Source organism: Ranitomeya variabilis, chromosome 2 (genome assembly GCF_051348905.1).
Source record: "Ranitomeya variabilis isolate aRanVar5 chromosome 2, aRanVar5.hap1, whole genome shotgun sequence".
In the NCBI taxonomy this organism is placed as follows: domain Eukaryota; kingdom Metazoa; phylum Chordata; class Amphibia; order Anura; family Dendrobatidae; genus Ranitomeya; species Ranitomeya variabilis.
In genome coordinates this window covers 328,321,392-328,393,480 of record NC_135233.1, presented here as the reverse complement: position 1 = coordinate 328,393,480, position 72,089 = coordinate 328,321,392, and positions in this window count along the sequence as shown.

The window sequence follows — 72,089 nt, the reverse complement described above, 5'->3', positions numbered from 1 at the left end:
TCTTCCGCATTTCATCCTCAGACAAATGGCCAAACCGAGCGAACTAATCAGACTTTGGAAACTTATTTGAGATGCTTTGTGTCTGCTGATCAGGATGATTGGGTGGCTTTCTTGCCATTGGCTGAGTTTGCCCTTAATAATCGGGCTAGTTCTGCTACCTTGGTTTCACCCTTCTTTTGTAACTCTGGTTTTCATCCTCGTTTTTCTTCGGGGCAGGTTGAGCCTTCTGATTGTCCTGGGGTGGACTCTGTGGTTGACAGGTTGCAGCAAATTTGAGCTCATGTTGTTGACAATTTGGTGTTGTCTCAGGAGGGGGCTCAGCATTTTGCTAACCGTCGTCGGTGTGTTGGTTCCCGGCTTCGGGTTGGAGATTTGGTCTGGTTGTCTTCCCGTCATGTCCCTATGAATCTTTCTTCCCCTAAGTTTAAGCCTCGGTTTATTGGCCCTTATAGGATTTCTGAGATTATCAATCCAGTGTCTTTTCGTTTGGCCCTTCCAGCCTCTTTTTCCATCCATAATGTTTTTCATAGATCTTTGTTGCGGAAATATGTGGTGCCCGTTGTTCCCTCTGTTGATCCTCCTGCCCCGGTGTTGATTGATGGGGAGTTGGAGTATGTGGTTGAGAAGATTTTGGATTCTCGTTTTTCGAGGCGGAAGCTTCAGTATCTTGTCAAATGGAAGGGTTATGGCCAGGAGGATAATTCTTGGGTTGTTGCCTCCGATGTTCATGCTGATGATTTGGTTCGTGCCTTTCATTTGGCTCGTCCAGATCGGCCTGGGGGCTCTGGTGAGGGTTCGGTGACCCCTCCTCAAGGGGGGTACTGTTGCGAATTCTGCTCTTGGGCTCCCTCTGGTGGTTGTAAGTGGTAGCGCTGCTGTCTCTGAATCGCAGCATTTATCAGGTGTGTTCACTTTTTGCAATTTTGACTGGGCTATTTAGTCTTGCTTCACCCTTTAGTCAGTGCCAGTTGTCCATTGTTCCTGGAGGATTCACATCCCTGCCTGGTCTCTTCTGCTTTGCAGTTCATTTCAACAAAGATAAGTTCTGGGCTTGTTTTTTGCTGTCCACATGCTGTGGCCTTATTGTTCAGTTCTTTTCCATGTTTTTGTCTTGTCCAGCTTGGTCTGTATAAGGATTTGTTTAGCCAAGCTGGTATCTCTGGAGATGCAGATATACCCTCCATATCTTTAGTTAGCTGTGGAGATTTTGTATTTTCTGTGGTGGATATTTTCTAGTGTTTTAATACTGACCGCATAGTACTCTGTCCTATCCTTTCTATTTAGCTAGAAGTGGCCTCCTTTGCAAAATTCTCATTTCAATCTGTGTATGTTTCTTCCCTCTCCTATCACAGTCGAAATTTGTGGGGGGCTGTCTATCCTTTGGGGATTTTCTCTGAGGCAAGATAGTTTTCCCTTTTCTATCTCTAGGGGTAATTAGTCCTCCGGCTGTGTCGAGATGTCTAGGGAGCGCTAGGTACATTCCACGGCTACTTCTAGTTGCGGTGTTAAGTTCAGGGTCTGCGGTCAGTACAGGTACCACCTTCTCCAGAGTACGTCTCATGCTGCTCTTAGGCCACCAGATCATAACAGTAGACCCCTTAAGGAACTTATCCAGATATGTGGTGAGCACTTTGACCCAACAAGTGCTTCACAGAAGATTATAATGCAGAGCCGTAAAAATAAAAAATCATATTTTTTCACAAAAATGATCTTTATGCCCCCAATTTTTTATTTTCCCAAGGGTAAGAGAAAAAATTGGACCACAAACGTTGTTGTGCAATTTGTCCTGAGTACGCCGATACCCCATATGTGGGGGTAAACCACTGTTTGGGTGTATAGCAGAGCTCGGAAGGGAAGGAGCGCCATTTGACTTTTCAATGCAAAATTGACTGGAATTGAGATGGGACGCCATGTTGCGTTTGGAGAGCCCCTGATGTGCCTAAACATTGAAACCCCCCACAAGTGACACCATTTTGGAAAGTAGGCCCCTTAAGGAACTTATCTAGATGTGTGGTGAGCACTTTGACCCACCAAATGCTTCACAGAAGATTATAATGCAGAGCCGTAAAAATAAAAAATCATATTTTTTCTTTTCGCCCCCAATTTTTTATTTTCCCAAGGTTAAGAGAAGAAATTGGACCACAAAAGTTTTTTTGCAATTTATCCTGAGTACGCTGATACCCGATGTGTGGGGGTAAACCACTGTTTGGGCGCATGGCATAGCTCGGAAGGGAAGGAGAGCCGTTTGACTTATCAATGCAAAATTGACTGGAATTGAGATGGGACACCATGTCCCTGATGTGCCTAAACATTAAACCCCCCACAAGTGACACCATTTTGGAAAGTAGACCCCCTAAGGAACTTATCTAGATGTGTTTTGAGAGCTTTGAACCCCCAAGTGTTTCATTACAGTTTATAACGCAGAGCCGTGAAAATAAGAATTCTTTTTTTTTTCACAAAAATGATTCTTTAGCCCCCAGTTTTGTATTTTCACAAGGATAACAGGATAAATTGGACCCCAGAAGTTGTTGTCCAATTTATCCTGAGTACGCTGATACCCAATATGTGGGGGGAACCACCATTTGGGCGCATGACAGAGCTCAGAAGGGAAGGAGCGCCATTTGGAATGCAGACTTAGATGGATTGGTCTGCAGGCGTCACGTTGCATTTGCAGAGCCCCTGATGTACCTAAAGCGTAGAAACCCCCCACAAGTGACTCCATATTGGAAACTAGACCTCCCAAGGAACTTATCTAGATGTGTTGTGAGAGCTTTGAACCCCCAAGTGTTTCACTACGGTTTACAACGCAGAGCCGTGAAAATAAAAAATCTTTTTTTTCCCACAAAAATGATTTTTAGCCCCACAAATTTTTAATTTCCCAAGGGTAACAAGAGAACTTGGACCCCAAAAGTTGTTGTCCAATTTGTCCCGAGTACGCCGATACCCCATATGTTGGGGTAAACCCCTGTTTGGGCGCACGGGAGAGCTTGGAAGGGAAGGAGCACTGTTTTACTTTTTCAACGCAGAATTGGCTGGAATTGAGATCGGACGCCATGTCGCGTTTGGAGAGCCCCTGATGTGCCTAAACAGTGGAAACACCCCAATTATAACTGAAACCCTAATCCAAACATGCCCCCAACCCTAAACCCAACGGTAACCCTAACCACACCCCTATCCCTGACACACCCCTAACTCTAATCCCAACCCTAATCCCAACCCTAAATGTAATCCAAACCCTAACCCTATCTTTAGCCCCAACCCTAACCCTAACTTTAGCCCTAACCCTAACTTTAGCCCTAACCCTAACTTTAGCCCCAACCCTAACCCTAACTTTAGCCCCAACCCTAGCCCCAACCCTAACCCTAACCCTAGCCCTAACCCTAACCCTAACCCTAGCTCTAACCCTAACCCTAGCCCTAACCCTAACCCTAGCCCGTACCTTAACCCTAGCCCTAACCCTAGCCCTAACCCTAACCCTAACCCTAGCCCTAACGGGAAAATGGAAATAAATACATTTTTTTTTATTTTATTATTTTTCCCTAACTAAAGGGGTGATGAAGGGGGGTTTGATTTACTTTTATAGTGTTTTTTATAGCGGATTTTTATGATTGGCAGCTGTCACACACTAAAAGACGCTTTTTATAGCAAAAAAGTTTTTGCGTCTCCACATTTTGAGACCTATAATTTTTCTATATTTTGGTCCACAGAGTCATGTGAGGTCTTGCTTTTTGCGGGACGAGTTGACATTTTTATTGGTAACATTTTTGGGCATGTGACATTTTTTGATTGCTTTTTATTCCGATTTTTGTGAGGCAGAATGACCAAAAACCAGCTATTCGTGAATTTCTTTTGGGGGGGCGCTTATACCGTTCCACGTTTGGTAAAATTGATAAACCAGTTTTATTCTTTGGGTCAGTACGATTACAGCGATACCTCATTTATATCATTTTTTATGTTTTGGCGCTTTTATACGATAAAAACTATTATATAGAAAAAATAATTATTTTGGCATCGCTTTATTCTGAGGACTATAACTTTTTTTCTTTTTTGCTGATGATGCTGTTTGGCAGCTTGTTTTTTGCGGGACAAGATGACGTTTTCAGCGGTACCATGGTTATTTATATCCGATTTTTTGATCGCATGTTATTCCACTTTTTGTTCGGCAGTATGATAATAAAGCGTTGTTTTTTGCCTCTTTTTTTTTTTTATGGTGTTCACTGAAGTTTGCACAGCACTCTGTCAGATCAACGATCTGACTTACAGCGCTGTAGGCCACCTCCCTGCAGGACCCGGATGCAGCCCCGCGGCCATTTTGGATCTGGGGCCTGCAGGGAGAGGAGGTAAGAGACGCTTGGAGCAACGCGATCACATCGCGTTGCTCCGAGGGTCTCAGGGAAGCCCGCAGGGAGTCCCCTCCCTGCGCGATGCTTCCCTGTATCGCCGGAACACTGCGATCATGTTTGATCGCGGTGTGCCAGGGGTTAATGTGCCGGGGGTGGTCTGTGACCGCTCCTGGCACATATTGCCGGATGTCAGCTGCGATAGTCAGCTGACACCTGGCCGCGATCGGCTGCGCTCCCCCCGTGAGTGCGTGCGGCCGATCGCATATGACGTAATATCCCGTCACTGGGAATTAAGTCCCAGGTCACCTTGACGGGATAGTACGTCATATGGGATTAAAAGGTTAAGCTTCCTGAAGGTGTGAAAATGACCTCTGCAAAGTATATAGAGTTTCTGACTGACAACTTTCTTCCATGGTATAAAAAGCAGAAAAGTGCCTTCAGGAGCAAAATCATCTTCATGCATATCAATGCACCATCTCATGCTGCAAAGAATAGCTCTGAGTCATTGGCTGCTATGGGCGTAAAAGGAGATAAACTCATGGTGCGGCCACCATCTTCCCCTGACCTCAACCCTATAGAGAATCTTTGGAGTATCATCAAGCAAAAGATCTATGAGGGTGGGAGGCAGTTCACATCAAAACAGCAGCTCTGGGAGGCTATTCTGACTTCATGCAAAGAAATACAAGCATAAACTCTCCAAAAACTCACAAGTAGGGTTGAGCGACTTTTACTTTTTTAGGATCGAGTCGGGTTTCGCTAAACCCGACTTTGTCAAAAGTCGAGTTGAGTGAAATCTGCCGATTATCGCGCAAAGTCGGGGATCAACCGAAACACAAAACCCAATGTAAGTCAATGGGGAAGCAAAGTCGGCAGTGAGTGGAGGACAGGAAAACACCTACAGTGCCCATTTTAATGTCAAAAACATCAATTCGTGTCACTTAAGCTTGTGAATCTTAATTTACCTTATAATAATAGTTAGGCATTGAAAATTGGGGGTCATTTGGCTAAAGGTGTGTGGGGGGTAGGGCTGGCTCAAGTTTTTCGTGGGCCCAGGAAACGCAGACTACGTCATGGTGGTGGAGCAGGGAGAGGTCAGTATTTCAACTTTGCAAGTGCTGTGATCCTGAGCAAGCGGGGGGCCCACTCGTTCACATTGGCACTGGCACAGGGCCCCTCAAAGTACGGCGTTGTGTTTGATGGCGGGGGCGCCTCCCTCCGGCAGCGACACTTTTACATACTATGAGGGGCCCTGTGACAGTGATGTCGCCAACGAGTATGCCCTCCCCACCTGATGAAGGAACCTGCACTTTCATCTGCGCCTTCCTTTTTGTCCCAGTGTAAGGTGGTATAGTATGCGGGAAGGGGAATCTGACTTTCAGCAGGGTTAGATTCTGGCTGTGTAGAGTGCAAGGGGAATGTAGTGGTCTGGGTCAATGTACCAGCAGACTCATCTAGCAGTGGCTGGGCAATGGGCAGGATGAGGAGGAAACACAGATATAGTCCCAAAGAATAAAGTAGGCTAAATGCAGTTCAAAATTGGTAACAGGACCAACCAGGTAACCAGGCGGCATTGCTTTGTTCAGTGGAGGACAACTGTAATGAGAGGCAGACACAGTTAGTAGGCCCAAATAATAAAGTGGGCCAAATAAAGTTAAAAATTGGTAACAGGAGTAAACAGGCGGCACTGCTTTGTTTAGTGGAGGAGAACACCAAAGAGCGGCAGACACCGTTAGTAGGGCCCAACCAAACTAGTAGGCCAAATGCAGTTTAAAATTTGTAACTATAGGCCGAAAGCCTGAAGATTGAAGCTCAGATTTGTTCAGTGGAGGAGAACACCAAGGAGCGGCAGACACCGTTAGTAGGGCCCAACCAAACTAGTAGGCCAAATGCAGTTTAATATCTGATATAGGCCGAAAGCCTGAAGATTGAAGCTGAGCTTTGTTCAGTGGAGGGGAACACCAAGGAGCGGCAGACACCGTTAGTAGGGCCCAACCAAACTAGTAGGCCAAATGCAGTTTAATATGTGATATAGGCCGAAAGCCTGAAGATTGAAGCTCAGCTTTGTTCAGTGGAGGAGAACACCAAGGAGCGGCAGACACCGTTAGTAGGCCCCAACAAACTAGTAGGCCAAATGCAGTTTAAAATTTGTAAATATAGGCCGAAAGCCTGAAGATTGAAGCTGAGCTTTGTTCAGTGGAGGAGAACACCAAGGAGCGGCAGACACCGTTAGTAGGCCCCAACCAAACTAGTAGGCCAAATGCAGTTTAATACGTGATATAGGCCGAAAGCCTGAAGATTGAAGCTCAGCTTTGTTCAGTGGAGGAGAACACCAAGGAGCGGCAGATACCGTTAATAGGCCCCAACCAAACTAGTAAGCCAAATGCAGTTTAATATCTGATATAGGCCGAAAGCCTGAAGATTGAAGCTCAGCTTTGTTCAGTGGAGGAGAACACCAAGGAGCGGCAGACACCATTAGTAGGCCCCAACCAAACTAGTAGGCCAAATGCAGTTTAAAATTTGTAAATATAGGCCGAAAGCCAGAAGATTGAAGCTCAGCTTTATTCAGTGGAGGAAAACACCAAGGAGCGGCAGACACCGTTAGTAGGCCCCAACCAAACTAGTAGGCCAAATGCAGTTTAATATGTGATATAGGCCGAAAGCCTGAAGATTGAAGCTCAGCTTTGTTCAGTGGAGGAGAACACCAAGGAGCGGCAGATACCGTTAGTAGGGCCCAACCAAACTAGTAGGCCAAATGCAGTTTAAAATTTGTAAATATAGGCCAAAAACCTGAAGATTGAAGCTCAGCTTTGTTCAGTGGAAGAGAACACCAAGGAGCGGCAGACACCGTTAGGAGGCCCCAAACAAACTAATAGGCCAAATGCAGTTTAATATCTGATATAGACCAAAAGCCTGAAGATTGAAGCTCAGCTTTGTTCAGTGGAGGAGAACACCAAGGAGCGGCAGACACTGTTAGTAGGCCCCAACCAAACTAGTAGGCCAAATGCAGTTTAATATGTGATATAGGCCGAAAGCCTGAAGATTGAAGCTCAGCTTTGTTCAGTGGAGGAGAACACCAAGGAGCGGCAGACACCGTTAGTAGGCCCAACCAAACTAGTATCCCAAATGCAGTTTCATATTAAAAATATAGGCCGAAAGCCTGAAGATTGAAGCTCAGGAAAAAAAACCTGGAGAACACCAAGGAGCGGCAGACACCGTTAGTAGGCCCCAACAAACTAGTAGGCCAAATGCAGTTTAAAATTTGTAAATATGGGCCGAAAGCCTGAAGATTGAAGCTGAGCTTTGTTCAGTGGAGGAGAACACAAAGGAGCGGCAGACACCGTTAGTAGGCCCCAACCAAACTAGTAGGCCAAATGCAGTTTAATACGTGATATAGGCCGAAAGCCTGAAGATTGAAGCTCAGCTTTGTTCAGTGGAGGAGAACACCAAGGAGCGGCAGATACCGTTAATAGGCCCCAACCAAACTAGTAAGCCAAATGCAGTTTAATATCTGATATAGGCCGAAAGCCTGAAGATTGAAGCTCAGCTTTGTTCAGTGGAGGAGAACACCAAGGAGCGGCAGTCACCGTTAGTAGGCCCCAACCAAACTAGTAGGCCAGATGCAGTTTAAAATTTGTAAATATAGGCTGAAAGCCAGAAGATTGAAGCTCAGCTTTATTCAGTGGAGGAGAACACCAAGGAGCGGCAGATACCGTTAGTAGGCCCCAAACAAACTAATAGGCCAAATGCAGTTTAATATCTGATATAGACCGAAAGCCTGAAGATTGAAGCTCAGCTTTGTTTAGTGGAGGAGAACACCAAGGAGCGGCAGACACCGTTAGTAGGCCCCAACCAAACTAGTAGGCCAAATGCAGTTTAATATGTGATATAGGCCGAAAGCCTGAAGATTGAAGCTCAGCTTTGTTCAGTGGAGGAGAACACCAAGGAGCGGCAGATACCGTTAGTAGGGCCCAACCAAACTAGTAGGCCAAATGCAGTTTAAAATTTGTAAATATAGGCCAAAAGCCTGAAGATTGAAGCTCAGCTTTGTTCAGTGGAGGAGAACACCAAGGAGCGGCAGACACTGTTAGTAGGCCCCAACCAAATAGTAGGCCAAATGCAGTTTAATATGTGATATAGGCCGAAAGCCTGAAGATTGAAGCTCAGGAAAAAAAAACCTGGAGAACACCAAGGAGCGGCAGACACCGTTAGTAGGCCCAACCAAACTAGTAGCCCTAATACAATTTTCAAATTCCTATAGGCTGAAAACCTGACAATTGAAGCTCAGCTTTTTTCAGAGGAGGACAGCTGTATTGAGTGGCGCAGACAGACACAGGTAGTAGGCCTTAAACAAAAAAGTTGGCTCAATGCAGTTTAAAAAAGGTTACAGGGGTACACAGGCAGCATTAGTGTGGTCAGCGGAGGACGATTGCAAGGAGGGACCGCAGACAGACTTACTAGGCCTAAAATAAAAAAGTAGGTTCTATGCAGGTTTAAATAGGTTGCAGGGGTACACAGGCAGCATTGGTGTGGTCAGCGGAGGACAATTGGAAGGAGTGGCGCAGACTTACTAGGCCTAAAATAAAAAAGGAGCCTCTATGCAGGTTTAAATAGGTTACTGGGGTACACAGGCAGCATTGGTGTGGTCAGCGGAGTACGATTGCAAGGAGGGACCGCAGACAGACTTACTAGGCCTAAAATAAAAAAGTAGGCTCTATGCAGGTTTAAATAGGTTACAGGGGTACACAGGCAGCATTGGTGTGGTCAGCGGAGGACGATTGCACCGAGGGGCAGACACAGTTAGTAGGGCCAAAAAAGTAATAGGCAAAATGCAGTTAAAAATAGGTTACAGGAGTACGCAGGTGGCCTAGCTTTGTTCAGTGGAGGACAACTGTAAGGAGTGTCTGACACAGTTAGTAGGCCAAAATAATAAAGTGAGGTTAATGTCTGGCAAAATAAAAAATTCACAAATAAACAGGTGGCATACCTAGGTACAGGGGTGGGCTCCTCTGCTGACTTGCAGACAGTGGTAGTTGGCGCAAAGTATTAACTGGTGTAAATGTTTTTACTAGCATCAATCGTGTCAACAAATTGGTATTGGCAGTGCCATTGAAGGATTTAACAGCACAGACTAAACAGTGGTGGAGCAGTGAGAGGTAATCTTGCAAGTGGTAGAGCACTGTTTGAGCTGGGGTGGAACACTCTCATGGGCGGTGGTACTGGCCCAGGGCCCCTCATGTTACGACGGTGTGTCTGACGTTGGGTGTGCACCACCACCGCCAGAGACACTTCATTGTACTATGAGGAACCGTGTGCCAGTGCGGTCGCCCAAAATTGGGCACACCCACCTGTTCAGTCAAACGGCACTCGCACGGGTGCTTGCGCCAAGTGGTGACCACGGCCCCGTGGGGGGAGTCAGCCCATTTAGGGAGGTGTAAAAATGGCCTATGATGGACATACAGCAGCTGCAAATGGAGAAATTGGAGCAGTCAGTAAGACGAGTCCAAAAGCAAGACCTTTTTACAGTAAAGCTAGGTGTCAGCAGGGAAAGGTGGGGCAAAATAATTAGAAATCCATGATTGGTTCATTTTAATGACGGTTAGATCATCAACATTTTGGGTAGCCAGACGAGTCCTTTTTTCGGTCAGTATTGAACCAGCAGCACTGAATACTCTTTCTGATAGCACACTAGCAGCTGGGCAAGCAAGCTCCTGTAAAGCATATTCTGCCAATTCAGGCCAGGTGTCTATTTTGGATGCCCAGTATTCAAATGGGAATGACGTGTGAGGGAGAACATCGATGAGGGAGGAAAAATAGTTAGTAACCATACTGGACAAATGTTGTCTCCTGTCACTTTGAATTGATGCTGCAGGACCTGTCATGTCTGCGGTCATTGCGAAATCATTCCACATTCTGGTCATAAAACCCCTCTGTCCAACGCCACTTCTGATTTGTGCACCTCTAACACCTCTGCCATGTTGCCCCCTGCAGCTCGTGTGAGAACCATCACCGCCGCTGTGTGCTGGGAATGCCTGAACCAAGCGGTCTACAAGAGTTGCTTGTTTGGTAGCCAATATTTGCTCAAGGTTCTCATGTGGCATGATATTTTGCAATTTCCCTTTATAGCGTGGATCCAGGAGGCAGGCCAACCAGTAATCTTCCTCGGTCATCATTTTGATAATGCGGGGGTCCCTTTTTAGGATACGCAAGGCATAATCCGCCATGTGGGCTAATGTTCCAGGTGTCAATTCACTGCTTGTGCTGGGTTGAGGAGCACTTTCTGGCAAATTAACATCACTTGTCTCCCTCAAAATCCCTGTACCTGACCTTGCAACCCCACCAGTTTCTATTGCCCCCTGAGAAGCTTCCTCCTCCCATAAATATTCATCCCCATCATCCTCCTCGTCCTCCTCTTCTTCATCTGCCACCTCGTCCAGGAGACTTCCCTGAGCAGACAATGGCTGACTGTCATCAAGGCTTCCCTCATCCTCAGCTGCAGACGCCTGCTCCTTTATGTGCGTCAAACTTTGCATCAGCAGACGCATTAGGGGGATGCTCATGCTTATGATGGCATCGTCTGCACTAACCAGGCATGTGCATTCCTCAAAACACTGAAGGACTTGACACAGGTCTCGTAGCTTCGACCACTGCACACCTGACAACTCCATGTCTGCCATCCAACTGCCTGCCCGTGTATGTGTATCCTCCCACAAATACATAACAGCATGCCTCTGTTCGCACAGCTTCTGAAGCATGTGCAGTGTGGAGTTCCACCTTGTTGCAACGTCGATTATTAGGCGGTGCTGGGGAAGCTTCAATGATCGCTGATGGTTCTGCATACGGCTGGAGTGTACGGGCGAATGGCGGATGTGCGAGCAAAGTCTTAGCACCTTCAGGGGCAGGGCGGGTAACCCCGGATAACTTTTCAGGAAGCACTGCACCACCAGGTTCAAGGTGTGAGCCAGGCAAGGAATGTGTTTCAGTTGTGAAAGGGCTATGGCAGCCATAAAATTCCTTCCGTTATCACTGACTACCTTGCCTGCCTCAAGATGTACACTGCTGTTGTGAATTCCGCTCTTGGGCTCTCTCCGGTGGTTGTAAGTAGCACTTTTGTGAATTCTGCTCTTGGGCTCCCTCCTGTGGTTTTGAGTGGTATAGATGCTTCTTGGATTTAGCATCAGCAGCTGCTTCCACTGATCGTCTTTCTGGCTCGGCTACTTTAGTCTGGCCTTATCTCTCAATCAATGCCAGTTGTCAATTGTTCCTGCTTGGAGCCACTGCTCTTTTGGATTTCCCTGACACTCGGTCCAGTTCAGCAAAGATAAGTCCTTGCTTGTCCTTTTGCAGTCCACTTGTTGTGGACTTATTTGTTCAGCACATTCTATGTTTTGCTCATTTGTCCAGCTTATCAGTATGGATCTATTCAGCTAAGCTGGAAGCTCTGGGCTGCAGATTTTGCCCTCCACACCTTTAGTCAGGTGTGGAGATTTTTGCATATCTCTGCGGTGGACTTTTTCTAGTTTTTATTACTGACCGCACAGTGTTCTTCCTGTACTATCTATCTAGCTAGAAGTGGCCTCCTTTGCTAAATCTTGTTTCATACTACGTATGTCATTTCCTTCTCCTCTCACAGTCAATATTTGTGGGGGGCTGTCCTATCCTTTGGGGATCTTCTCTGAGGCAAGATAGCTTTCCTATTTCTACCTTTAGGGGTAGCTAGTTCTCCAGCTGTGACGAGGTGTCCAGGGAGTGACAGGAACATCCCACAGCTACTGCTAGTGTTGTGTTAAGATCAGGAACTGCGGTCTGTATAGTTACCACCTGCTCAGAGCTAGTCGCATGTCGCTCCTAAATTACCAGTCCATAACAGTACAACTGGCCAAAAATGAGTTGAATGCATCTCAAAAGAAGGAAAAGAAAAAGAGTTCTGAGCCATTTTTTTTTCTTTAGTCTGTTTTGTCTTTTTCCTTCCTCTTAATCTCTGGGTGGATTTGGGCGCGGACATGGATGTTCAGGGTTTGTTTTCTCGTGTGGATCAGCTTGCTGCAAGAGTTCAGAGTATCCAAGATTATGTTGTTCAGACTCCAGCCTTAGAGCCTAGAATTCCTACTCCAGATTTGTTTTACGGGGATAGATCTAAGTTTTTGAACTTTAAAAATAACTGCAAATTGTTTTTTGCTGTGAAACCCCGTTCCTCTGGTGACCCCACTCAGCAAGTTAAAATAGTTATTTCTCTGCTGCGTGGTGACCCTCAGGACTGGGCATTCTCCCTTGAGTCAGGGGATCCGGCATTGCTTAATGTAGATGCATTTTTTCAATCGCTCGGATTATTGTATGACGAACCTAACTCTGTGGATCATGCGGAAAAAACCTTGTTGGCCCTGTGCCAGGGTCAGGAAGCGGCAGAATTATACTGCCAGAAATTTAGAAAATGGTCTGTGCTCACTAAATGGAATGAGGACGCTCTGGCGGCAATTTTCAGAAAGGTTCTTTCTGAAGCCCTTAAAGATGTTATGGTGGGGTTCCCCACGCCTGTTGGTCTGAGCGAATCTATGTCTCTAGCCATTCAGATTGATCGGCGCCTGCGCGAGCGCAAAGTGTTGCACCATATGGCAGCATCCTCTGAACAGAGTCCTGAGCCTATGCAATGTGATAGGATTCTGACCAGAGCGGAACAGAGGGGATACAGACGTCAGAATGGGCTGTGTTTTTACTGTGGTGATTTAGCTCATACTATCTCTGATTGCCCTAAGCGTATTAAGAGGGTCGCTAGATCTGTTACCATTAGTACTGTACAGCCTAAGTTTCTCCTGTCTGTGACCCTGATTTGCTCATTGTCATCTTTCTCTGTCATGGCATTTGTGGATTCAGGCGCTGCCCTGAACTTAATGGACTTAGAATTCGCCAGTCGCTGTGGTTTTTCCTTGCAGCCTTTGCAGAGCCCTATTCCTTTGAGGGGTATTGATGCTACAACATTGGCCAAGAATAAACCTCAGTATTGGACTCAGCTGACTATGTGCATGGCTCCAGCACATCAGGAAGATTGTCGTTTTCTGGTGTTGCATAATTTACATGATGTTGTTGTACTGGGTTTTCCATGGTTACAAGTACACAATCCAGTGTTGGATTGGAAATCGATGTCTGTGACTAGTTGGGGTTGTCAAGGGGTACATAGTGACGTTCCTTTAATGTCAATTTCCTCTTCCCCCTCTTCTGATGTTCCTGAATTTTTGTCAGATTTCCAGGATGTATTCGATGAGCCCAAGTCCAGTTCCCTTCCTCCACATAGGGACTGTGATTGTGCTATTGATTTGATTCCAGGCTCTAAGTTCCCTAAGGGCCGACTTTTCAACCTGTCTGTGCCAGAACATACCGCTATGCGGAGCTATGTTAAGGAGTCCTTGGAGAAGGGGCATATTCGGCCGTCTTCGTCACCATTGGGAGCGGGATTCTTTTTTGTTGCCAAGAAGGATGGCTCCTTGAGACCCTGTATTGATTATCGCCTTCTTAATAAGATCACGGTCAAATTCCAATACCCTTTACCTTTGCTCTCTGATTTGTTTGCTCGGATTAAGGGGGCTAGTTGGTTTACCAAGATTGACCTTTGATGGGCATATAATCTTGTTCGTATTAAACAGGGTGACGAATGGAAAACTGCATTTAATACACCCGAAGGCCATTTTGAATACCTGGTGATGCCTTTCGGGCTTTCTAATGCTCCTTCTGTATTTCAGTCCTTCATGCATGACATTTTTCGCAATTATCTTGATAAATTCTTGATTGTGTATTTGGATGATATTTTGATTTTTTTCCAATGATTGGGAGTCTCATGTGAAGCAGGTCAGGATGGTATTCCAGATCCTTCGTGATAATGCTCTATTTGTGAAGGGGTCTAAGTGCCTATTTGGAGTTCAGAAGGTCTCTTTTTTGGGGTTTATTTTTTCTCCTTCGTCTATAGAAATGGATCCTGTTAAGGTCCAAGCCATTCATGACTGGATTCAACCCACATCTGTGAAGAGCCTTCAGACATTTTTGGGCTTTGCTAACTTTTATCGCCGTTTCATTGCCAATTTCTCTAGTGTGGTTAAGCCCCTGACCGATTTGACGAAGAAAGGCGCTGATGTGACAAATTGGTCCTCTGAGGCTGTTGAGGCCTTTCAGGAGCTTAAGCGCCGATTTACTTCTGCCCCTGTCTTGCGTCAGCCGGATGTGTCTCTTCCTTTTCAGGTTGAGGTTGACGCTTCTGAGATTGGGGCAGGGGCAGTTTTGTCACAGAGGAATTCTGATGGTTCCTTGATGAAACCATGTGCCTTCTTTTCCCGAAAGTTTTCGCCTGCGGAACGCAATTATGATGTCGGCAATCGGGAGTTGTTGGCTATGAAGTGGGCATTTGAGGAGTGGCGACATTGGCTTGAGGGAGCCAAGCACCGCGTTGTGGTCTTGACCGATCATAAGAATTTGATTTACCTCGAGTCGGCCAAGCGGCTGAACCCTAGACAGGCTCGATGGTCCCTGTTTTTCTCCCGTTTCGATTTTGTGGTTTCATATCTTCCGGGATCTAAGAAAGTCAAAGCGGATGCCCTCTCTAGGAGTTTTTTGCCTGATTCTCCTGGAGTTCTTGAGCCGGTTGGCATTCTTAGGGAAGGGGTGGTTCTTTCTGCCATCTCCCCTGATTTACGGCGGGTGCTTCAGGAATTTCAGGCTGATAAACCTGACCGCTGTCCTGTGGGGAAGCTGTTAGTTCCTGATAGATGGACAAGTAAGGTAATTTCTGAGGTCCATTGTTCGGTGTTGGCCGGTCATCCTGGGATTTTTGGTACCAGAGATTCGGTGGCTAGGTCCTTTTGGTGGCCTTCCTTGTCGCGGGATGTGCGTTCTTTTGTGCAGTCCTGTGGGACTTGTGCCCGGGCTAAGCCTTGCTGTTCCCGCGCTAGTGGGTTGCTTTTGCCTTTGCCTGTCCCTGAGAGGCCCTGGACACATATTTCCATGGATTTTATTTCGGATCTTCCTGTGTCCAAGAGGATGTCTGTTATCTGGGTGGTTTGTGACCGGTTCTCTAAAATGGTCCATTTGGTACCTTTGCCTAAATTGCCTTCCTCCTCTGATTTGGTTCCATTGTTTTTTCAGCATGTGGTTCGTTTGCATGGCATTCCGGAAAATATTGTGTCTGACAGAGGTTCCCAGTTTGTTTCCAGGTTTTGGCGGGCCTTTTGTGCTAGGATGGGCATTAATTTGTCTTTTTCTTCGGCGTTCCATCCTCAGACAAATGGCCAAACTGAGCGAACTAATCAAACCTTGGAAACCTATTTGAGATGCTTTGTTTCTGCTGGTCAGGATGATTGGATGGCTTTCTTGCCGTTGGCCGAGTTTGTCCTTAATAATCGGGCCAGTTCGGCTACTTTGGTTTCGCCTTTTTTTTGTAATTTTGGTTTCCATCCTCGTTTTTCTTCAGGGCAGGTTGAGCCTTCTGATTGTTCTGGTGTAGATTCTGTGATGGACAGGTTACAGCAGATTTGGACTCATGTGGTAGACAATTTAACGTTGTCTCAGGAAAAGGCTCAGCGTTTTGCTAACCGCCGTCGGTGTGTTGGTCCTCGGCTTCGTGTGGGGGATTTAGTCTGGTTATCTTCTCGTCATGTTCCTATGAAGGTTTCTTCCCCTTAGTTCAAGCCTCGGTTTATTGGTCCTTATAAGATTTCGGAGATTATCAATCCAGTGTCTTTTCGTTTGGCCCTTCCAGCCTCTTTTGCCATCCACAATGTTTTCCGTAGATCTTTGTTGCGGAGATATGTGGTACCCGTTGTTCCCTGTGTTGATCCTCCTGCTCCGGTGTTGGTTGAGGGGGAGTTAGAATATGTGGTTGAGAACATTTTGGATTCTCGTCTTTCGAGGCGGAGGCTTCAGTATCTTGTTAAGTGGAAGGGTTATGGCCAGGAGGATAATTCTTGGGTGGTTGCCTCCGATGTCCATGCTGACGATTTGGTTCGTGCTTTTCACTTGGCTCGTCCTGATCGGCCTGGGGGCTCTGGTGAGGGTTCAGTGACCCCTCCTCAAGGGGGGGTACTGTTGTGAATTCCGCTCTTGGGCTCCCTCCGGTGGTTGTAAGTAGCACTTTTGTGAATTCTGCTCTTGGGCTCCCTCCTGTGGTTTTGAGTGGTATAGCTGCTTCTTGGATTTAGCATCAGCAGCTGCTTCCACTGATCGTCTTTCTGGCTCGGCTATTTTAGTCTGGCCTTATCTCTCAATCAATGCCAGTTGTCAATTGTTCCTGCTTGGAGCCACTGCTCTTTTGGATTTCCCTGACACTCGGTCCAGTTCAGCAAAGATAAGTCCTTGCTTGTCCTTTTGCAGTCCACTTGTTGTGGACTTATTTGTTCAGCACATTCTATGTTTTGCTCATTTGTCAAGCTTATCAGTATGGATCTATTCAGCTAAGCTGGAAGCTCTGGGCTGCAGATTTTGCCCTCCACACCTTTAGTCAGGTGTGGAGATTTTTGCCTATCTCTGCGGTGGACTTTTTCTAGTTTTTATTACTGACCGCACAGTGTTCTTCCTGTACTATCTATTTAGCTAGAAGTAGCCTCCTTTGCTAAATCTTGTTTCATACTACGTATGTCATTTCCTTCTCCTCTCATAGTCAATATTTGTGGGGGGCTGTCCTATCCTTTGGGGATCTTCTCTGAGGCAAGATAGCTTTCCTATTTCTACCTTTAGGGGTAGCTAGTTCTCCGGCTGTGACGAGGTGTCCAGGGAGTGACAGGAACATCCCACGGCTACTGCTAGTGTTGTGTTAAGATCAGGAACTGCGGTCTGTATAGTTACCACCTGCTCAGAGCTAGTCGCATGTCGCTCCTAAATTACCAGTCCATAACACACTGCCCAGCCATGACTAAGTTTCTTGCTGCAAGAACTCGGACAGAACTTCCGCGGTGTGTCTGTTGTCGCCCAAACACTTCATTTCCAACACAGCCTGCTGACGCTTACCACTAGCTGTTCCATAATGGGACACCTCGTGTGCAACACTGGCAGCTGCGGATGGAGTGGTCGTGCGACTGCGGTCTGTGGATGAGCTCTCGCTTCTGCTGGAGGACGAGGAGGAGGAGGGGTGGCGAACGCCTACAGCCAACTGTTTCCTAGACCGTGGGCTAGGCAGAACTGTCCCAATATGGCTGTCCCCTGTGGACCCTGCATCCATCACATTAACTCAGTGTGCCGTGATGGACACGTAATGTCCCTGGCCATGCCTACTGGTCCATTCATCTGTTGTGAGGTGCACCTTTCTACTGACAGATTGCCTGAGTGCATGGAAAATGCGGTCTTTGACATGCTGGTGGAGGGCTGGGATGGCTTTTCTCGCAAAGAAGTGTCGACTGGGTAGGTCATAGCGTGGTACTGCGTAGGCTATCAGGGCTTTGAAAGCTTCGCTTTCAACCAACCGGTAGGGCATCAACTCTAACGAGATTAGTCTTGCAATGTGGGCGTTCAAACCCTGTGTACGCGGATGAGAGGATGAGTACTTCCTTTTCCTAATGAGAGTCTCTTGTAGGGTGAGCTGGACTGGAGAGCTGCATATGGTGGAACTAGCGGGGGTGGTGGTGGACATGGCAGACTGAGAGAGGGTTGGTGATGGTATTCTTGCTGTTGGCCTACATACAGTGTTTCCTACCAAGAACCTGGTGATTCCCTGACTGCTTTGGTCTTGCGACGATACCTCCACCTTTGCTGCAGGTGGTGTAAACGGTGGGCTTACAGTGAGGGAAGGAATGTAGCATTGCTGACTAGCTTCATTGTGAGCGGGTGCAACAACGTTATGGGACGTTTGGTAGTTAGTCCAGGCTTGCAAGTGCATGGTGGTTAAATGTCTACGCATGCAAGTTGTATTTAAATTTTTGACATTCTGACCTCTGCTAAAGGTCCTTGAGCATTTCTTACAGACGGGCCTGCCAGATGAAAGCTGTTGTGATGTTGATGCCTGCTGTGGCTCCTCCTCCTCTGCTTCAGAGCTACTGCCAGCGGCACCCTGTTCCTCCAATGGCTGCCAATCGGGGTCAACAACAGGGTCATCTATCACCTCCTCTTCTATGTCCTGTGCACCTTCCTCTGTGTCACCGTGTAAGCCAGTGCTATAGCATTCGGGATGGGGCACCATAGTCTCATCAGGGTCAGATTCTGGCTCAGTACACTGATAGGGCAATGTTGTGATCTGAGTCAATGGAACAGCATAATAATCTAGCTGTGGCTGTGCATCTGTGCACTCCATGTCCGATTCATCTTGTAATGGGCATGGCCTGTTAACAATTTCCCTTTCTAACCCAGGCACGGTATGTGTAAAGAGCTCCATGGAGTAACCTGTTGTGTCGCCTGATGCATCCTTCACTGTTGTTCTGGGTGAAGGACACAAGGAAGCGACTTGTTCCTGACCGGGAGCATCCACTGTCGATGCGCTGCTTTTAAATTTTGCACTTTCCGAAGAGGAGGCGAAAGAGCTAGAGGCAGAGTCAGCAAGGAAAGCCAAAACTTTTTCCTGCTGCTCTGGCTTTAAAAGCGGTTTTCCTACTCCCAGAAAAGGGAGCGTTCGAGGCCTTGTGAAGCCAGACGATGACGCTGACTCAACAGCTCGAGACTTAGGTGCTATATTGCTTTTCCCATGACCACCTGATGCTCCACGACCACCACCACTACCATCATTACCAGCTGGCAATGACCGCCCATGGCCACGACCTTTTCCACCAGACTTCCTCATTCTTGGGAAAATGTAGCCAAACTAACAACCGTTATTTGGTACTGTAAAACAAGGTAGAAGGTGTATGTAAACTTGTTGTGAATTTAAATCTCCCTTTCTATATGTGTGGGAGACTGCTGCAAAATTCAGGCCCACTGTATTACACTACACAGTTTGAGTGGCAGAAAGTGGCTGGCAGATATACGCCACAAACAGGACTGACGCAGATACACTCAGTGGCAATATAAATCTCCCTTTTTTATGTGTGGGAGAATGCAGGAAAAAATCAGGCCCACTGTATTACACTACACAGTTTGAGTGGCAGAAAGTGGCTGGCAGATATACACCACAAACAGGACTGACCCAGATGCACTCACTGGCAATATAAATATCCCTTTTTTATGTGTGGGAGAATGCAGGAAGAAATCAGGCCCACTGTATTACACTACACAGTTTGAGTGACAAAAAGTGCCGGCAGGTATGCCACAAACAGGACTGACACAGATGCACTCAGTGGCAATATAAATCTACCTTTTTTATTTGTGGGAGAATGCAGGAAAAAATCAGGCCCACTGTATCATACTACACAGTTTGAGTGGCAGAAAGTGACTGGCAGATATACGCCACAAACAGGACTGACGCAGATGCACTCAGTGGCAATATAAAACTACCTTTTTATGTGTGGAAGACAGCAGAAAAATCAGGCCCACTGTATTACACTACACAGTTTGAGTGGTAGAAAGTGGCTGGCAGATATGCCACAAACAGGACTGACGCAGATGCACTCAGTGGCAATATAAATCTCCCTGTTTTATGTGTGGGAGAATACAAGAAAAAATCAGGCCCACTGTATTACACTACACAGTTTGAGTGGCAGAAAGTGACTGGCAGATATACGCCACAAACAGGACTGACATAGATGCACTCAGTGGCAATATAAATCTCCCTTTTTTACGTGTGGGAGAATGCAGGAAAAAATCAGGCCCACTGTATTACACTACACAGTTTGAGTGACAGAAAGTGGCTGACAGATATGCCACAAACAGGATTGACACAGATGCACTCAGTGGCAATATAAATCTACCTTTTTATGTGTGGGAGACCGCAGAAAAATCAGGCCCACTGTATTACACTACACAGTTTGAGTTGCAGGAAGTGGCTGGCAGATATGCCACAAACAGGACTGACGCAGATGCACTCAGTGGCAATACAAATCTCCCTTTTTTATGTGTGGGAGAATGCAGGAAAAAATCAGGCCCACTGTATTACACTACACAGTTTGAGTGGCAGAAAGTGACTGGCAGATATACGCCACAAACAGGACTGATGCAGATGCACTCAGTGGCAATATAAATCTCCCTTTTTATGTGTGGGAGACAGCAGAAAGAAATCAGGCCCACTGTATTACACTACACAGTTTGAGTGGCAGAAAGTGGCTGGCAGATATATGCCACAAACAGGACTGACGCAGATGCACTCAGTGGCAATATAAATTTCCTTTTTTATGTGTGGGAGAATGCAGGAAAAAATCAGGCCCACTGTATTACACTACACAGTTTGAGTGGCAGAAAGTGGCTGGCAGATATATGCCACAAACAGGACTGACGCAGATGCACTCAGTGGCAATATAAATCTACCTTTTTATGTGTGGGAAACAGCAGAAAAATCAGGCCCACTGTATTACACTACACAGTTTGAGTGGCAGAAAGTGGCTGTATAAAAAAATACAAGGGCTGTGGTAGAATTTCAATCTCCTTAAAATGATCAAAGGACAAGTATGGCAGCAATAAAAAGGACTGCTGCACACAAGAGTGTGGACAAAGAAACAAGAGAACTGTGCAGAAAGAAGCAACAGGATTTTTGCTTTGAAAAAAGCAGTTGGTTTGCACAGCGGCGTACAAACAGCAATGCAGCTATCAGGGAGCCTTATAAGCTACAGAGCTTATGCACAGGAATCTAGCCTCCACTGTCCCTACAAAGAAAAGGTGGTGTTGGACAGTGGAAATCGCTACAGCACAAGCGGTTTGGGGGTTTATCTTTCCTCCCTAACAATATCCCTGCTTCAGTTGAAGCTACAGCAACCTCTCCCTATGCTCAGATCGGCAGCAGTAAGATGGCGGTCAGCATGCACGCCCCTTTATAGCCCCTGTGACACCGCAGAAAGCAAGCCAATCACTGTCATGCCCTTCTCTAAGATGATGGGGACCGAGACCTATGTCATCACGCTGCCCACACTCTGCGTCCACCTTCATTGGCTTAGAAATGAAGCGTCATATGAAATGCGACTTTGGCGCGAAGATCGCCGACCGCATGGCCGATCCCACACTGGGATCGGGTCGGGTTTCACGAAACCCCGACTTTGCCGAAAGTCGGCGATTTATGAAATTGACCGAACCGTTTCGCTCAACCCTACTCACAAGTTCAGTGGATGCAAGAATTGTGAAGGTGACATCAAAGAAGGGTTCCTATGTTAACATGCAACTTGGCCTGTTAGGATGTTTTGGAGTTAAATAGCTTATTTGTTCAGTGAATGTGACCTCCTAATGCTGCAAATTCCACAAATGAGCATTTTCAGTTCTTTAAAACATATCAAATGTTTAGAAATTCTACTGTACCTAATAATTTGGAACAGTACATTGTGAGGTTTTATTCATTTTGGAGATTATACTGTTATCATTGGGAGGTTTCTTTAATAAAATTCGATGTATACTCTAATGGGTGATGACTTTTATTAGACTGACTGTCATTTGCACCAACCATTTAGGAAAATCAGAGAAAAATGTAATTTGCATAATAATTTGGAACATGGTGTATAAGTGCCCTTCCCTAATTTGAATTATCTATGGACATAATTAGACGGTTCTTCTCCATTTACGTTTTTTGGCACTGAGGGGATCACCTATCTTGTAAGATTGATTGGGGCTCTAGCAGTCATGCAATATGCTGAAAATATGATTTTTATGTAGAAATGGCTTCTGCCCAAATTTCAATATTCTGTGGCCATACCAGTTAAAGTTGAATTCTTATCAGAAGTATTAATTCACAGAATGAGTGGTATATACTAGAATAATGTGGCAGACGCATGCAGGATTACATCCTTTGGAGCAAAGGGACATCACTTAGGAAAACAACTACATTAATGGCATGTTCCATCATTACTGGGTTTCGCCGCACCTGATCTGTTGATGGCTAGCTTACCGTAATTGTTTAAAAATAAACAGGAGAATCTTTGATGTACAAACATATAGATATTGAAAAAGGATTACATCAGCTCATCGTGGAGTGCAGTAGTTCCTGAATGAGTGCGGTGCAAGGAACTCCTGAGTCCGGTTCCTTGGTGAAGCAAAGTGGATATAGTAAGAGAAAAATTCCAGGTACTGTCAAGGGATTAAATTATAAGTAAAAATTATATATTTTATTAACACATACTAAAAAAATGGGTAAAATCAAGAAAACACTAGACCTACGCGTTTCAAGCAAACAAAGTCCTAGTCTTATTTTTAGCTATGTTTTTTAGTATGGGTCAATAAATTATATAATTTTTACTTATAATTTATTCCTTTGACGGTAACTGAATTTATCCACTTACTATATCCACAAGTTTTAGATAGCAGTAGATATTTATGGATTCTGGCTAGATACGGACATTAATATAGCTTTAGAACAACTATTTTTTGCTAGTATTATGATGGCTTTTAGACATTAATAGTAAAAAATTGAATTTTAAAATTAGTAACAGTTTTTGTAGGTTTCAAAGAAACAGAATTGAAACAATGTAATAGTTTTTATTGTTTTATTTAGTTTATTTGCCTGCCTTCACCTGCATTGATTTCAGAACATACTGATTTGGAGTACTAAAGCTGGCTGTGAAAGGGTCAGCAACTGATTATCACAACAATATTCTGCAACAGGTAATCCTCAGATATAATGAGCTGACCCTTTCACTGCCATCATATGTACTCCAAATGAGCACATTATCATACCTATCATATCATAGGCAGGAAAGTAGACTGGGATAAGAAAGATTTTGGAAGCTATTTACATGTAGCTTTTTTCCAGTAATAAAGATAAGTCCCCTAATAAAGTGATTTGTAAAGATTCATAACTTTCCATGCTGGACAAAATTGTTTAAAAAAAATAAAAGTTTGGTTACTCCTTTAATAAATAATATTCTTTTGGAGTGTGGGAGTATATAGGCATGCAAATTGGAAACTTCTGCAAGCATGGGAAGAACTTGAAAGTTCAATGCTGAGGTTCCCATCAAACAATAGAACCCAAGTGCTTTAAAGTATTTGGCCTAAACATTTTTTTAATGTCATTACTGCCAATTATTTGGTAGCCAAACATCTTTGGTCAGCACTTTGTCAAATTCACTACAGAGAATCATTGCCATGTCTTACCCCGAGAGGTGGATCCTCAAAGCCTTCGGACCGAATAGATAGAACTCAGCATTGATAGAGAACGCTAGTACAACAAGGTTATCTAGAACTTGATGTTGCAGCCCTGGATAGACAATAACAGGAATTACGCAGTTATAGAGCAGAGCTTGTTATTGAAATACTGAAACAATTATAACTGGAAGAGCAGGGGTGAGTTTCCAGTGATGGCACAATGTAGCAGCAGGAATGCCTACTACCTGAACACTCAGGTCCCCTCCTGCCTCAGCGGACTGTCTGGCTGTGCACCTCTACATGTGAGTAGCACTCATTGTTGATATTAGTCCTAGCTACCTCACCCTTAATTATGTCCCTCTTGACTTTTAATTATGAAAACTGAATTCTGTATCATGAGGTGAGAAAGGAATAATTCATGATACTCAAAAAATGTTTGAAATGATAATTGATTTTTATTTGGCTTAATTATTCATTTTTATATCAAACTTCACTTCTAATATGATTAAATAGCGATCCAAAGTTTAGCATTTTTTTCTAACAGTGTAATTATTTCTGTTTGGTTCTTGTGATGACATTTTCTGGGTGATTTTAGTAAACCGGAAGCAAAAGGTTGTGAGCTATAAGGATGAAAATTGTGTTTGACATTGTTTTATCCCTTTATGTGTTAGTGTTCTGGGTCAAATGTTTTGCATATTTTGTTATAGGTAGTCAAATTTTGCCTAAAATATTTTATTTCTTTTTTGTTTCTGTGTTTTCCTGTTTAAACATGGCAAATACAAAGCCAAATTTATCACCAGATGTCAGGAAGCTTATTTTTCTGCGAGTGAAGTCAGGCAAAAGCTAAAAAGAGGGAGCTATGGAATTCAACTGTTCTCAGAGTCATGTGTCACATATAATAAAGAAAGAAAAAGAAGGTCATGGAACCGATGACAAACCTAGAAGTGGATAACCATTGAAAACTTCCTCCAAAGTTGATCACATTATTAAGAAAAAGTCAATATCTGATGTTCATAAAAGTGCTGTACAGATTTTGCATGAAATGAATGAAGAATATGGGGCCAAACTGAGTCACCAAACTGTGGTGCGAAGGCTAAGAGCTGTAGGGTTGAATGCATGAGTTCCAGTGAAGAAGCATTTCATCTCTGCTAAGGCCCGGAAGGTCCAACTTGAGTTTGCCAAAGAACACAGCCAATGGAAAGAGACAAATTGGTCTAAGGTGTTGTGGTTGGATGGATCCAAGTTCAATCTGTTTGGTAGTGATTGCAAGCACTATATATACCGCCAAATTGGAAAACGTAATGATGCAAAGTACCAAACTTCAACAGTGAAACATGGTGGTGGCAATGCCATGGTCTGGGGCTCCTTTTCTATATCTGCCATTGGCCCTCTGCATAGAATTGATGGAAATAAGAATGCCACCATATACACGGATATACTGGAGAATGTAATGTTGCCACATGGTAAAACCAAGTTTAGTCAAAAATTGGTGATCAAATAAAAATGTTCGCCTGTTGCAATGGCCAAGGCAAGCATTTGATTTAACCCTATAGATCACCTTTGGGATGAGTTAGGCAATGAGTTGGGACCTGTACCCATAGCAATAAAGACGAATTGTTTGCAGATTTGCAGTTGGAATGGAGCAAGATCCCTCATGATGTCTTGAATACCGTAGTGGCTTCAATGCCCCTTTGATGTGGTGCTGTAATTAAAGCAAGAGGTTATGCTACAAAATGCTAAGTTATGGCATTGTAACAATGAATTACTCTCTATGTTGTGATCAATAAATAGTATATGGAAAACGTTTGGCACTCAGTTTTCTTTAATTAAATTACCATACCTATATTCTAAAGCATTTTGGTTAAAATTAAGGTCTTGCATGATGACAACTTCATGCACTTTCTATTCATCACCATGAAAATGGCATCACAACAACAGACAAAAGTAATCACACTTTTTAAAAACAAAAATCAAAATGTTTGGTATTCACTGTTTTACAAGTCTATGATCTTATCCTTTAATTAGTCTTGCAGGTCCGTTGGACCACTAGCGAGTTTGTTTTTTTCATATTTCCGTAAGTAAAGAAGGTAGAAAACCATCTGTTTCAGAAGCTTCCTTGCTCAGGCGCCCCTCCCTCCTTAGTGCATAGCGATCATGTCATAGATCTAATGGAAAAGAGAGGAATTGACTGGGTAGAAATGCAAAATGAGAAATTGTAAGCAGGGGTGGATTAAGGGTAGCCAGGGCCCTGGGCTGTTCAGACACTGTGGGCCCCCCGGTCATGTGACGGGGTCATGTGATGGGGTCATGTGATGGGGTCATGCAACGGGGTCATCGTATACCTGAACCAGATTATTCCAGAAAAATAGTTGCTGTGTGAAACTATAACCTGTTAAACATCCATTGATCTAGTCAATTTACCCTTCAGTTAGGAAGAAAAAAAACAAAACAAAAAAACACAATACTATCACCATAAGTGCCAGTATTCACAGGAGATCTGTACTTGGTATGCAGTGTCTGTGTAGAGGTAATATAGTGATCACCGGTGACACTGTACACAGGACCTCTGTATATAGTATACAGTGTATAGTGTCAGTGTATAGGTAACACTGACTCACCAGTGACGTCTCTAGGTGAAGTCCTTCATCTTTCATCCAGCACAGACCGCCATCACTTTATCCAGCCAGGACTCGTCTCTGCAGGAAATAACCCAGTTATCTCGAGCTCCGCTTGCAGAACACATTACTTAATTTTTCCCAACTTTTACATTACACCACATGAAGAAAAAGAGGCAACATAGTGTCACTCTGCACAGTAACAGGACCGCCCCCCCCATATAAAACAGTGTCCTCAAAAAATAAAATAAATACGTCACTGCAGTAATAATATCCCTTAATTAGCCCCTAAGGTAATAATAATATCCCCCATCCTGGCCCCGTGTATCTCATTCCTGGCTCCAGCCATATGTTCTTCCATCCTGTCCTCATGAGTATCCATTCTGCCCCATATGATCTCCCCATCCTGCCCCATTGGTCTCCATCGTATCCATCCTGCCCCATGATCCTGCATGATCTGTCTCCAATCCTGCCCCATGTCTTTCATTCTGCCCTGTGTTTTCAATCATGCCCCGTATCTACATTCTGCCCATGTCTCCAGTCCTGCCCCCAATGTGTCCAGCATCTCTGCCCCCAGTGTCCAGTATCTCTGCCCCCAATGTCCAGCATCTCTGCCCCAATATGTCCAGCATCTCTGCCTCCAGTGTCCAGCATCTCTGCCCCCAGTGTCTAGCATCTCTGCCCCCAGTGTCCAGCATCTCTGCCCCAGTGTCCAGCATCTCTGCCCCCAGTGTCCAGCATCTATGCCCCAAGTGTCCAGCATCTCTGCCCCAATGTCCAGCATCTCTGCCCCCAATGTCCAGCATCTCTGTCCCCAGTGTCCAGCATCTCTGCCCCCAGTGTCCAGCATCTATGCCCCCAGTGTCCAGCATCTCTGCCCCAATGTCCAGCATCTCTGCCCCCAATGTCCAGCATCTCTGCCCCAATGTGTCCAGCATCCTGCCCCCAGTGTGTCCAGCATCCTGCCCCCAATGTGTCCAGCAATCTGCCCCTGTGTCTCAGCAAATTGCCCCCAGTGTGTCCAGCATCCTGCCCCCAGTGTGTCCAGCATCCTGCCCCCAGTGTGTCCAGCATATTGCCCCCAGTGTGTCCAGCATATTGCCCCCAGTGTGTCCAGCAATCTGCCCCAGTGTCTCCAGCATATTACCCCCAGTGTGTCCAGCATATTGCCCCCAGTGTGTCCAGCATATTGCCCCTAGTGTGTCCAACATATTGCCCCCAGTGTGTCCAGCATATTGCCCCCAGTGTGTCCAGCAATCTGCCCCAGTGTGTCCAGCATATTGCCCCCTGTGTGTCCAGCATATTGCCCCCAGTGTGTCCAGCATATTGCCCCTAGTGTGTCCAACATATTGCCCCCAGTGTGTCCAGCATATTGCCCCCAGTGTGTCCAGCAATCTGCCCCAGTGTGTCCAGCATATTGCCCCCTGTGTGTCCAGCATATTGCCCCCAGTGTGTCCAGCATTCTGCCCCAGTGTTTCCAGCATATTGCCCCGAGTGTGTCCAGCAATCTGCCCCAGTGTGTCCAGCATATTGCCCCCAGTGTGTCCAGCATCCTGCCCCCAGTTTGTCCAGCATATTGCCCACAGTTTGTCCAGCATATTGCCCCCAGTGTCCAGCATATTGCCCCCAGTGTGTCTAGCATATTGCCCCCAATGTGTCCAGCAATCTTCCCCAGTGTCTCCAGAATATTGCCCCCAGTATGTCCAGCATTCAGCCCCACAGTGTGTCAAGCATATTGCCCCCAGTGTGTCCAGCATCTCTGCCCCCAGTGTCCAGCAACTCTGCCCCCAGTGTCCAGCATACTGGCCCGGGCCCCCCGGATTGCCGTTCGCAAACAAAAAGTTCTCCTCCCCTGTCCGGCGAAGTTCCTTCCATGCAGCTGAAGCTCGCACTCATCGGCGACTAACAATGGCATCATACGCCGGTGACGTGCGGTTCGGCTGATGTCAGCTGTCAGCCTCCGATTGGCTGGTGGCTGTTAACTATTGATGTGCGGGTGACATATTGTACTTCATGTTAGTGGTAAAAATTATTTTGATATGACTTGTGTTTATTTATAAAAAAAAACTGAAATTTGGCAAAAATTTAGAAAATTTAGCAATTTTCAAAGTTTTCATTTTTGTGCCCTTAAATCAGAGTTGTTTCACACAAAATATTTAATAAATAACATTTCCCACATGTCAACTTTACATCAGCATAATTTTGGAAACATCATTTTTTTGTTAGGATGTAATAATAGTTAAAAGTTCACCAGCGATCAACAAAATATACAAAATAATTTTTTTAGGGAACACCTCCCATTTGAAGTGACTTTGCTGGGTCAATATGACAGAAAATACCCAAAAGTGACACCAAGGTGGACAAAACCACATTCAAGAAGTTTATTTAGCCTTCAGATGCTTCATGAGAACTAAAGCAATGTGAAAGGAAAAAATTAACCTTTAACTTTTTTCACAAAAAATTTACTTTAGACCCAAACTTTTTTATTTTCACAAGAGTATCAGGAGAAAATGGACCACAAAATTTGTTGTGCAATTTCTCCTGAATACGCCTATACCCCGCATGTGGAGGGAAAGCCAATGTTTGGGCACATGGCAGGGCTCAGAAGGGAGGGATCACTGTTTGACTTTTTGAATGCAAAATTGGCTGGAATCGATGGCGGGCACCATGTCGCGTTTGTAGACCCCCTGATGTGCCTAAACAGTGAAACCCCCCCAATTCTAACTACAACCCTAACACAGCCCCAACCCTAACCCCAACACACCCCTAACCCTAATCCCAACCCTAACCACAACCCTAACACAACCCTAACCCTAACACAACCCTAACCCAAAGGCCACAACCATAACCCATAACACCAACCTAACCCCAATGCCACATCCGTAACCCCAACACAACCATAACCCCAACACATCTGTAAGTCCAACACAATCGTAACCCCCTACCTTTACCCCCTAACCCCAAAACAACCCTAACCCCAACACAACCCTAACCCCAACACCACAACTCTAACCCCAATACAACCGTCACACCAACCCAATTGTAACCCCAACCCTAACTCCAATAGAACTGTATCCCCAACACAGCCCTAACTCCAATACAACCCTAACCCTAGTCCCAACCCTATCCCCAACCCTAACCCTAGCGGCACAGAATGGAAAAAATAAATGTTTTTTTTAATAAGGGGGTGAAAAATATTGTTGCCATGTGATAGGCACCAGGATTCTCCCGCTGCATGGGATATATCTGAAGCCTTGTCTGGTGAAGTGGTCTACCATTCAGGCTTGGCCACTTGGATGAGTGGCACAGACTCCAGTCCCAGTGCCTTGCCCATGCTCATGCTGTATGTGTAGTTACTGCTGGCTATCCAGGTAAGCCAATGGTGACTACTGGTTTACATGTGCAGCGTTGTGCTCTGGAGCCTAAGTCCAGATTTTCCCCTACTGAGCATGTCCATTATGTGGCACCTTCTCATTGGTGCTCGGACATCAGCTGCTCTGGTGATGTGGCAACTTCAGATTGGTCCACAGGCAAGGTCCTGTCTGTCTGGACTTGAGCTTAAGGTATAAAAGGCTCCGCATGGCACACGCCTGTGTGCTAGTATAATTTGTTGTGTGTGAGTGGATATGCTACCACTCTGACTGCACGTGTGTGTTGTGATCTTAATCAGCTTGTGCCAGTTAGGGTTTTTGCTTGAGGCTTGGCTTCCAGCATCTGTATCCTGTTGTGTGCGGTTAGCACAGCAGAGTTTCACAGCAAGTCCAACCACAGAGCCTTTTTGCTCCCCTGTGAGATTTACAAGGTTTTGTTTAGTTAACTAGCATCAGCATAGTATTTTCCTTAGATTCTTTGCTCTGTGAAGTCAACCGAGCTGTGGGCTGTGCGTTCTATTCACATTGCGTGGAGTTAACGCAGTCATGTCAGGTGTATGCCTGCTGTGTGTTCCACCATTACTCTGTGGCAACAGTTTTACATCTTTGCACGGTGGATCCCGGGTTGCGATTGTACTTTATTATTATATGTTATTTAGTGCGATCTGCTAACCCTAACAGTATACTAGCACCAGAGTCTGGCTAGCAATGGCGGACGATCAGCGTCTTCAGCGGTACATCCAGCAGCTTGAGAGCAGGTTGAGCACTCTTGAGCGGGTGTCTTCAGCTGTGGTTCTTGCCACAATGGTAGCATAAGCTGCTGCAGAATCTGCTACTAAGGTTACTGCTGCAGTTCCTGTTTCCTCTATGCCACGTTTTTCGCTGCCCAAAAAGTTTTCCGAGGACAGCAAGGCATATAGAGGGTTTGTGAATCAGTGCTCAATCCACCTGGAGTTACTGGCATCACGATTCCCAACAGAGCGTACTGGTAACGGCCGGCAGATCTCGGCGGGCGCGCTACGCATGCGCCATGATTTTCTTCCAGGAAGATGATGCGGAGGGCCGGGGGACGGAGCAGGAAGGTCTTGGAATGGCAGAGGTACCGGGGGGTCTTGGGGGACCCCATTTTTCTGAACTCCAGTATGCTAGATCATATCAGAAGAGAGAGAAATTAATGGAAAATGAGACTTCTTTGTGAAATTGGTAAATAATGGCGATCACGTGACTGGGGATGGTAAAAACCAACTCGAATCATGTTCTCTGGGGTCTCAGCTACCCCTGGTAGCCGAGATCCTGGAGATTTTTCAATGCTGTGGGGTGCTAAACACTTATTTCTTAGCGCCGTTAAAGAGCAGCGCTGAGGAATAAGTACCCTTAACTTCTGCAGTTAAAAGGCGTATCAGCGGTCATTAAGATGATAATATGATGACTGCAATATATTAAGAGGATTTAAAAAGATGGGAGTGCTTCTTTAAGTTGAAACCGGTTGTGTTATGTTCAACAAAGTAAAGTTAAGTACAGTTGCATAGGTCTTATAACAGAGGGATTTTTATTTCTGCAGTCTAGGGATCATTGCTTAGCATCCCGGCCACTTCAGAGTGATTATCCTCCTAGTTAAGGAGCTCTTGAATGCAAGTTATTTGCTATACAGCTTGCAAGTACCGCACTGAAGTTGGTTGGATCGCTTCTCCCATGCTGCAAAGGAAAAGATGCCTCTGCTAGAAGCATCGGAGAGTATACAGTTCAAACCAGTGATGCAACCATTTCTCTGGTTTAAACTGTCAATATACAGGTGTGCACCGCTTCAATCTTGTTCCTAAAGACAGACGTTGAGCTCACACCTTTTTACTAATGCAGATGCTGATGAAAGAGCTGTGAGTAATCTCTGCTCATCAATCTTTGGGCACTGATCTAATTCACAAGTCAGTCTACCTTGTCTGCATTTCTTAGGGTGCTTTCACATTGGCCGTTTTCTCCAACCCCCTATAAAACGGCATATACTTTGATGGGGCTATAGACTATAATGGAGGTGGCAGAGTGACAGTATGCTTTGACATGCATAATTTTCAAATGTATATGTGGCACTCCAGGAGTTCAGGTACCACAGTGGTATTGCCTTCCTCTCGGGGAGGGTAATGCCATGCCTGGAGACAGGAGGGATCTCTTTGGCAGGTAACCTTACATGCAACACATTCTGACTCCAGGCCAGAAGGGGGAGCTCTACACTTGACTTGAGGGGAGCTGCTCTCTCTGGTCAGGAGGAGGAGTCTGTTGCTAGGCAGTTGACAGTTGGTAGCAGACAGTGAAGGAGGACAGAAGGACTTAGGGGCTAGAGAAAGGCTGTGACTGGACCTCTCTAAGCTGAGTGCAAAAACTGGGCACCGGGAACCCGAGGTCATGAAGAACTACAGGTCCCACAGCAGATCTGGAGGGCAGGAAACTAAAAGGGACTTGCCCACATAATACCTGAGGTACAGCAGCAATCAGAGTCCGGAGTCACTGTGGACAGGGACCCCAAAGAGACGGCTCAAGTTGCCTACCGTGCAGGTACTGTCCCTGGACATGGGAAGAAAGAGGACCTTGTTAGAGAGCTACAGGCAGCAAGGGACCACAGACCAGGGCATAGTGGAAAGCTCCCAAACTGACCTGTCAAGGGGATTTCCACCTGTCTCTGGGCTGCCTGGACTCCATTTTTACCTGTTACCAGTACCCTGGACTGAGGTGGCTAAACACCAGTAAACCAGGTAAAGACTGCAACCCTGTGTCCTCCATTTATTTGCCGGCATTCACAATCCCTGTGAAGCGCACCAGGAGCCCTGGGAACACAGCTTCACCTATGGGAAGCGACACCATCTTTGCTGCAACACCATTGCCCCCAGAGAACCCCTTTAAGCAGCGTTGATCATCTCTGACCAAGAAGCACAGGTGGCGTCATGAACTTTTATTATTTCCACAACCCCTTTAAAGACTATCCCTTTTACTTCGGTGCCCAGGGCCACGGACCGGATCGCTACCACCGTGACCACCCTTTTAATTGCGACCCGGACCCGGTACCGAGTATCCCACTGCCCTGACGGGCGACTCATGTACGCCTACTGTAGGCGGACACCCAGACATAGTAAACTGAATCTGGAAGTCTAGGAAGCGTATATGCCCGAAAATGATGTGCAACAGAGCAGACGTTTGCGCTGTCGCCGTTATTAAAGTCTATGGTCTGATCGGCGTATACGCCCGAATACCGTTATGGTGGGGGGTTCAGACATAAGCCCCAACGGGACTTACAAACGTGCCAAAGCGCAGTGCGAAAGCACCTTTAAATCAGTTGGGAATGGAACCCATCAAGCAAAAAAGAGGAAATGCTGATTATATTATATTACTATATATACAGTATTTGGTGGTTTATCGCTAACCCCAGAAGCACCATGTCCTATGGGCATTTTCCAGACCTGCACTGTGTTGTCCCTCCTTTTTCCTAGGCAAATGAGACTAGTAAAATAAAGCAGAGGGTGAAAGTCCTCTGCTACTGGTTGTTAATCTGCATTTTTTTCATTTTTTTTCTTTATAAGAGGCCTCTTTCTTCTCTCTTTTGCCTCAATAGAAAGAAACAAAGTTTTGTCAGCACTCCTGTTCCTTTTGTTGTTTTCTCTTTCTCAGAAGTCTTTTTCTTCCCTTTTATCCTAATCCCAGTCATGCATGAAGGAACAGTTGTGCTGTGTTGTTTGTCTGTTCTGCTAGTTTCAAATCAGTGGGACTCCTGCTTTGTTCTCTTTATTTTCTGAACACAGAAAGGTAAAAGAGAGGGAGCGGTGATTGAAACTCCTTAAGAAAAAAAAAAAACAACAACGATATCTTCTTAGGTTTTTTTTCTTTCACTCATCGAATATGGATGGTTATAATTAGGAAAAACGTGTTTTATGAAAATCAATAAAGCGAATACTTCACTTTGGACGACTTCGGAGTCTTCGGTAGCAAAAAACAAAAAGAAAAAGAAAAAACAAAAACTCTTCAAATGAGAAGCGACAAATAAAACTACAGATGAGAACTTTATAAACTAATGACAAACTCCTCCTTTCTTAGCGCTACGGAGCTTGAGTGATATATTAGTATAATTTAGCTGTCATGTCCGGATTCATTTAGACACTCATACACTTAAGGGAAGAGGAACAGTCTTCGGTATTTTGGCAGAGGCTACAACCACATCTACTTTTTTCAACCAGAAAGCTTTTATGATATTAAAACTCAGCATGTTCCGGACGATGGTTGCCATAGTGACACGGTAGGCCTCAAACCTTTCTCAAGCTTTTACTATGAAGTTTGCAAAAAAAGGGCTTTTTTATATTTTTGCCCACTTCACCGTCTTTTTTACTTAAACTGTTTTCTCTGTTATCTCATATTTGATTTATGGCAGGTTGCTGTCATTTAAATAGACGTAAGTTTTGCAATTCTGTTCACTCTACTGATGCAAAAAAGAAAAAAATAGTTCATGCAAGTCATGCTCAATGAGTTGGTTATTGTTACTTGCTAGGTTTCTGCTCTCTGTGGTTGTCGGGGCTAATTAAAAGTAATTCAGACTACTCAGTGGGTGCAGTGCATAGCTCCACAGGAAATTATGATCGCAAAAGTCTTCCTGTAGAGTTCTACACTTAGTACTACAAAGTGCCTAAGGCTGCAGTTACCTGAATAGGCTTGAATTAGACTAGACAACCGCATCATCCCAGTTCTTAATCTATTAGAGCGGTATACAAGTGGCGATTGTTGATTGCAAAAATGGGATTAAGAGGCTCTTCAAGTGAATTGATTTTCGTGTGAGAACAAAAAGAGGAAAGAGAAGGCTGAGCTTGAATCACACAGCCAGAAAGTTTAGTGAATGGGTTTACTCCAAATGTTAAAATTAAAGCAATCAGCATTTCCCCATGGGGTCTGCAGGTGAGAAGAGGAAAAAAAAGCGAAGAAAATCTATAAATTGGTGATTGTCAATAATTTACTGAAATGCTATTTTCACCTTGTTAAATCAACACATGCCTGTTGACTGCGGCTCATGTTTTCATACTTGTCTGGGATTGGATTTCTCGACTACAAAGTGTGCCCTGAGACTATGAAATTCAGACTTCAGACATTTTAATGAAGGATTGAAACCTCATCGTATAATTTAAATATTTAAATGTGTACTTATTTACATATACAATATTATAGAAAAAATACTTTTTACATTTACTTTTCAAAAGTTACCCACTCGCATATGGATTTTTAGGGTATGATCACACTTTTGTGCTGATATTCCGTTTTGAGTGACAGCAAGCAGAAGTAATGTATAAAATGTGCTGGACTTCCGGTGGTCATCGTGCCCAGGAGGGTTCTTCGCATGTGCACAGAAGCGCAAGTTGTGGCCTCATGACATTGTTGACCTCCTGCGCAATTGCATAGAGCCCTCCCTACATAGTGACACCTGGAAGTCTGGTACAGAGCAAGAAGACTGAAGATTTCAACACGAGCGGCAGCTAGGGCAGGATAGGTGGAGGTGAATTGTTTTTATTTTTTATATATAACATTTATTATGATATTGGGTCTGGAGAGAAACCAGTAGGGACATTAAATTTGAACTGAACTTCCCAAATAAAAGATGTGCAAACATGCAAAATCAAATTTTGTCTGATCCGCTCATCTGTAGTCCTAATTATTACATTCCTCCTCACTGTCATGAGTGACTATGGCAAAGAGGAGTTTGTATGGAGCAGCAGACAATCATGCACTTGGCTGATTGGTATCTACCATGGAATATGCAGCAAACTGCAATAATGTATACCTGACTGATCATGCAAATTTAAAAAAATGGGTAAACCAGAGACCCAAAGATAGTGATAAGTAGAGGCTCAAAGCAGATGGCGTAAATATAATGGTGGCAGGGGTTACAGTTACCTCCAGGCTCTGGAAGTAACTGGCCCATTACTCTGGCCCATATCAGAAGACCAATATGCCACTGTCTCCTAGTGATTTCAACTTTATAGTAAATTTTCAAGACTTGCATGTATTCTTGCAAATGACAAGAAAAATATCATTAGAAATAAGAGTCTGTATGGTTTGCCAGGAACAGTACTATTTTCATATGCGGGGCAAGTCTGGTATTGTGGCCATGCCCCATTCAATGAAATGAAATCTATGAATCATCATGGTGCTTAGTCCTGAAAAAACAAGTAGGACTTATATTTAATTTAAAGGGCGATTCACAGTTGTTCATGGCTCAGATGGGAATATCAGCATTCAAGTATTGGTCTCCGGATGTGGGGCTCAGGAAACAGCTGAGTAGGCTGTATTATGCAGTTTCTGTAACCTCAAAAACAGTGAAAATTAATTATGAAACAATTGTCAATAGTGATGAGCGAGTGTACTCGTTGCTCAGGTTTTCTCAAGCATGCTCGGGTGACCTCAGAGTATTTATGACTGCTCGGAGATTTCGTTTTCATTGCGGCAGCTGAATGATTTACAGCTACTAGCCTGCTTGATTACATGTGGGGATTCCCTAGCAACCAAGCAACCCCCACATGTACTCAGCCTGGGTAGTAGCTGTAAATCATTCAGCTGCTGCGATGAAAACGAAATCTCCGAGCAGTCATAAATACTCGGAGGTCACCCGAGTATGCTCGGGAAAACCCAAGCAACGAGTACACTCGCTCATCACTAATTGTCAACTTTGATATTATTAATACAAATTATGATGGTGGTTGGGACTATCTACAATCATGGTCATTATGATTGGACCTCTGGTAGACACAGACAGAAGAGGGCCCCTGTGCAAGAACAATATATGGGCCCTTTGCAGCCCAATAACTCATCATACTGCACAATTCCACCTTCTTTAAAACTGGAAATGGGCCCCATTAACTTTTGGGACCATGTGGGGCCGTACAGGTGACACCAATGATATATCCGACGATGGCTTGGATCTTCATCTGATTGAAACTTATATCTGCCCACGTGACTCATACCTTGGCACAGTATTCATGGATATTATGGTTTGCTAGCTTGGTTCGAAAAACACAAATCAAACATATCTGATGTAATAGCGGATCTAAACTTTCATATTTAATTTAAAAAAACTAGAAAATTGGCCCCATTCTGATTTTTTTGATTTGCCAAGATAAATTGAAATATTTATTTTGCTTTTGTCTTGGTACACAAAAATTGTTTAATAGGTCCTTTGTCATCCATTGAACATCAAGGACCAATATTAAATTTTCTGATGGCCAAAATAAAACAAGGACATTTAAAAAATTTTTTATGGACCTCAATTATGTGCAAATTCATTGCAAGCAAAGAGTGCACATGGCTTCTCAAAAATAGGGCATATTGTGAATAAAGATAATGCCATAATTGATTGGGAGTCCTTTTGATGTGAACGTTGAAGTTTAGGATACAGAATGCATATGGATGTGTTTAAAAATGCTCATGCAATTTACTTCAAAGTTTCCTCAGTACATGCTGCATCTCATATTTGTCTAGAGTGATCAGTTATCTGGTAGCTTTTGCTGTCAGAAGCTTCAAGAGTGTGGAGAATAGAAATGACATTGTAATGCCACCTGTGGAGACGAAACTCAGTTGGAGGCAAGACTTGCATTACCTCAGGGTAAGTAACACTACGCACAATGATTAGCAGCCCAATAAAGAAGAGATCTCATGATCAATAATATTGGGTCTTAAAAGTGAGACAAAGCAACCGGCCACTGTCCAAGGTTATAGCTGCAGCTTTCGGATATTAAACCTTAGATGAGTCCATCACCTTCTCCGGTCTTAGATAGTCAATAATAATCTTCTGCTATTTTAATGCATGAAACATAAAAACGCAGTAGGAGAATGAAACATGACTGATAAGAAGAAGATTCACAGATACTTGGCATGTCTCACAATCTATATGAAACCTTGATATCTAGACTAATTTTTCAGTGTCGGATCCCATTCATAACATTTGTCAAAATGGTAAAAATCAATATTTTAAAACTTTAATCTTCCATTCCATGTATCATAAAGCAGAATATGTGCATGCCTTTTTTCTTGCTATCATTGCCAACACTGGACATAATATCAATAAGATATAATAGGTTTATTTTAATTCGATAATCCCTAGAGATGAGTGGATCTTTTGAAAATAGAATTCAACGATTTTGCCAAATTTTCCCTGATGAGTAAATTCACACGAAGCTCAGTAATGGAACGCTTGTAGTTGCTCAGAAAATACACGTGGGAGAAAGGAGAGAAAAAGATTAGCTCATAGACCATAAGAGTTTACACTTTACAAGAGAGTGAGGATCTTGCTGACCACAAGAGTTTACACTCTACATGAGAAAGATACCTAAAGCACCAGAACAAAGCAGTCTAAAAAGTCCCAGTTAATGCAAAACATACAGAAACTTTATTAATAGATATAGATAAAATACAGGTATGCTGCGTGGCAGGCAAATAAATCCCCTCTACATAGCCCACACACACATAGAATGAGGACCGGATAGGGTGCACATAGAGTATCCTAGACGGCGACTATAGAGCATATGTTAACCATGCAAATGCATCATGTGTATCTATTAAAGTGAAGAAACGCCTGTCCTAGGTACATACGATTATGCTAACACACATCGTTCAAGTACATACCACAGTGGGGGATCACAGTATATGCGCACACAAATCCCGTCCACCCCAACGCACGTTTCAGCGGCTGCTTTCCTCAGGGGGTGTGCCCGATAGTGGGGGGCACAGATTAAATACCTTACTGCCCGGAAATCACGGTGTTCGCGCTCAACAGCGCGTTGCGTCATCCTGGATCCGGCCTGCACGGCCTGCGGGACTGGAAACACACGGGCCCCATGTGATCCGCACCACAAGGCACCGCAATAGCTGAAAACAGCGATGACGTCACTGCGCATGCGCGAAGAACACTGGCGGCCATCTTTAAATGGGGCATATTTACTGGCATACAGAAACACATCTAAAAACATATACTACATAATGCCTATGCATCAAACCACTGCAAAAATACATAGAAGCAGTTTATAAACTAATAGGCATATACTAAAATTCACCGCACCACAATTAAGGATCTCCACCTATTTGCTAGATCGTTGCTGTTCAAGAGGTATCACTTTAACAACGAATTACGCTCTACAGGTCAGAGAGACTTACAGTACCCAGTGACTATAGAGATGGAAAAGTCTCTTACGTAGAAGTTGTGCTCTCCTGGAAATTGCTGATCTGTGATGGACCAGGTATCGGCTACCACTGTACAAGAGGTATGATAATCTCTAAGATGTCAGAGCTGCAGGGCATTATGGTAAAGCCCGTACGGCAACGCAAAATGGTGTTAAGCCTCTTTCTTATGATTCACCATTGTCAGAAATATTACAAAAACTAAGACAAAGACAAGCTATATAGAATGTGTTCATCAAACCAAATGAAAAAGTAAAAAAAATTAAACTTTTTTGATGAACCGCTGCAAACAAAGAATACATAAAAACAATTAAAAAGTCAATGACAAGACTCCAACCATGATCAGCCAAATTGCGGGAAATGATGCCGGGCAAGTTTTATTTTTTGTGAATTGCAAATTGAATCTCAAAATGTTCGAATTCACATGAAATTGTGACTTTCAGGAACTTTGACTCAAACTCAATCCTCCATCGATCAATCAACACATCTTTAATGATAACAAATTTACCCTAGTGACAAGCGATTGGTGACAAAGTTAGCTCTAAGGGTATGTGCACACGTTGCAGATTTGCCTGTGGAATTTTCTGCGCAGATTCTGCATCACTTGGCAGAAAACACAGGTAAAAATCTGTAAAAAAGACAAAGGAAGGCTCACGTGGTAGTAGGGGAAGATTCCGTGCAAGGTGAAAAATAGAATGACGTATTAGTGCTTACTACCAAGAGGCAGGACCAGTGCTAAATTCCGTGGACAGTCGGACAGAATATCAACCAAAACCTGAAAAGAGCACCACACACCGACCATATAGTCCAATATAATGTAATTTTATTATATCAATATGTAATCACAGTAAAAGGTTATGTAGCGGGAAAACTAGGTTAAAAAAAAGTGGGAGGGCGCCATCCAGGAGCCAGGGATTCACTCTTTCACTGTAAGTGATAGATAGAAAGATAGATAGATAGATAGATAGATAGATAGATAGATAGATAGATAGGAGGAATCCAAAAAAACAGGAGCAGCACACCGTTATTAAGTGTAACAAGAGCGATTTTATTTAGCCCATGACAGTGACATTTCGGTCCAATAAAATGAACCTTTTTTTACACTTGAACACAGTAACCCGATGATGGGACTACTGCTGTCCCATCATCCAGTTAACTGTCACAGTAGCAGGCATAGCTGGATGTGACTAGTAGTCCCATCGGACGATGCCTGTTTACATACAGACCCGCACACACACACTCACACACACAGACGCGCACACACACACAGTCCTGCAGACCCCCACTGACTGCCGCACACACACATAGACACACAAACACCCGCACACAGACACGCACATCTTCTCTGCATGCACAGAATCTCCGCCCACACACATAGTCTCCACCCACACTCCGCCCACACACTCTTCCTCCTCCCGATCTGCAGCCTTTCTCGCAGGCAACTCCACAGCAAAACCGCAGATCTTTTCAAACCTGTGGTTTTGCTGCAGATTTGCCAGACTCAATGGTAGTCAATGGGTGCAGAAACGCTGAAGATCCGCAAAAAGAATTGACATGCTTCGGTAAATAAAACGCTGAAAATCCACGCTTTTTTTCCGCAGCATGTGCACAACAATTCTCAATTTCATTTCCCATTGGCTTACATTGCTTGTGCACTACACTGCGGATTTGATACAATTCCGCGCATCCAAAAACACAGCGGAAATGCATCAAAATCCGCAACGTGTGCACATAGCCTAAATGAGGTTTCCTTCTGCTGAAGCTTTGGAACTGTGCTGTATTATTGGCAGATTATTATGCATAAAGCTGCTCATACAGTTTAGATGGCTATCAGCCAGCTGATGGTAACGCTCAAAACTCCTCTATACACTGTAGCGCTCACTTTGTAGAGCGCTCCTTTGATTTCCATGAAAAGCCGCTGCCAGACTCCACCGGCGGCAGCTTATATCTTGAGAGAACAAAAGGATAGACAGTCTGAAATTGGGCTTCCCAATGCACATTAGACTGTCATCCGAACCCAATCATATTGACGAGTTTGACCTACGTATAGTCTAATGTGTATAGGGGGCCTTTAAGACCATGGCTGATTGTTCTGCTAATCTGACTACTTATATTTGCTGACTGTTTTGCTAATCTTACACACTCTCTGTCTCTGTCTTTCTCTCTGTCTCTCTTTCTCTCTCTCTCTCTCTATATATATATACACTGCTCCAAAAAATAAAGGGAACACTTAAACAACAGAATATAACTCCAAGTAAATCAATCTTCTGTGAAATCAAACTGTCCACTTAGGAAGTAACACTGTCTGACAATCAATTTCACATGCTGTTGTGCAAATGGAATGGACAACAAATGGAAATTATTGGCAATTATCAAGACACACTCAATAAATGAGTGGTTCTGCAGGTCAGGACCACAGACCACATCTCAGTACCAATGCTTTCTGGTTGGTGTTTTGGTCACTTTTGAATGTTGGTTGTGCTTTCACACTCGTGGTAGCATGAGACAGACTCTACAACCCACACATGTGGCTCAGGTAGTGCGGCTCATCCAGGATGGCTCATCAATGCGAGCTGTGGCAAGAAAGTTTGCTGTGTCTGTCAGCGTAGTGTCCAGAGGCTGGAGGCACTACCATGAGACAGGCCAGTACACCAGGAGACGTGGAGGGGGCTGTAGGAGGGCAACAACCCAGCAGCAGGACCTCTACCTCAGCCTTTGTGCAAGGAGGAGCAGGAGGAGCACTGCCAGAGCCCTGCAAAATGACCTCCAGCAGGCCACAAATGTGCATGTGTCTGCACAAACAGTTAGAAACCGACTCCATGAGGATGGTCTGAGTGCCTGACGTTCACAGATGGGGGTTGTGCTCACAGCCCAACACCGTGCAGGATGCTTGGCATTTGCCACAGAACACCAGGATTGGCAAATTCACCACTGGCACCCTGTGCTCTTCACAGATGAAAGCAGGTTCACACCGAGCACATGTCACAGATGTTGCAGAGTTTGGAGACGCCGTGGAGAGCGATATGCTGCCTGCAACATCCTTCAGCATGACTGGTTTGGCAGTGGGTCAGTAATGGTGTGGGGTCGCAATTCTTTGGAGGGCTGCACAGCCCTGATGAAGAAGGACTGTGTTCCTTCGATACACGTTGGTTTTCTACTTGGTCCCAGCGCTGCCCCTTACTTTTTGTGACGTCACACAGCAAGTGCTCCCGTCGGCTGTTTTCCTTCGCCATCTCCAGGGATGCCACCAGCCGGGGCGTTCCTGGTTTCCACGCCAACCTACCGCCTTCCTGTTTTGGCTGCGGCCACTTCCTGTCTGCCTACCTGCCTAGCACCTGTTCCTCTGGATCAGTGAGTGTCTCACGCGCCGGACGGCTCATCCACGCACCTCAGATTCCTGGCACCTCCGACACTACGTTCATCATGGGACCTCGGTGAGTTTGACACGCATTGGTATTACCTGTGGTACCACGGTGTGCACAGTGAAGTGTTTAACATAGTGCATTCATTTCTTATCCTCTCCAGCACGTGTAGCAGGTACTCAACCTGGGCAGTTATGAGCAGTGGCAGTTTGTCTGTATATTTCACCATTTCATACATATGACCACTAGCATATATATATCCTTTTAGCACGGTATCATCTTGTTTTGTTTTATTATTGGAAAAAATTGCTGTTACCACCAGATATGATGTTACTGTAACGGTTAGAGTGATGACTCGATAGTCCCATGGTTGGCAAGTTAGAACTCAGAGATTGACTATGTGCACCACTGGTGTTTTGTGGAAAAGCAGATGTTAGATTCTGTAACAGTCTCTGCTGATACTCCTGCATGCGTGAATCCCTTTCTATGGCAGGAATTATTTCACCAAATTTGCTTTTGTACCAGGGATCTAAGAGTGTGGCAACCCAGTAGTCGGCATTACTTTGGATTCTGACAATCTGAGGGTCATTTTGCAGGTTGTGCAGCAAGAAGCACTCATGTGTTTTGCGCATCCAGGAAGACCAAGTCCTTGTTGTCTTGGTGGTGGCGAGGTGAGAATCATGCTTCCTTCGTCTGCCCTCTCCCCCCACCTCGCACAACAGAAATGTGATCAAGGTCTCCCTCATCTGATAAGTCTTCCATGCCCAGCGCCAGTTCGTCCTCCACTTCTTCCTCGCCTCCTGCACCTTCCTCAACAGTTTGGCTGCTACTATGCGCCCTCGGTAATCCCCCTCCCCCAGTCTCCAATGCCATCCAGCTTGGTGCTGCCAACCTTCTTGACCTTGGAGATATGATCCCTTCCGCATACGACTCCTCCTGTTCCTCCTCCTCCTCTTGTTCCACCACCTGGCTCCAGACACTGTGTAAGGTGTGCTCCAGCATGTAAATCACCGGAATGGTCATGCTGATAATGGCATCGTCAGCACTAAATATCTTCATTGCTATTTCAAAACTGTGCAGAAGGGTGCATAGGTCCCTGATCTGAGACCACTCCTGCAGCGTGATTTGCCCCACCTCTTGATCTCATTGGCCCAGGCTATGCATCATAACGTATTGCACCAGGGCTCGTCGGTGCTGCCACAGTTGCTGCAACATGTGCAGAGTTGAATTCCACCGTGTGGGCACATCGCATTTCAGCCGGTGAACTGGCAGGCCCAATGACTTCTGTAGTGATGCAAGTCGTCGAGCTGCAGGATGCGAACGGCGGAAGTGAGCACACAGCGACCGTGCCCTCTGCAGAAGCTCATCTAGTCCAGGATAGTGGGATAAAAATTGCTGGACAACCAGGTTCAAAACGTGAGCCATACAAGGCATGTGTGTGATATTGCCCCGGCGAAGGGCCGCACCCAAGTTTGCAGCATTGTTGCACACAGTCTTCCCTGGCTGCAGATTGAGTGGAGACAACCATTGATGGAACTCGGTCTCCAGAGCTGACCACAACTCCTCAGCTGTGTGACTCACATTTCCCAGATATTTCAATGTAAACACTGCCTGATGCCATTGAGCCCTGGTGACAGCATAGTGAGGAGGTGTGCAGGATTCCTTCTGCGCAGTTACAATGCGGGTGGCATTACCAGACAGGCTTTGGGTGCAGGTGGAGGACCGAGAGGAGGTTGAGGAGGCAGAAGCAGTGGAGGAAATTCTAGATCCAGAGGATCGATGAGCAACTTGTGGGGACGGCAAGACTTGGACAGGAGCCCCTTCTCCTGCTGTCACCGTAGTTACCCAGTGCCCAGTCACCGACATGTAATGCCCCTGTCCATGTCTACTCGTCCAAGTGTCTGTGGTGAAATGCACCCTGTCACACACAGAGTTTCTCAAGGAAGCGGTGATGTTGTGTGCGACATGCTGGTGTAGCGCAGGCACAGCTTTCTTTGAGAAGTAGTGGCAACTGGGCATCTGGTAATGGGGCACTGCGATGGACATAAGGTCTCGAAAATCCTCTGTGTCCACCAGGCGGAAAGGCAGCATTTCTGTAGCCAACAGCTTGCAGATGGAGAAATTCAACTTCTTGGCTTTGTCATGGCTAGGAGGAAATGGTTTTACTTGTCCACATCTGTGGGACTGAGGGCTGGCTGCCGTGCTTAGACGGAGTTGAGTAGGGTGTCCCCGGCAAACTGCTGGTCTGTGAGGAAGGTGCAGGTGGAGATGTGGCGTCGATGTCAGAGAGCTCTCAACACCAGCAGATGTTTCCACTTGCAAATGTCCTGACGGCCTACCAATCACACTGGCTGTTGCGTGTAAAGAGGTGGAAGGTCTGCATCCAAAACCAAGTGCGACTGCTGTCCCCACAGTCACAGATGATGAAGAGGATGCGGATGCACTTGATGGGGCAGACGGTGGTTGACCTGGCCCACTAGGCCGCATTGTAGCACAGTGAGCTTCCCACTGCAACTTATGCCTCATATCCATGTGACGGTTAATGCATGAAGTACTCAAGCTAGTGATTTTTTGGCCTCTACTGAGATTTTGTTGACAAATCTTACAGACAACATGAGTTGGGTCATCCTTTGCGATGTCAAAAAATGCCCAGGCTATGCAAGGCTTAGAGCCTGTGCGACCTGAAGAGCCTCCACGACTTCTGGTCTGAGGCACAGTTGGGGTTGAGGATACAGTTGTTGACATGCTTCCAGTACTCCATCTCTGTCCAGGAAGGCGCACCATTACCTCATCGTCAGACTCGTCACTAGCATCCTTCTCCACCTCCTCTGCTGACCTCATGGACTGGCGGACTGGGAGTTGACAGTAAGTGGGGTCTACAACCTCGTCATCATCATCCTGTGTGTTCTCACACCCGTCGTCCTCAGAGCCAACCTCTTCCTGCCCCAACCAAAAAGTCAAGTTTTCGTTCCAATCAGGTATCTCAGTCTCATCATCATCTTCCTCATTGTCTCCACCAACAGGAGTTACAGTTTGGGAATGAGGGTCCACATTATGCTCAGTACCTTCTTCATCTGGGCATGGATCCGACTCACAAAGATTCTGGGCATCAGTGCAGATCATTTGCTCATCTGGATTCACAGAATCTCTGGAGCAGACCTCTGATTCCCAGGCTATAGTATGCGTAAACAGCTCTTCAGAGTCAACCATGTATGTTACCCCATGCTTAGACGGGCAGCTGGAGACTTGGGAGCTGTGAGGAAGCAAGTGCGATTGGGGTGACAACTCTGAGGACTGGAGTAGTTGTGATGTTGAAGTTGACATGGAGGAGAGCCCACTTGAACGAGCACTTGATATCCGTTCAAGCACCTGCTGTTTTTGTGCCTCATCTGGAATTTTTGGTGATGCTCGTAGCGATGGTCATAAGAAAGGGATCATATCAGATTGTCCACGAAAAGAAGTAGACATCTTACTTTGGCTGGAAGATGGTCTTTCTTCTGCAGATGTTACTGTTGCTTTACCACCTACCCCACGGACACAACCTTTATTTTCCCTTTCCAACACACCTATTCCCCTTTCCACCAGCAGCTGGCCTTTTGCCACTCATTTTGGTGCTTAACTAATTGGCAACTCTGTATCGTAGCTGTTGGCACAAAAAAAACGAAGGATGAAAACCGAGCAGAGCTGAATGGCCAAACTGTGGTACTAGGCCCAAAAGGATTTAGATACACAGGCGGTGTAGTTAGCTTCACAGGCGGTCTACTCCGCTGACGTGCAGACACTGCTCATAGGCCCAAAACAATTAACTGGATTAGATGTAGTAAAAATTGAGATACACAGGCGGTATAGTTAGTTTCACGGGTGGGCTACTCCGCTGACGTGCAGACACTGCTCTTAGGCCCAAAACTATTAACTGGATTAGATGCAGTAAAAATTGAGATACACAGGTGGTATAGTTTGTTTCATAGGCGGGCTACTCCGCTGACGTGCAGACACTGCTCCTAGGCCCAAAACCCCAAAACTATTAACTGGATTAGATGCAGTAAAAATTGAGATACACAGGCGGTGTAGTTAGCTTCACAGGCGGGCTACTCAGATGACGTGCAGACACTGTTCCTAGGCCCAAAACCCCAAAACTATTAACTGGATTAGATGCAGTAAAAATTGAGATACACAGGCGGTGTAGCTAGCTTCACAGGTGGGCTACTCTGCTGACGTGCAGACACTGCTCCTAGGCCCCAAACCCCAAAACTATTAACTGGATTAGATGCAGTAAAAATTGAGATACACAGGCGGTGTAGCTAGCTTCACAGGCCGGCTACTCTGCTGACATGTAGACACTGCTACTAAGCCCAAAACTCCAACACTATTAACTGGATTAGATGCAGTAAAAATTGAGATACACAGGCGGTGTAGCCAGCTTCACAGACGGGCTACTCTGCTGATGTGCAGACACTGCTCCTAGGCCCAAAACCCCAAAACTATTAACTGGATTAGATGCAGTAAAAATTGAGATACACAGGCGGTGTAGAAAGCTTCACAGGCGGGCTACTCTGCTGACGTGCAGACACTGCTCCTAGGCCCAAAACTGTTAACTGGATTAGATGCAGTAAAAATTGAGATACACAGGCGGTATAGTTTGTTTCACAGACGGGCTACTCCGCTGACGTGCAGACACTGCTCCTAGGCCCAAAACCCCAAAACTATTAACTGGATTAGATGCAGTAAAAATTGAGATACACAGGCGGTGTAGTTAGCTTCACAGGCGGGCTACTCAGATGACTACCAGACAATGCTACTAGCCCAAAAGGATTGGCTGAGCTAGATTACACCAAATGCTGTGACTAACACTTGCACAGCACTGGCTCAGACCGGCCTGGCAAACAGTGCTATCAACTGCTGTAATCTACCCAATCTACCCTGAAAAGGGCTGATATTACAACTAGTCCCGACTCCTCCCGACTCCCTAAACCTATCTCTCTGAGAATTCGCTCCAAAAAAACACTCTTAGTCTGCAGCAGCGGTGCCGTCTAACACTAAGCTGCAGCAGTGAGGAAATGGTGGCGACGGGGCAAATGGCTGGTTCTTATAGAGCAAGGACATGTGACATACACAGCCAATGACACACGCCCTTGCTTGTGTGCATCACATGCACATTGCTGTGTGTGCGCGCACTGCTGAGAGGCTGAGAGACTGCACCGCCCATCTGTAAATGCGGGAAAGAAAAAAAAATGGAGATCGGCGTTATTTCAGCACAGATTTATCCCCCCCCCCGCCCACTATACACTGAAACAGTCCATTAACAATGATAAACAGTTTTAATGTGCAAATCAAGCTAGGCTTTTGGTGAACGAACAGTTATCGAACAGAAACTCGAACAGCCGAATTTTAAGCAAATTGTTCGGGTTCGTCGAACGACTCGAACACCGCCCAAAACAGCTCGAAATTGAAATTGGCGAACAGTTCGACTCGAACACCGCTCATCTCTAAGGCCATGTTCACACTTCGTGGTTTTTACCGCGGATCCGCAGCGATTTTGATGCTGCGGGTCCGCAGCAGTTTCCATAGCGTTTCCATTAACATGTAAACCCTATGGAAACCGCAAACCGCTGTGCACATGCTGCGGGAAAAACCGCGCAGAAACGCAGCGGTTTAAAACCCACAGCATGTCACTTCTTTGTGCAGAATCGCTGCCATTCTGCACCCATAGAAATGCATTGAACCGCTTACTTCCCGCATGGGGCTGTGCCCACTTTGCGGGAAGTAAGCGGATAATGCGCGGTTGCTACCCGGGGTGGAGAAGAAGAGACTCTCCTCCAGGCCCTGGGGAGCATGAATAGTGTAAAAAAAAAGAATTAAAATAAAAAATGATGCTATACTCACCTCTCAGCGCTGCCCGCGGCCGTCCGGTCTTCGGTTTGCTGTGCGAGCAGGACCTGCGGTGATGTCGCGGTCACATGACCGTGATGACGCCGCAGTCACATGACCGTGACGTCAGGAAGGTCCTTCTCGGCACAGCAGCTTTGGAATCGGACCGCCGAGTGCAGCGCCGAGGAGATCGCGACGTCAGAGGGTGAGTATAACCAATTTTTATTATTTTTATCATTACTATTGATGCTGCATATTGCTGCATATGCCGCATCAATAGTACAGGAGTAATCCCGCAGCGGAAACCGCGGAACAAACCGCGATAAATCTGCAGGGATAACCGCAGCGGTTTTGCCCTGCAGATTTATCAATTCCGCTGCGGGATAAACCCGCAGAGCACACCGCAAATTGAGCACATGGCCTAATAAGGACATGTCCATTGGGGCATTCTATACATTGATATGGGTATGTCCATTGGTAGAAGTTTAAGACGTTGTTAAATATATATCAATGTATAAGGATATAAATATGCTTACAATATGTGTACATTTTGATGGGGTCATCTTCATTTGCCTAAGATGGAAAGTATAGGGTTCACAAGACAACCATGACTATGATTAGGTAATGTTCTTTTGCACAACCTTTATAAAGCCCATAAGTAATAGGTATATATGGTATGTCTGATGAGGAGCTCAGTCTAAGCTTGAAGTTTTCAATTCCGCATGTACAAATCTATTTTGACATTCCCTCATTTGAGTTGTTCTTTTAGGGAATTTCCACCCTTTGATGTCATTCTTTTGTTTGCTGAATGTCCATTTTGAATGGATGATAGACAAAGAAGATGGAGTCATAAATTTTAGTTTGGGTGAAGAGTCCTGAACTTTTCTGGTATTGGAAAATATAATGGTAAACCAAATAAGAAACACAAAACATCTAAAACATACAAGGGACATCCAATCTTTCAGAGTCCTACCATCTTTTAGAATTAGCTTTTAACAAATTATATCAAGAAATGCAGAATATCATTGATTTTAAAGATTTAACTTTTTAACAATTAGACTTGATAGCCTTATGCATATAATACATGTACATAGGATCTCTACAATGCTTATTGATTGAACATATTAATATTTATATAAAGTAATTTGCAATAAATTTTCAATTTGATGAAGTTAAGTCATGTGACTAGAAATGAGAGGGTCAAGCAAAATTCTAATTTGCTGGTTCATGCGGATTTCCTAGGAAATTTGCTTTGCAGAGAAGTTAATCTCCACAAATTTAATGTTTAGACCCCAGAGTAAAATGAATATAATTTGAAAAAATAAAAAATATTATGTTCACCTTACTGCTTAACTCTTCAGCCCTCCTCTGCACATTGTCACCCTCTTCGCATATTATTATTGCCATCACGAGTGCTCAAATGCCCTGGCCTCTTACACTAAGCAGGGACTTCTGACACCAATGAAGCATGTGCGAGTCCTGTGCAAATGTGTGACAGATCCCGACATCATGACATCACGATTGCACTGTGTCGTTATGCTCGCATGCATAGTATGGCACTGGGCCTCATCACAGTCAGAAGTCCCGGCCTAGCGTGAAGAGGAATTCCCCTCATAAAGGGTGTGCAGAGGTGAGCGGTAAATGTATATATTTTTTTTACATTTTTTAACCTTTTGATGGCCTCTTCATAGTTCAGAGAAATGGTTCAGAGAAGCAACAATTGCCATTTTACTGAATCCGCGCTGAAGTGAATCACTCTACAAAGTCCGTATTTTGGTGAGTGCATATTTGTCACGATTTGACTGACGAGTGACCTGGGATGAGGGGGCACCTTTCCTGGCCCTAACACTAGGGGACGCCCTAGTTCGCCCTGTTACCCGGGATATTCCAGATGCCGGGGTCTCCACCCTTGCCTTATCTCCTAGAACCGTCCTACATCTGTCCCCTTCCTCTGCCCAGGAAAGAGAGGGCTACTGAGTACCACAGTACAACAACCTGATAGGCAGGGTGATGAAGACAAGGGTAAACTGAAAACTTCATACACACAAAATATACACTCACATATACCAGAGGTATTCACCAGGGTGTGTAGGGAGGGGGAAGAAAGTAAAACAGGGAAGGATAAGGGATTTTCAAGCGTACAAACCAGCCATCAGTTGCTAATAAACTCCTCCAGCACTCTTTCATAACACCAGCTTCTCCCACTCCAAGATCATGCAGCAAATTGCTAACACTGACGATGACTAGGTAATCGAGCTCAGATCACATGTAAAGCGCCAAGGAATAAATGGCGCTATAATAATAAATAATAATAATAATTTTATAGGGAAGAGGAGTGGCTAAGGCTAGGTTCACATTGCGTTAACAGCAGCCCGTTCAACACATGGGTTAACGGGCTGCTGTTAACGCAAGTGCCGACATTCCATTGCATTAGCGCAGATAGAGCTAGCAGATGCCCTATCTGTGCTAGCAGTGACGGACCCAGAAACGCTGCAGCCCGCGTCCCAGGGTCTGTCACTCAATGACGGCACATCGCTAGAGCACGCCCATTGTGGGCGTGCGCTAGCTATGCGTCCGACATAGGAAGTAATGGCGGTGTTAACAGACTGCGTTACACCACGTTATCCCGTGGTGTAACGTAGTCTGTCTAATGGACGACAATAACGCTATGTGAACCCGGCCTAACCGAGCACTGCTGAATGTAGGAGTTTTCCAATATGGCCAATTAACCCCTGCTCTGCTGGAAAAAATTAACATGTTTAATACACTGGAGAAGTGCTTCTTCTCAGCGTAGTAGGAGCGACCAGACACTGGGGTCTTCTGGCTTCGCTCCGTTGCGGTAACCCTGTGACAATATTTTTGTAAAATTTGAGTAGAATTCTGTTTGATTTGAATATATTTTCTTATCTCTAGATGTAACCTCTTTAATTAACAGTAGACTGATTAGTTTCTGAGCCAACTTATAAATAATGCTACCATGAAGCGCTCATATATCACTAGATAAGGTTGCCTGGAATGTGTATCTTCTGGACTGATCACAATCATAGTAGATCATTTTCATCACTAACATATTCCACAGTCCTGCATCAACTCAATCGTTCTTCCCATTGAAACTTAGGGCTCGCTTACACTATACGATCTTCTACATGTCTACATACAGTGGGGCAAAAAAGTATTTAGTCAGTCAGCAATAGTGCAAGTTCCACCACTTAAAAAGATGAGAGGCGTCTGTAATTTACATCATAGGTAGACCTCAACTATGGGAGACAAACTGAGAAAAAAAAAATCCTGAAAATCACATTGTCTGTTTTTTTAACATTTAATTTGCATATTATGGTGGAAAATAAGTATTTGGTCAGAAACAAAATTTCATCTCAATACTTTGTAAAATATCCTTTGTTGGCAATGACAGAGGTCAAACGTTTTCTGTAAGTCTTCACAAGGTTGCCACACACTGTTGTGGTATGTTGGCCCATTCCTCCATGCAGATCTCCTCTAGAGCAGTGATGTTTTTGGCTTTTCGCTTGGCAACACGGACTTTCAACTCCCTCCAAAGGTTTTCTTTAGGGTTGAGATCTGGAGACTGGCTAGGCCACTCCAGGACCTTGAAATGCTTCTTACGAAGCCACTCCTTCGTTGCCCTGGCGGTGTGCTTTGGATCATTGTCATATTGAAAGACCCAGCCACGTTTCATCTTCAATGCCCTTGCTGATGGAAGGAGGTTTGCACTCAAAATCTCACGATACATGGCCCCATTCATTCTTTCATGTACCCGGATCAGTCGTCCTTGCCCCTTTGCAGAGAAACAGCCCCAAAGCATGATGTTTCCACCACCATGCTTTACAGTAGGTATGGTGTTTGATGGATGCAACTCAGTATTCTTTTTCTTCCAAACACAACAAGCTGTGTTTCTACCAAACAGTTCCAGTTTGGTTTCATCAGACCATAGGACATTCTCCCAAAACTCCTCTGGATCATCCAAATGCTCTCTAGCAAACTTCAGACAGGCCCGGACATGTACTGGCTTAAGCAGTGGGACACGTCTGGCACTGCAGGATCTGAGTCCATGGTGGCGTAGTGTGTTACTTATGGTAGGCCTTGTTACATTGGTCCCAGCTCTCTGCAGTTCATTCACTAGGTCCCCCCGCGTGGTTCTGGGATTTTTGCTCACCGTTCTTCTGATCATTCTGACCCCACGGGGTGGGATTTTGCGTGGAGCCCCAGATCGTGGGAGATTATCAGTGGTCTTGTATGTCTTCCATTTTCTAATTATTGCTCCCACTGTTGATTTCTTCACTCCAAGCTGGTTGGCTATTGCAGATTCAGTCTTCCCAGCCTGGTGCAGGGCTACAATTTTGTTTCTGGTGTCCTTTGACAGCTCTTTGGTCTTCACCATAGTGGAGTTTGGAGTCAGACTGTTTGAGGGTGTGCACAGGTGTCTTTTTATACTGATAACAAGTTTAAACAGGTGCCATTACTACAGGTAATGAGGGGAGGAAAGAGGAGACTCTTAAAGAAGAAGTTACAGGTCTGTGAGAGCCAGAAATCTTTGTTGTTTGTTTCTGACCAAATACTTATTTTCCACCATAATATGCAAATTAAATGTTAAAAAAACAGACAATGTGATTTTCTGGATTTTTTTTTCTCAGTTTGTCTCCCATAGTTGAGGTCTACCTATGATGTAAATTACAGACGCCTCTCATCTTTTTAAGTGGTGGAACTTGCACTATTGCTGACTGACTAAATACTTTTTTGCCCCACTGTATAATCTACAATGGGTACGGAAAGTATTCAGACCCCTTTAAATTTTTCACCCTTTGTTTAATTGCAGCCATTTGGTAAATTCAAAAAAGTTCATTTTTTTTCTCATTAATGTACATTGCACCCCATCCTGATTGAAAAAAACCAGAAATGTAGAAATTTTTGCAAATGTATTAAAAAAGAAAAACTGAAATATCATATGGTCATAAGTATTCAGACCCTTTCCTCAGTATTGAGTAGACACACTCTTTTGAGCTAGTACAGCCATGTGGCTTCTTCGGAATGATGCAACAAGTTTTTCACATATGGATTTGGGGATCCTCTGCCATTCTTCTTTGCAGATCCTCTCAAGTTCCATCAGGTTGCATGGTGAACATTGGTGGACAGCCATTTTCAGGTTTCTCCAGAGATGCCCAATTGGGTTTAGATAAGGGCTCTGGCTGGGCCAGTCAGGAATGATTACAGAGTTGTTCTGAAGCCACTCCTTTGTTATTTTAGCTGTGTGCTTAGGGTCATTGTCTTGTTGGAAGGTGAACCTTCGGCCAAGTCTGAGGTCCAGAGCACTCTGGAAGAGGTTTTCATTCAGGATATCTCTGCATTTGGCTGCATTCATGTTTCCTTCAATGACAACCAGTCATCCTGTCCCTGCAGCTGAAAAACACCCCCTTAGCATGATGCTGCTACCACCATGTCTCACTGTTGGAATTGCATTGAGCAGGTGATGAGCAGTGCCTGGTTTTCTCCACACATACCACTTAGAATTTTCACCAAAAAGGTCTATCTTCATCTCATCAGACCAGAGAATCTTATTTCTCATAGTCTGGGAGTCCTTCATGTGTTTGTTTTTTTAGCAAACTCTATGCATGCTTTCATATGTCTTGCACTGAGGAGAGGCTTCCGTCGGGCCACTCTGCCATAAAGGCCTGACTGGTGGAGGGCTGCAGTGACAGTTGACTTTGAGGAACTTTCTCCCATCTCCCTACTGCATCTCTGGAGCTCAGCCACAGTGATCTTAGGATTCTTCTTTACCTCTCTCACCAAGGCTCTTCTCCCACAATTGCTCAGTTTGGCTGGACGGCCAGGTCTAGGAAGACTTCTGGTGGTTCCAAACTTCTTCCATTTAAGAATTCTGGAGGCCACTGTGCTCTTAGGAACCTTGAGTACTGCAGAAATTCTTTTGTAACCTTGGCAAGATCTGTGCCTTGCCACAATGCTGTTTCTGAGCTCATTGGCCAGTTCTTTTGACCTCATGATTCTTATTTGGTCAGATATGCACTGTGAGCTGTGAGGTCTTATATAGACAGGTGTGCGCCTTTCCAAATCAAGTCCTATCAGTTTAATTATACACAGCTGGATTCCAATGAAGGAGTAGAACCATCTCAAGGAGGATCACAAGGAAATGGACAGCATGTGACTTAAATATGAGTGTTCTGAGCAAAGGGTCTGAATACTTATGACCATGTGATATTTCAGCTTTTCTTTTTTAATAAATTTGCAAAAATTTCTACATTTCTGTTTTTTTTTCAGTCAAGATGGGGTAGAGTGTACATTAATGTGAAAAAATTAACTTTTTTGAATTTACCAAATGGCTGCAATGAAAAAAAAAGTTAAAATTTTAGAGGGGTCTGAATACTTACCCACTGTATTTATACAAACTGATGCACACTGAAGGAACAGTAAAAGATTATTCTGTGCTTTTAGGATGTCATTGTTCTCGGCAGCACATGTCCTGTTAACACAGGATGATGTGCTGTCAAAAATAATTCTTGATCGAGCTTCAAAATAATTTCAATTGACAAATAACTGTTTTGCTTGTTTGATAGGAGTTTGACCGGTGCATCCCCATTGCAATGTAAAGACACCTTTAATCTGTAATTTTCCTAACTTGGATGCACATTGTAGAGAAAATTCTATTGTATGCCGCATGACTTATCAATATGGTTTTAAGGTGTGCCTGGAAATTCAACTACCCAGAAGGAAACTTAAATCCAATTTGTCATCAGAAAACAAACAGTTGTTTCAATCAAGTTTTGTGTCAAATATACTTTTTAAAATATTCTGGTAATTTTTTTTGCATTTTGTGATCTGTATTAAGAATAAAAGTTAGAAATCCTGCCATTTTAACTGTTGCAGCTGCAGCTATTCTACTATCCTTTTTGGGAAATGCACATGCACATTAACAGCAATAGACTGGCTCAGACTAGACCATTGAAGCATCTAATGAGCATGTGCAAATGTCCTGTTTAAGGATGGGGGAGCAGGTGGAGCCATGACAAACCTATTGTGATTAGTGGATCATTTGTTATCAGTTTTGTATAGAGGTATTATCTGCTTGGGATAATAATGAAACTGTTGTAAAGTGTTTCTGAAAGGACAGGAAGAGTCTAAAGTTGCCAAAGAGGCCTGTGTGAAACTTGCAAGAAAAGAAATTGCAGGAACATTTTGTTATTTGATACAGATTGTTATATGAAAAAAAATACAAATAAAATATATTTAATACAAAAATAGGTAATTTCCCTGATCATACATTCCCTTTGAGTCACATGAATATAGGGGCAGCATAACCGTGGATGATTTTTACCAACACAGCTATAAAGTAAGATGCAGGATTGGTCAGTCAGAGCATGGATGTTGATGGCGAAATGAGGGGAGATAGGAGTTATCCAAATTATATAACCAAGCATGGAACAAGAAAAACAGCCAGATAAGTTGGCCTTGTCAGGTTCCATTTTGTGACTTCCAGTAATGTGAATCAAATGCTCTAACCAATGAGGAGTTCTGCTACCGATAGCATTCTTTGAAAATATATATTATCATGAGAGACAAGAAAACTGATTTGATGCAAATTTAATATGCTTTGAATTTTAAGAAACATGCTGAACCTGCCAACAACTTGCAATTTGACTTGGTTAAATTGACAAAAATGTCTGCTACTATTTTATACAATGGAGGAGACTGCAACAGCCAGACAAAGCTCACATGACCTCAGACATGACCGGTCGAGCATCCTAATAATATCTTTCATCTATGACATTACAAAGTATAGCAAAGATTATCATAGCCTGTAAGGCAGGGAAGGCAGTGCAGCGGCCATTTTGGGGTGAAGCTGTTTAGTCAGAGGATGTCACTGTTCACCACTGAGTAATAGAAATATTATAACACCCTGAGGTCTCCTCAAACTGTTTCTAACTCCTTTCAAACCCTTTAAAGAAAACACAGCCTTAGTAATGTCCAAGTGACCACGACTCTACATCCACATTCCTACTGTGCAAAAATTTTAAGCAGTGCGTGCCTCTTAATAGAAAAGTGTACACCTGGCTTCAGAGATGCAGTGACGCTGCTGGAAAGAGCGGTGAGCATGCGCTAGATTTGCATGAGTGACGATGATGCCGCTCGTGTAAATTATGGTATCATGCCCACAGGGGCGTAATAATATGGAAAGAAGGCTAGCTAGTCTGGGGAAACTAATGCCTCATCAACTAGTCAAAGCCCTCATTAGCATAGCAATCGGGGACAATATAAATCTTTTTTTATATCTTGTTTTCACTCAAAAACGCTATACATGGCTGGTTAGACAGGGAATTTGCTCATACATAGGTGAATGCTGCTGGGTTGTAGGGCGTGGAAGACCTGACAGGTTCCCTTTAATTCTATTGCTTAGTAGTGATCTGTCACATTCTGTCACTAAACAGGTTTACCGCAAAATGGTTGCTGCGCTGTATTCGCGGTCTCGACTTTTATACACGGTTTTTCATTGTGTAAAGTCCAGCAAATGTCCTAAATTTTGACAGAAATTTGATTCTTATCAAATCAATTAGCTAATCTCTTAATTACTAATATTGAAGTTAAGTTGAAATATGAAACATATTGTGTCTAATAGACATGTGTTACTGGTAAAATAAAAAAAGAGACCTATTTTGTATTTAATGCATCATCAATAGTGTTGAGCGATACCTTCCGATATCGGAAAGTATCGGTATCGGAATGTATCGGCCGATACTGGCAAAGCATCGGATCTCGCCGATTCCGATACCCGATCCCAATGCAAGTCAATGGGACGAAAATATCGGAATTAAAATAAACCCTTTCTTTCCTTGTAGGTTCATTCTACATGAAGGAAAACAACTAAGAATAATGTAGGATGTATTGGGGGACGTGGCGGAGACATTAAAGGCATAGAGGTTTAGCCCAATCAAATAGAATAGCAGGAATTTAAATTTTTTTTTAAGACGTTCGGAGTTTCAAAGATATTGACTATGTTAAGATTTTTTTTATTTTGTCAGATATTGATGTTTCACTACTTCCACGCCCTTCACCCTCTTTTTTACTTCTCCCACACTTTCTTCTTCATCATCATCAGCATCTTTGACATCAACTTCTTCTTCACCTTATTCATCTTCTTCATCTTCTACCTATAATTTTTTTTTTTTTACATTGTTCATATTCTTTTTATTTAACTCTTATTCTTCTTCATATTCAACTTCTTCATCATATTCTTATTTGTGACAGGCATTCCCGTAGTTGTTATCTATAAAAGTTTGAAGATTACACCTTCCGTTGTGCCTGTCACAAAAGAGTTACATTTGTCCGCGTTCAGTTTGGCCTGCAGCATCAGGCTTTATCCAGGGGCACCACGAGGAGGAACGGACTCACCCCCATACACTGCTTAGTCTTCTTCTGCTTATAATTTAGATAATATCTTTTGCTCTGATATTTAGTGTTATGCTTAATGTTCTTCTGCTCTTTGTTCTGCAGCCTCTTGTTCTTCTGCTTCTCGGTCTCCCATGTCGTCGTCGTCTCCAGGGTCGCCGTCTCCAGGGTCGTCGTCTCCGGGGTCGTCATCATCGGGGTAGTCTTCAGGGTCATCGTCTCCAGGGTCGTCGTCATCTCAGTGGTTGTCGTCTCTGGTGTCGTCGTCATCTTAGGGGTGGTCTTCCGGGTCGTCGTCTTTAGGGTCTTGAACTTGGAAATGTAGCAGAAGGTACAAGAAGGCTGAGAAAATGCCAAGAAACAGCTGATGGAACTGGAACTCGGATGGCTACCCGAAGGTCCAAGAGCCAATGGAACTACCGAGGACCAGCTGACGTTACTGGAACCCGGTTACTAAGCAGGAGGTACCCGTGCCTGAAAGCACTACCAAGGACCACCTGACGTTGGTGAAACTCGGATACCCAGAGGGAGGCACCTAAACCAAAGGCTCTGCCCGGAACCAGCTGACGGTACTGGAACCAGGATGGGGAGCAGAAGGTACAAGAGCAAAAGACACTGACGAGAACCAGCTGACGGTACTGGAACCCGGATGGGTAGCCGAAGGTCCAAGAGCCAATGGAACTACCGAGGACCAGCTGACGTTACTGGAACCCGGTTACTAAGCAGGAGGTACCCGTGCCTGAAAGCACTACCAAGGACCACCTGATGTTGGTGGAACTCGGATACCCAGAGGGAGGCACCTAAGCCAAAGGCTCTGCCCGGAACCAGCTGACGGTACTGGAACCAGGATGGGGAGCAGAAGGTACAAGAGCAAAAGACACTGCCGAGAACCAGCTGACGGTACTGGAACCCGGATGGGTAGCCGAAGGTCCAAGAGACAATGGAACTACCGAGGACCAGCTGACGTTACTGGAACCCGGTTACTAAGCAGGAGGTACCCGTGCCTGAAAGCACTACCAAGGACCACCTGACGTTGGTGGAACTCGGATACCCAGAGGGAGGCACCTAAGCCAAAGGCTCTGCCCGGAAACAGCTGACGGTGCTGGAACCAGGATGGGGACCTATTCAAGCTTGTCTTCCTAGAGCCCCAACTAGCGGTGTTGGAGCAAAGGGTCAGCAGGGGGAGCAGAGTGTAGGCCGAAGCCTGCACTGGAGGCATTTGGAGGTCTGTTGTGTCTGCGTGGCTGTTGCAGGACACGTTGCCGGCTACACAGCAGGGGAACAGCTGGCGGTGCTGAACCCCACTGACACATTGGCGGGTGTTTTTCTCTGTGCAGCTAGCAGTACCGGGCACCAACTGGCGGTGTTAGAGCCCAGGGTCAGCAGGAGGAGAGGGAGCAGAATGTAGGCCGAAGCCTGCACTGGCGGCAGCTTTGTGTCTGCGTGGCTGTTGCAGGACACGTTGCCGGCTACACAGCAGGGGAACAGCTAGCAGTGCTGAACCCCACTGACACATTGGCGGGTGTTTTTCTCTGTGCAGCCAGCACTTCGGGGCACCAACTGGCGGTGTTAGAGCCCAGGCTCTGCAGGGGGAGCAGAGTGTAAGCCGAAGCCTAATTGAACCAATTTTAAAGGTAACCTTTAACCCCCCTCAGGTGTTACAAACTAGAAGAGCCACACCTTATGCAGCAGTAGTGCTGCACAAGTCAAACGTTGCTCTTTTAATTTTGTTCCTTGCACAAGCTGAATGAAACACGTACAACATTTTTGCCCTTATACAGTCAATCTGTCTTGGAGGCGGGAGTTCCCTTCGTAATGAGACGCAGCACAACTGGCAAAAATACCACCTTGGTGCTTGGCGCGGCCTCCTGAGCATCGCATTTTGCTGTACAGGAGTCTGCGTTGTTGCGTTATCCCTTGGCCATGCGCTGCCTGTCTTCTGACATCATTTCATGTCGGCCGGGGCGGTTTGCGATGCCCATGAATCCCAGCCCCGCAGTGTCTTTACAGTGTTTCACACTGCGGGGCTGGGATTCATGGCCTGGCGCAGTACATATGTTCGCCTCTCGCTCGTGTCCATACACCTGCTACAGACTGTGCGGCGTCAGCTGATCCCTTATCGCATGCCACGGCCATGAAGCAGCACAGTCTGAAGAAGGCGAAAGGAGCTGAGTGACAGCCTGGCGAAGATATGCACTGCTCATGCCCGTCAATCACACCCTCGCAGTCAAAATAAATAAGACACCGAGGGGCGTTGTGTCGGGCAGGGCGGCCGCAGAGGCGCAGCCAGCCAAACAATGATGTCAGAAGAAGGGCTGCGCTACCAAGGGGGTCGTTGCGTGTCATTACAAAGGAAAGTCACACCTCAGGGACGTTTTAATGGTCTCAGGGGACACATTGTAGACGTGTTCCATTCCACGTGTGCAAGGAGAATAAGTTTATGAGCCACCTTGCACACATGCAGCATTACTGCTGTACAAGGTGGCTGTAAAACATACAAACGCCTGGGGGAGGGGGGACAGGTTCCCTTCAATTTCAGTTCTTGTGTCTGCGTGGCTTTTGCAGGACACGTTGCCGGCTACACAGCAGGGGAACAGCTGGCGGTGCTGAACCCCACTGACACATTGGCGGGTGTTTTTCTCTGTGCAGCTAGCAGTACCGGGCACCAACTGGCGGTGTTAGAGCCCAGGGTCAGCAGGAGGAGAGGGAGCAGAGTGTAGGCCGAAGCCTGCACTGGCGGCAGCTTTGTGTCTGCGTGGCTGTTGCAGGACACGTTGCCGGCTACACAGCAGGGGAACAGCTGGTGGTGCTGAACCCCACTGACACATTGGCGGGTGTTTTTCTCTGTGCAGCCAGCACTTCGGGGCACCAACTGGCGGTGTTAGAGCCCAGGCTCTGCAGGGGGAGCAGAGTGTAAGCCGAAGCCTAATTGAACCAATTTTAAAGGTAACCTTTAACTCCCCTCAGGTGTTACAAACTAGAAGAGCCACACCTTATGCAGCAGTAGTGCTGCACAAGTAAAAGGTTGCTCTTTTAATTTTGTTCCTTGCACAAGCTGAATGAAACACGTACAACATTTTTGCCCTTATACAGTCAATCTGTCTTGGAGGTGGGCGTTCCCTTCGTAATGAGACGCAGCACAGCTGGCAAAAATACCACCTTGGTGCTTGGCGCGGCCTCCTGAGCATCACATTTGCTGTACAGGAGTCTGCGTTGTTGCGTTATCCCTTGGCCATGCGCTGCCCGTCTTCTGACATCATTTCATGTCGGCCGGTGCGGTTCGCAATGCCCATGAATCCCAGCCCCGCAGTGTCTTTACAGTGTTTCACACTGCGGGGCTGGGATTCATGGCCTGGCGCAGTACATATGTTCGCCTCTCGCTCGTGTCCTTACACCTGCTACAGACTGTGCGGCATCAGCTGATCCCTTATCGCATGTGTCATGGTTCTCAATGGCAAGAGAACATAGTAAAGCATACAAAAAGGACTAGCTCTTGGAAGATGGGAACTCGAGCTGACTGTGAGCTAAACCTACCGCACAACTAACAGTGGCCGGGTAGCGTGCCTACGTTTTATCCCTAGACGCCCAGCGCCAGCCGGAGAACTGACTGACCCTAGCAGAGGAAAATACAGACCTGGCTTACCTCTAGAGAAATTTTCCCCAAAAGGCAGACAGTAGCCCCCACATATATTGTCGGTGATTTCAGAGGAAATTGACATACGAAGTATGAAGATAGGTTTAGCAAATTGAGGTCCGCTTACTAGATAGTAGGAAGACAGAAAAGGGAACTTCACAGTCAGCTGAAAACCCTTTCAAAACACCATCCTGAAATTACTTTAAGACTCTAATATCAACTCATGACACCAGAGTGGCAATTTCAGCTCACAAGAGCTTCCAGCCTCAGAAATAATCAATCGCAGAGAACTGGAACAAAAATGCAAAACAAACTTAGGACTACAAGTCCAACTTAGCTGATAGTAGTCTAGGAGCAGGAACATGCAACAGAAAGGCTTCTGGTAACATTGTTGGCCGGCATAGAAATGACTGAGGAGCAAGGTTAAATAGAAAACTCCCACATCCTGATGGAAACAGGTGAACAGAGGAGATGAAGCACACAAGTGCAGTACCACCAGAAACCACCGGGGGAGCCCAGAAACCAAATTCACAACACGCATGCCACGGCCATGAAGCCGCACAGTCTGAAGAAGGCGGAAGGAGCTGAGTGACAGCCTGGCAAAGATATGCACTGCTCATGCCCGTCAATCACACCCTCGCAGTCAAAATAAATAAGACACCGAGGGGCGTTGTGTCGGGCAGGACGGCCGCAGAGGCGCAGCCAGCCAAACAATGATATCAGAAGAAGGGCTGCGCTACCAAGGGGGTCGTTGCGTGTCATTACAAAGGAAAGTCACACCTCAGGGACGTTTTAATGGTCTCAGGGGACACATTGTAGACGTGTTCCGTTCCACGTGTGCAAGGAGAATAAGTTTATGAGCCACCTTGCACACATGCAGCATTACTGCTGTACAAGGTGGCTGTAAAACATACAAACACCTGGGGGAGGGGGGACAGGTTCCCTTCAATTTCAGTTCTTGTGTCTGCATGGCTTTTGCAGGACACGTTGCCGGCTACACAGCAGGGGAACAGCTGGCGGTGCTGAACCCCACTGACACATTGGCGGGTGTTTTTCTCTGTGCAGCTAGCAGTACCGGGCACCAACTGGCGGTGTTAGAGCCCAGGGTAAGCAGGAGGAGAGGGAGCAGAGTGTAGGCCGAAGCCTGCACTGGCGGCAGCTTTGTGACTGCGTGGCGTTTGCAGGACACGTTGCCGGCTACACAGCGAGGGAACAGCTGGCGGTGCTGAACCCCACTGACAGAGTGGCGGGTGTTTTGCTCTGTGTAGCCAGCACTTCCGGGCACCAACTGGCGGTGTTAGAGCCCAGGCTCTGCGGGAGGAGCAGAGTGTAGGCCGAAGCCTAATTGAACCAATTTTAAAGGTAACCTTTAACCCCCCCTCAGGGGTTACAAACTAGAAGAGCCACACCTTGGGCAGCAGTAATGCTGCACAAGTCAAAGGTTGCTCTTTTAAATTCTGTTCCTTGCACACGCTGAATGAAACACATATGACATTTATCCCCTTAAACAATCAAAACTGTCTTGGAGGCGGGAGTTTCCTTCTTAATGAGACGCAGCACAGCTGGCAAAAATACCAACTTGGTGCTGGGCGCAGCCTCCTGAGCATCGTTATTTGCTGTACAGGAGTCTGCGCTGTCGTGTTATCCCTTGGCCTTGCGCTGTTAGCGCTGCCCGTCTTCTGACATCATTTAATGTCGGCCGGTGCGGTTCGCGATGACCATGAATCCCAGCCTCTCAGTGCCTTTACAGTGTTTCACACTGCGGGGCTGGGATTCATGGCCTGGCGCAGTACATATGTTCGGCTCTCGCTCGTGTCCTTACACCTGCTTCAGACTGCGGCGTCAGCTGATCCCTTATCGCATGCCACGGCCATGAAGCCACACAGTCTGAAGAAGGCAAAAGGAGCTGAGTGACAGCCTGGCGAAGATATGCACTGCTCATGCCCGTCAATCACACCCTCGCAGTCAAAATAAATAAGACACCGAGGGGCGTTGTGTGGGGCAGGGCGGCCGCAGAGGCGCAGCCAGCCAAACAATGATGTCAGAAGAAGGGCTGCGCTACCAAGGGGGTCGCTGTGTGTCATTACAAAGGAAAGTTACACCTCAGGGACGTTTTAATGGTCTTGGGGGACACATTTTAGACGTGTTTCGTTCCACGTGTGCAAGGAAAATAACTTAGTGAGCCACCTTGTACAAATGCAGCATTACAGCTGTACAAGGTGGCTGTTATACATACAAATGCCTGGGGGGGGGACAGGTTCCCTTCAATTTCAGTTCATGTGTCTGCGTGGCTTTTGCAGGACACGATGCCGGCTACACAGCAGGGGAACAGCTGACGTTGCTGAACCCCACTGACACATTGATGAGGTGTTTGGCTCTGTGCAGCCAGCACTTCTGGGCCCCAACTGGCGGTGTTAGAGCCCACGGTCAGCAGGAGGAGTAGAGGGAGCAGAGTGTAGGCCGAAGCCTGCACTGGAGGCAGCTTTGTGTCTGCGTGGCTTTTGCAGGACACGTTGCGAGCTACACAGCAGAGGAACAGCTGGCGGTGCTGAACCCCACTGACACATTGGCTGGTGTTTTGCTCTGTGCAGCTAGCACTTCCGGGCACCAACTGGCGGTGTTAGAGCCCAGGGTCAGCAGGAAGAGCAGAGTGTAGGCCGAAGCCTGCACTGGAGCAAGTTGAAAGGGAACCTTTAACCCCCCCCCAAGGCGTTTGTAGCTGAAGGAGCCATCTTGTACAGCACTAATGCTGAAAAAGGTAAACTTAGCTCTTTTAATTATGGTCCTTGCAAACGCTGAACTTGACACTTATGAAATGTGTCCCCTCACACCGTAAAACCGTCCGGTAGGTGGAACTTTCATTTGTCATGTGACGCAGCACAGCCGTCATTCTTACCCCCTTGGCGCCGTGCGCCGCCTCCTCAGCGTTGTTTGAATCTGTCCCGGAGCCTGCGCTGCCCGTCTTCTGACATCATTTGGTGTCAGGCTGGCTGCGCCTGTGCGGCCGCGCTGGCCAAAATCCCGCCTCGCTGTGTCATCTAATGTAATCACTCTGCGGACCTGTGATCCATGGGCATGAGCAGTGCATATCCTCGCATCTCACTCCCCTCCCTATGGCTTCTTCAGACTGTGCGGCGTCACGGCCGTGGCATGCTATTAGGGATCAGCTGATGTTGCACAGTCTGAAGAAGGCGTAGGGAGATGAGTGAGAGGCGGAGGTTAAGATATGCACTGCGCATGTCCATGGATCACAGGCCCGCAGTGGGATTAAATCAGAAGACACTACGAGGCGGGATCTCGGCCAGCGCGGCCGCACAGGCGCAGCCAGCCTGACACCAAATAATGTCAGAAGACGGGCAGCGCTAAGTGTGCCTGGCCAAGGGCTAACATAACAGCGCAGGCTCCGGGACAGATTCAAACAACGCTGAGGAGGCGGCGCACGGCGCCAAGGGGGTAGGAATGACGGCTGTGCTGCATCACATGACAAATGAAAGTTCCACCTACCGGACGGTTTAATGGTGTGAGGGGACACATTTCATAAGTGTTAGGTTCAGCATGTGCAAGGAGCACCACGAAAAGAGGCACTTTTTCCTTTTGCATCTTTACTGCTGCACAAGATGGCTCTTTCAGTAACAAACGCCTGGGGGGGGGTACAGGTTCCCGTAAATTTAAGTTGTTGTGCCTGCGTGGCGGTCGCATGACACGTTGCCGTATACACAGCAGGGGAGCAGCAGGCATTACTGAACCCCACTAACACATTGGCGAGGTATTTGGCTCTGTGCGGACAGCACTTCCAGGCAGCAACTAGCGGTGTTGGAGCCCAGGGACAGAAGGAGGAGGAGGTGGAGGAGAGAGGAGGGATTGCCACACACACAGCTGGGGAACAGCTGACGTTACTGAACCCCAATAAAAGAGGAGCGACTGTGGTCTGTGCGGACAGCACTTCTGGACAACAACTAGCGGTGTTGGAGCCCAGGGACAGAAGGAGGAGGAGGAGGTGGAGGAGAGAGGAGGGATTGCCACACACACAGCTGGGGAACAGCTGACGTTACTGAACCCCAATAACAGAGGAGCGACTGTGGACTGTGCGGACAGCACTTCCGGACAACAACTAGCAGTGTTGGAGCCCAGGGACAGAAGGAGGAGGAGGTGGAGGAGAGAGGAGGGATTGCCACACACACAGCTGGGGAACAGCTGACGTTACTGAACCCCAATAAAAGAGGAGCAACTGTGGTCTGTGCGGACAGCACTTCTGGACAACAACTAGCGGTGTTGGAGCCCAGGGACAGAAGGAGGAGGAGGAGGTGGAGGAGAGAGGAGGGATTGCCACACACACAGCTGGGGAACAGCTGACGTTACTGAACCCCAATAACAGAGGAGCGACTGTGGACTGTGCGGACAGCACTTCCGGACAACAACTAGCAGTGTTGGAGCCCAGGGACAGAAGGAGGAGGAGGTGGAGGAGAGAGGAGGGATTGCCACACACACAGCTGGGGAACAGCTGACGTTACTGAACCCCAATAACAGAGGAGCGACTGTTGACTGTGCGGACAGCACTTCCGGACAACAACTAGCGGTGTTGGAGCCCAGGGACAGAAGGAGGAGGAGGTGGAGGAGAGAGGAGGGATTGCCACACACACAGCTGGGGAACAGCTGACATTACTGAACCCCAATAACAGAGGAGCGACTGTGGACTGTGCGGACAGCACTTCCGGACAACAACAAGCGGTGTTGGAGCCCAGGGACAGAAGGAGGAGGAGGAGGTGGAGGAGAGAGGAGGGATTGCCACACACACAGCAGGGGAACAGCTGACGTTACTGAACCCCAATAACAGAGGAGTGACTGTTGACTGTGCGGACAGCACTTCCGGACAACAACTAGCGGTGTTGGAGCCCAGTGACAGAAGGAGGAGGAGGAGGTGGAGGAGAAAGGAGGGATTGCCACACACACAGCTGGGGAACAGCTGACGTTACTGAACCCCAATAACAGAGGAGCGACTGTGGACTGTGCGGACAGCACTTCCGGACAACAACTAGCGGTGTTGGAGCCCAGGGACAGAAGGAGGAGGAGGTGGAGGAGAGAGGAGGGATTGCCACACACACAGCTGGGGAACAGCTGACGTTACTGAACCCCAATAACAGAGGAGCGACTGTTGACTGTGCGGACAGCACTTCCGGACAACAACTAGCGGTGTTGGAGCCCAGTGACAGAAGGAGGAGGAGGTGGTGGAGAGAGGCGGGATTGCCACACACACAGCTGGGGAACAGCTGACGTTACTGAACCCCAATAACAGAGGAGCGACTGTGGACTGTGCGGACAGCACTTCCGGACAACAACTAGCGGTGTTGGAGCCCAGGGACAGAAGGAGGAGGAGGAGGTGGAGGAGAGAAGAGGGATTGCCACACACACAGCAGGGGAACAGCAGACGTTACTGAACCCCAATAACGGAGGAGCAACTGTAGACTGTGCGGACAGCACTTCCGGACAACAACTAGTGGTGTTGGAGCCCAGGGACAGAAGGAGGATGAGGAGGTGGAGGAGAGAGGAGGGATTGCCACACACACAGCTGGGGAACAGCTGATGTTACTGAACCCCAATAACAGAGGAGCGACTGTGGACTGTGCGGACAGCACTTCCGGACAACAACTAGCGGTGTTGGAGCCCAGGGACAGAAGGAGGAGAAGGTGGAGGAGAGAGGAGGGATTGCCACACACACAGCTGGGGAACAGCTGACGTTACTGAACCCCAATAACAGAGGAGCGACTGTTGACTGTGCGGACAGCACTTCCGGACAACAACTAGCGGTGTTGGAGCCCAGGGACAGAAGGAGGAGGAGGTGGAGGAGAGAGGAGCGATTGCCACACACACAGCTGGGGAACAGCTGGCGTTACTGATCCCCAATAACAGAGGAGCGACTGTGGACTGTGCGGACAGCACTTCCGGACAACAACTAGCGGTGTTGGAGCCCAGGGACAGAAGGAGGAGGAGGTGGAGGAGAGAGGAGGGATTGCCACACACACAGCTGGGGAACAGCTGACGTTACTGAACCCCAATAACAGAGGAGCGACTGTTGACTGTGCGGACAGCACTTCCGGACAACAACTAGCGGTGTTGGAGCCCTGGGACAGAAGGAGGAGGAGGAGGTGGAGGAGAGAGGAGGGATTGCCACACACACAGCAGGGGAACAGCTGACGTTACTGAACCCCAATAACAGAGGAGCGACTGTTGACTGTGCAGACAGCACTTCCGGACAACAACTAGCGGTGTTGGAGCCCAGGGACAGAAGGAGGAGGTGGAGGAGAGAGGAGGGATTGCCACACACACAGCTGGGGAACAGCTGACATTACTGAACCCCAATAACAGAGGAGTGACTGTTGACTGTGCGGACAGCACTTCCGGACAACAACTAGCGGTGTTGGAGCCCTGGGACAGAAGGAGGAGGAGGAGGTGGAGGAGAAAGGAGGGATTGCCACACACACAGCTGGGGAACAGCTGACGTTACTGAACCCCAATAACAAAGGAGCGACTGTGGACTGTGCGGACAGCACTTCCGGACAACAAGTAGCGGTGTTGGAGCCCAGGGACAGAAGGAGGAGGAGGTGGAGGAGAGAGGAGGGATTGCCACACACACAGCTGGGGAACAGCTGACGTTACTGAACCCCAATAACAGAGGAGCGACTGTTGACTGTGCGGACAGCACTTCCGGACAACAACTAGCGGTGTTGGAGCCCAGGGACAGAACTAGGAGGAGGTGGAGGAGAAAGGAGGGATTGCCACACACACAGCTGGGGAACAGCTGACGTTACTGAACCCCAATAACAGAGGAGCGACTGTGGACTGTGCGGACAGCACTTCCGGACAACAACTAGCGGTGTTGGAGCCCAGGGACAGAAGGAGGAGGAGGAGGTGGAGGAGAGAAGAGGGATTGCCACACACACAGCAGGGGAACAGCTGACGTTACTGAACCCCAATAACGGAGGAGCGACTGTAGACTGTGCAGACAGCACTTCCAGGCAACAACTAGCGGTGTTGGAGCCCAGGGACAGAAGGAGGAGGAGGAGGTGGAGGAGAGAGGAGGGATTGCCACACACACAGCTGGGGAACAGCTGATGTTACTGAACCCCAATAACAGAGGAGCAACTGTGGACTGTGCGGACAGCACTTCCGGACAACAACTAGCGGTGTTGGAGCCCAGGGACAGAAGGAGGAGGAGGTGGAGGAGAGAGGAGGGATTTCCACACACACAGCTGGGGAACAGCTGACGTTACTGAACCCCAATAACAGAGGAGCGACTGTTGACTGTGCGGACAGCACTTCCGGACAACAACTAGCGGTGTTGGAGCCCAGGGACAGAAGGAGGAGGAGGTGGAGGAGAGAGGAGCGATTGCCACACACACAGCTGGGGAACAGCTGACGTTACTGATCCCCAATAACAGAGGAGCGACTGTGGACTGTGCGGACAGCACTTCCGGACAACAACTAGCGGTGTTGGAGCCCAGGGACAGAAGGAGGAGGAGGTGGAGGAGAGAGGAGGGATTGCCACACACACTGCTGGGGAACAGCTGACGTTACTGAACCCCAATAACAGAGGAGCGACTGTTGACTGTGCGGACAGCACTTCCGGACAACAACTAGCGGTGTTGGAGCCCAGGGACAGAAGGAGGAGGAGGAGGTGGAGGAGAGAGGAGGGATTGCCACGCACACAGCAGGGGAACAGCTGACGTTACTGAACCCCAATAACAGAGGAGCGACTGTTGACTGTGCGGACAGCACTTCCGGACAACAACTAGCGGTGTTGGAGCCCAGGGACAGAAGGAGGAGGAGGAGGTGGAGGAGAGAGGAGGGATTGCCACACAAACAGCTGGGGAACAGCTGACGTTACTGAACCCCAATAACAGAGGAGCGACTGTTGACTGTGCGGACAGCACTTCCGGACAACAACTAGCGGTGTTGGAGCCCAGGGACAGAAGGAGGAGGAGGTGGAGGAAAGAGGAGCGATTGCCACACACACAGCTGGGGAACAGCTGACGTTACTGATCCCAATAACAGAGGAGCGACTGTGGACTGTGCGGACAGCACTTCCGGACAACAACCAGCGGTGTTGGAGCCCAGGGACAGAAGGAGGAGGAGGTGGAGGAAAGAGGAGCGATTGCCACACACACAGCTGGGGAACAGCTGACGTTACTGAACCCCAATAACAGAGGAGCGACTGTTGACTGTGCGGACAGCACTTCCGGACAACAACTAGCGGTGTTGGAGCCCAGGGACAGAAGGAGGAGGAGGAGGTGGAGGAGAGAGGAGGGATTGCCACACACACAGCAGGGGAACAGCTGACATTACTGAACCCCAATAACAGAGGAGCGACTGTTGACTGTGCGGACAGCACTTCCGGACAACAACTAGCGTTGTTGGAGCCCAGGGACAGAAGGAGGAGGAGGAGGTGGAGGAGAGAGAAGGGATTGCCACACACACAGCTGGGGAACAGCTGACGTTACTGAACCCCAATAACAGAGGAGCGACTGTGTGCCACAGTTGGGCCATACTGGTCTTGCCTTGGGCAGAGGCACTGCTTCTGCTCCCTCTTTGTGCAGAGCCTCCTCCACTGCCTGGACGCACTGAGCTGCTTTGTAATGCACTAGCAGCACTTCTCTCAGTTGGACTGGAAAAGATGATGGAATTCCCGCATTTTTCGCTCCCGGTTCAACGGTGTGATGAGGCTTTCTACGTTGTCCTGGTAGCGAGGATCGAGGAGGCTGAACACCCAATAATCAGACATGTTGAGAATGTGGGCGATGCGGCGGTCGTTTCTCAGGCACTGCAGCATGTAATCCACCATGTGCTGCAGACTGCCAACTGGCCAAGAAACGCTGTCCCCTGCTTGAGGCGTGATCTCTGCCCGCTCATCATCACCCCACCCTCGCTGTACACACTGACTACTGGACAATTGTGTAACTCCCTCCTCTGGACGGATGTCTTCCTCCTCCATTGACTCCTCCTCATCCTCCTCACAAAGTGTCCCATGCCTACGCGTTTGTGAGGAACCACGTGGCGCTGACTGTCCAGAAGATGATGGAAATGGTGAATCCTCATCCTCCACCTCTTCCACAACATCATCCCTTAGCGCTTGCAGTGATGTTTCAAGCAGGCAGATAAGGGGGACAGTCATGCTGACTAGTGCATCATCTGCACTCGCCATCCACGTGGAATAATCGAAGGGACGCAAAACCTGGCAGACGTCCTTCATAGTGGCCCACTCTGTGGTTGTGAAGTCTGAACGGCGCGGAGTGCGACTTCTTTGCGCCTGATGCAGCTGGTACTCCATTACTGCTTGCTGCTGCTCACACAACCGCTCCAACATATGTAACGTGGAATTCCACCTGGTAGGTAGGTCACATATGATGCGATGTTCCGGAAGGCGGAATCGGCGCTGCAGAGCCGCAATGAGTGATTTTGCCGTGCTGGAACGCTGCAAGTGAGCACACTCTAGGCGGGCCTTGTGCAGCAGTGCATCAAGATCCGGATAGTCCCTCAAAAAACTCTGCACGACCAAATTGAGCACATGTGCCAGACATGGGATGTGAGTGAGGTTGCCGAGGCCCAGAGTTGCCACCAGATTTCGGCCATTATCACACACTACCATGCCTGGCTGGAGATTCACTGCCACAAACCACACATCGCTCTCCTGCTTGATGGTATTCCAGAGCTCCTGCGCTGTGTGGCTTCGATTCCCCAAAGAAATTAATTTCAAGACGGCCTGTTGATGTTTGGCCACGGCTGTGCTCATGTCGGTCATAACAGGTAAACGTTCACGGGTCCATGTGGAGGTGGACTGTGACGGCTCCTGCAGCGACGATTCTGAGGAACTTGTGTAAGAGGAGGAGTCAATGCGTACAGACTGGATTCCTGCAATCCTTGGAGTGGGCAGGACACATCCTGCGCCACTCGCACGATCTGTACCCGGCTCAACAACATTAACCCAATGGGCAGTGAGGGAAAGGTATCGCCCCTGTCCATGTTGACTGGTCCACGCATCGGTGGTGAGGTGGACCTTGCTACTGACGGCGTTCAGTAGCGTGTGTTTTATGTGTCCCTCCACATGCTTGTGCAGGGCAGGGACGGCTTGCCTGCTGAAATAAAAGCGGCTGGGCACATTGTACTGTGGGACTACCAATGACATCAAGTCACGGAAGCTGTCAGTCTCCACCAGCCTGAATGACAGCATTTCCAGTGACAGAAGTTTGGCAATGCCTGCAGTCAGAGCCTGTGCTCGTGGGTGGTTTGCCGAGAAAGGCCGCCTTTTCTCCCATGCCTGTACTACCGATGGCTGTAGACTGGCCTGGGAGTGTGAGGATAACTGGGAACGTGGTGCTGCGGGTGGAATTACAGTGGGTCTCTGGACAACAGGGCCAGAGTTTCTTCCACGGTGATCCTGGGAGGAAGCCGAACCAGCTGCATGTGAGCTGGAGGAAGAGGCAACACGAGCTGAAGAGGTGGTAGCTGCCGCTGTTGGTTGGCCTAGCTCTTCAGTGTGTTTCTGTAACTCCGCCGCGTGCCTGGTCCGCACATGTTTCCACATGTTGGAGGTATTGAGGTTGCTGACATTTCTACCTCTTTTGACTTTGTGATGACACACCTTGCATTTGACATAGCAAATGTCATCTGCAACTGTGTCAAAAAAGGACCAGGCACTGCAAGTCTTGGGAGCGCCCTTTTTGGCTGTTGGAAGAGACACGCTCCTAACGGGTGCCAAAGTGGAGGCTACAGGATCCGCTGTCTTCCCCCTCCCTCTCCCTCTTTGGCCCGTTCGGGGAATCTCTTCCTCAGAGCTGCTCCCACCACCTTCCTGTCCCTCACGCCACGATGGGTCAAGGACCTCATCATCTACACTACCCTCTGCCACCAACTGCTCCTCCTGGGTAGTCTTAGCAGCAGAGCACGCACCAGAAAGTGGCACCTGAGTGTCATCAGCGGATGCGTTCTGCGGTGTGGTGACCGGAGGCACTGGCCCACCCACCTCTTCAGACTCAGAGAGAAAAAGCTGTTGGGCATCTGTTATGATTGAACTGGTGGTTAGGAGCACTAGAAATGACCAGATGAGCAAACTAGTAATACAGGACGAGCTCTGGGAAGTGGGAGCTCTGCTGACCGCAACCTCTAATCCTATCAAAACAACTAGAAATAGC